Source organism: Mus musculus, chromosome 16 (genome assembly GCF_000001635.26).
Source record: "Mus musculus strain C57BL/6J chromosome 16, GRCm38.p6 C57BL/6J".
NCBI lineage: Eukaryota > Metazoa > Chordata > Mammalia > Rodentia > Muridae > Mus > Mus musculus.
Window position 1 is genome coordinate 82,268,666 of NC_000082.6, and position 72,089 is coordinate 82,340,754.

Below are 72,089 nucleotides of genomic sequence, written 5' to 3' on the forward strand. Positions count from 1 at the left end.
ATATCCATTTAGTTCTTTCCTTATGGATACATTTTACAGGCACCTACTGGAAAGATATTGCATTCTCCTATCTTTACAATGTATGGTGCTGTTGTAGTGTCTATTCTTTTAAATTTACCTGATAATCAAGCCGCAATATAGAGAATTATTTCCATATTCTGCCCTGTTGCTAAATGACCAGTTGATTAATCATTAGCATGGAGTATAATGTCCAAAAGTTTGAAGATTTGAAGATATTTATTATGAGAGGCATTTTGCCCAATGATCCTGACTAGTACCAATAGTACAATCCTTGGTAATACAAGACTAAGAAAAAACAACACATTTTAACGTTTCTTTAAAATTATATACTTAACTAAAATGGAGGCAGCAATATAGCTTGGGAGGAGTAAGGGACTGTCCAACAATTCTGATGTATCTAAATTTGACCTCTGGAATCTATATTGCAGAAGGAGAAAATAAAATTGTCTTCTGACCTCCAGTTTTATGCATGATACATGTGCCCACATATGCATAGAAGCATAACACACAGACACACAGACACACACACACACACACACACACACACACACACACACACACACACACACATGCCAATAAGAAAAATCTGTTAAATTAAAAAAATGATATAACTCACCAATATTAAAGAAACTTAACATGTAGCATAACTTCACCTGCACTGATTTTGCAATTCTAATGCCGCGTTTCAGTTTAATAACTTTTATTTCTATTTATGTGTGAAAGAACAACTCCTTGACGATGAAGAAAACAAAAATATATGCTAAAATAGAACTTGAAATTCATCTCATCCTCATGGACTTTTAATTAAATTTCAGAAAGAGTTAACTTTCCCCATATAATTTGAGTTCTTATAAAAAGATAGTACAGGATAATTGCAAGTCTCCACGTTCCCAGCCATTCCAAACAGAAGCAAACATGCAAGGCATATACCACAGGTGTAAATTAAATCTATTTTTATATATTTGGAGCCCGGCAATTTTCGTAATGCTATTTAACCATGGCATAATGTGGAAACTGCACTAATAAATTTGAGGGCAAAAAATGTACTTCAGGTGTTACTCTAGAATTTATGCCGGTGACAGACATTATTTTCTGCATTATTGAGCAGCAATTATCTTGCTGCACATATTACCACCATATTTTAAATTTTTAGGTTTTTTTTAATGGTTTCCCATCACAATGAGTGTTAGTAATACAATGTGACAGTATACAGTACTTGCTAACTAACCAGAAGCCGATCACACTATTAAGACAGGATTAGATGAGTCTCTGGATCGTTCTTACACTGAGAATGCAAAAGCACAGATGGGTTTGTACAATAATGTTCAAAAACATTATTTTAAGTCATCTTCCAAACTACAAGGAGAATAGGTAATTAAACCTGTGTGTGTACATGAATACGCATAATTACATGTGTTATAGGCTTTTTGAGATTTAGTACTTTCCTTTAAAAAGTGTTTAGTCATGCTTATTGTTACTTAACCATCCTCCATCCATCTTTTGTATTTCCTCCCCACGTTCCTCCGTGAAGAGCCTTCCTTTGACCAGATCATGTGTACACTGCTTTTCCTCTTATGCCGATTGCTCACCCGATACCATGGCAATGGTTCTCCTTTAACTTCCTGGTTTCCATTGTTTCTCCAGGACATGAACTCACATATGACAGTAGGAATCTTGAACCATCCATTGGGAGAAAAGAACCCGGATGCTTGTAGTTCTAAGTCTTGGTTACCTCACACATAATGTGATCTATTCTAGTTCCATCTATTTACCTACAAAGTTCATAATTTCATTTTTTCTTCACAGTTGATAAACATTACACAATGGATATATATTTTATTTTCATTATCCGTTCTGTTGAAGAATATGTAGGTTGTTTTCATTTCTTAGTGATTGTGAATAGAGCAGTGACAATCATGATTAAGCAAGTATCTGTGGACTAGGTTGTCAAGTCCTTTGACATAGGTTGAGAAATGGCTTAAGGGTGTTATATCGTAAATTAATTTTAGCTTTTTGAGAATAATATATTTTGATTCCCATAATGTCTGTAGTAGTAGTACCAACAGTGAATAGAGCTTCCCTTTTCTCATATCACCTCCAGAACTACTAGTCAACAAATGAATGTGATTGTCGTCTTGAAGATGGTTGTGAGTACCTTTATTATACACATAAATGTTAGAATTTATCACATATAATTCTTAAAAAATTTCATTACACTAAATGATGTTTAATGATGTAATGTAATACATTTAAACATATGAATAAAATATATTAAAATATATTTTATTTTACATAAGTTAGCTCATGTAGAATATATGTGTGTGTGTGTGTTTGTAAATTTATTTGTGATGAAAATTATGAGTAAGCCCTATTTCTCTCCATATATTTGATGTTCTTAAATTATATTTGAGATAAACATACACATACATATTTATAAACAATCAAATAAAATAATTGAAAATGTTAAGTTTATAATAAATGTAAAATTCAAGAGCAATTTCCAGACCTTACTTGAGTAACTATTGAAAATTTAGGGTTGTTAAAATATTTCAATATTAATATTACTACTTTTACCCAGAGTTTTATCTCAGCTAACATATTTATTAGGGGATTCAAAGACCTCTCTCTATGTTCTTGATTTTTATAGTTGTCAAACAAATTTTTACAACTATTTTTTTTTACTCTGCATAGAATTGTTTCAAAATTAAGTTCATCGTTATAGAGCAAAGTACCTTTTAATCAGCCAAATTTTTCTAACTTTACTTTTGTTTTTGTTTTTGATATGTAAAATAAAGCCTCAGCATAAATAACAAAATTCATTGCCATGAAAAGTTCTAATTATTTATGTATAAGACTAAATACCTTCATGCTTTTTAACATTGGCATTTTTGACTAGAATAATTTTTAAAATTAATTTATTTTTTACATTCCAGATTTTATCCACCTCACCCTGTCCACCCTTCACTATTCCACAACCCATAACTCCTCCACACACTCCTGTCTCCACAAGGATGTCCTCACCCCCAGCCCCACCCCCACCCCACCTGAGCTCTAAACTCCCTGGGGCTTCCAGTCTCTTTGCTTTTTGTTTTTTTTGTTTTTTGTTTTTTTTGTTTGTTTGTTTGGTTGGTTGGTTTTTTTGGTTTTTCAAGACAGAATTTCTCTGTATAGCCCTGGCTGTCCTGGAACTCACTCTGTAGACCAGGCTGGCCTCGAACTCAGAAATCTGCCTGTCTCTGCCTCCCGAGTGCTGGGATTAAATGAGTGCGCCACCACACCCGGCTTCCAGTCTCTTAAGGGTTAGGTGCATCATCTCTGATCGAACACAGACCTGGAAGTCCTCAGCTGTATAAGTGTTGGAGGCCTCATATCATCTGGTGTATGCTGTCTGTTTGGTGGTCCAGTGTTTGAGAGATCTCGGGGGTCCAGATTAGCTGAGACTGCTGATCCTCCTACAGATTCGCCCTCATCCTCACCTTCTTCCAGTCTTTCCCTAATTCAACGAGACTCAGCAGCTCCTGTCCATTGGTTCGGTGCATACATCTGTATCAGACTCTTTCAGCTGCTGGTTGGTCTTTCAGAGGGCAGTCATTCTAGGTCCGTTTTTGTGAGTGCTCCATAGCCTCAGTAATAATGTGAGGCCTTGGGACCGCCCATTGACGTGTATCCCACTTTGGGCCTGTTGCCAGATCTTCTTTTCCTCAGGCTTCTCTCCATTTCCGTCCCTGCAATTCCTTCAGACAGGAACAATTATGGGTCAGAGTTTTGACTGTGGGATGGCAATCCTCTCATTTGATGTCCTGTCTTCCTGTTGGAGGTGGGCTCTAGAAGTTCCCTCTCCCTACTCTCAGACATTTCACTTAAGGTCCTTTTCTTTGAGTCCTAAGAGTAACTTTTAAAAATATTTGTATTGTTTACTCATTGAAAAATATATATACATTAACATAATTTAGTGTGATGTTATCCTTTCACAATTAAGGTCTTCAGTTCCCCCATAGTGCCTCCACTTACGTATCTCCTCATAACTCTTCTTTTTGTTGCTATTAATTAAAAAATGATTTAAGAAATACTTCTTTGTATTGTTATTAATAACCTAAATCTAATTAGCTCTTCCAATCTGTGCATGGATGAGGCGTTAGCCACTAAAGTACTGGAAATCTACCAGTAGCCTTTTACCCAAAGAAGAGTGAGAACCTCCCTCTCTAACCATCACCTGTTGATATCAGTTCTACAACAAGTGGGGACATTGTAACCCATACACTATTCTTGTTGGAATTTTTCACTCCATAGACCCTCAGTAGGACTTGTTAAGATAGTATAAGGTAACTGATTTATGCAATAGTCATGTCTGGCCTAGAATTTAGTAAATTATAGCCCTTTTGTTCTTTCTGCCTACTATACATCCATATTTCCTGAGTCTTGGCAAGAAGAAGGCAAATATAGATGGTTCTTACACAGCTAAACACTTATATTTAATCGACTTTTGTTTTTTGACCAATTATGTGTCTCTGCATTAACCACTGCCTATTTAACAAAGGATAAATCCATCAAGGGAATTAACATTATAAACAGTTATGCACCAAACACACAGTGATAATGGGAGACTTTAAGACACAATTCTTTTTTTTTTCTTGCCAATAAGCACATATTCAGACAAATATTGAAGAGACACTAGAGATGTAATATCACAAAACATTTAGACATAGGTAATATCTACAACACATATCACCCAGACACTAAAGAATCTCAGCACCAAATTAATTTTCTCAAAAAATTGACCACATATTAGGTAAAAACAAAACAAAACAAACAAACAAACAAACAACCCCCCCCAAAAAAACACCAAAAACCAACCAACCAAACCAAACCAAACCACCAACAAAAATCAGTCTCAATAGACATAAGAAATTGAAATACCACCCTCCATCTTATCTGACCAGCATGGATAAAAGCTGGATATCAACATCAACAGAAACAGCAGAAATTAAACTAAATAACTCTCTTCCCAATGATGGCCGACTAGGCCATCTTCTGCTACATATGCAGCTAGAGACATGAGCTCTGTGAGTACTGGTTAGTTCATATTGTTGTTCCACCTATAGGGTTGCAGACCCCCTCAGCTCCTTGGGTACTTTCTCTAGCTCCTACTTTGGGGGCCCTGTGTTCCATCCAATAGACGCCTGTGGGCATCCACTTCTGTATTTGCCAGGCACTGGAATAGCCTCACAAGAGACAGCTATTTCAGGGTCCTTTCAGCAAAATTTTGCTGACATATGCAATAGTGTCTGGGTTTGGAGGCTGATAATGGGATGGACCCCTGAGTGGGGCAGTCTCTGGATGGTCCATCCTTTCATCTTAGCTCCAAACTTTGTCTCTGTAACTCCTTCCATGGGGTTTTGTTCCCTATTCTAAGAAGGAATGAAGTAGTCACAGGTTGGTCTTCATTCTTCTTGATTTTCTTGTGTTTTACAAATTGTATCTTGGGTATTCTAAGTTTCTTGGATAATATCCACATATCAGTGAGTGCATATCATGTGACTTCTTTTGTGACTGGGTTACCTCACTCAGGAAATCCTCCAGATACATCTATTTGCACAAGAATTTCATAAATTCATTGTTTTTCATAGCTGAGTAGTACTCCATTGTGTAAATATACCACATTTTCTGTATCCATTTTCAGTTGAGGGACATCTAGGTTCTTTCCAGCTTCTGGCTATTATAATTTTTTTAATTTCTTTTTTTATTAGGTATTTATTTCATTTACATTTCCAATGCTATCCCAAAAGTCCCCCACACACTCCCCCACCCACCCAGTCCTACTTCTTGGCCCTGGTGTTCCCCTGTACTGAGGCAGATAAAGTTTGCATGACCAACGGGCCACTCTTTCCACTGAAGGCCATCTTCTGATACATATGCAGCTAGAGACACGAGCTCTGGGGAGTACTGGGTAGTTCAAATTGTTGTTCCACCTATAGGGTTGCAGATCCCTTTAGCTCCTTGGTTACTTTCTCTAGCTCCTCCATTGGGGGCCATGTGATCCATCCAATAGTTGACTGTGTGCATCCACTTCTGTGTTTGCTAGGCCCCGGCCTAGTCTCACAAGAGACAGCTATATCTGGGTCCTTTCAGCAAAATCTTGCTAGTGTATGCAATGGTGTCAGCTTTTGGAAGCTGATTATGGGATGGATTCCCAGATATGGCAGTCTCTAGATGGTCCATCCATTTGTCTCAGCCCCAAACTGTGTCTCTGCAACTCCTTGGATGGGTGTTTTGTTCCCAATTCTAAGAAGGGGCAAAGTGTCCACACTTTGGTCTTTGTTCTTCTTGAATTTCATGTGTTTAGCAAATTGTATCTTATATCTTGGGTATTCTAAGTTTCTGGGCTAATATCCACTTATCAGTGAGTACATATTGTGTGCGTTCTTTTGTGATTGGGTTACCTCACTCAGGATGATGCCCTCCAGGTCCATCTATTTGCCTAGGAATTTCATAAATTCATTCTTTTTAATAGCTGAGTAGTACTTCATTGTGTAAATGTACCACATTTTCTGTATCCATTCCTCTGTTGAGGGAATCTGGATTCTTTCCGGCTTCTGGCTATTGTAAATAAGCTGGTAGTATCTCTAAAGCACAGAACAATATGAGGAAAACATAAAAGTAAAAGTAAAATTGTACAAATTGTAATTCATTAAAATTCAGAGAACTGAGTATAAGAATGAGAGTTTGTTTGTTTGTTTTTGTTTTGTTTGTTTGTTTTTGTTTTGATGCAGGGTTTCTCTGTATAGCCCTGGCTGTCCTGGAATTCACTTTGTAGACCAGGCTGGCCTCAAACTCAGAAATTCCCCTGTCTCTGCCTCCCAAGTACTGGGATTAAAAGTGTGTGCCACCACCGCCCAGCAGAATGAGAGTTTTAATTAAAGTGAAATGTCCTTGAATTTATACCAGATGACTCAAATCTCTAATATGATAAATATGTGAGAATAGATCAGTTTGATTTTAATTGATTACCTATTTTTATTTGTTATCTGCCTAAATTTTAGGTTTTGAATTGTTCTTTGAAACATATAAAACAATTGAATAGTATATGGTTTTCTACATTGAAAATGTTTCCCACCAATATTAATTAATTTTTGAGTGATTGCCAATAGTTGTGTAGTTCTTTGTGCTTCGTTGCTTTACTTCCACTTTACATTGATTAGTACGAGTATAGAAAAGCTGAATGTTCCTCTACACCATAATAAATAGTTTGATCATGGATTGTATTCTCAATGAATGTAATGAAAAAAAATAAGTTGTTATAAATGAGAACCCTTAGCATGGATGATACTCTCTTACTACTACAGTTGACATTTCAAAAATGTATAGTGAATACTGAGAAAAATTCATGGTTAACTAGAAGGTTTTTAGTTTTTTACTTGCCTTAAAAATTGAAAAAAATCTCTCCTATGAAAAGCCAAACTATTTAAAATTATCACTGGCAAATGTGTTTTTTGTTTGTTTATTTGTAGTAAAGAAATATTAGTAAAACAAATCATATTATCATGTCTAGTGAGTTGATATATTTTTTTAATTCACTCACTTTCTTAAGGTATATTTTTAATTTCTGCTATTTTGACATGGTTATGAACTTGAATGATTGTGATCAAAAGCTTTTTTACCATGTTTATTGTTACCAAAATCCTGTAATTTTATAAGCAGGCAAATTGTTACCAAAATCCTGTAATTTTATAAGCAGGCAAGACTACAATGGTATGAAGTTTATTACACCTGTACAGTAACGTTACTCTGCACACTAGAGAAACTTATTAAATTAGAATGTGCTTTTTAATAAGATGTGGTCTCAAAGCTCTGAATACTATTATACTGAATTCACACACAAGTCTGAGCACACTACTGGCAAGACCCTGATTAGGATGATAGTGATTGTGCCATAAAAATAGATGAGCACACAGAAGCTGAGAAGAGCTCCGTGTCTCATAGTCATGTATTTGTGAAAGTAACAGCCCATGAAAGTGCTGATTTAAACTTTTAAGAGCAATCCTGGTTCTTAATTTTATCATCTGGAACAGATGAGGAAATTCAATACACTTGTATAAATTAACTATTCAAAGACCAAACTACAATTTTAAGATCATTGAGATTTCAAACACACCACATCTCTCTCTCACACACACACACACACACACAAAATTTAATTACTTAATTATAGTAAAAATATAATTATCTCACTCTTCATTTTTTCTTTCCTCCTTCCAACTCTTCCCATGTAATACTCTAATTCTTTATCTAATTAATGGTCACCTTTTATTCTATTATTATTGCTACAAATATACAAATATAGGAAATAATAAATAAATAGAACCCACTGAGTCTACTTAGTGTTGTTATCAACTAGAAATTTACAGATGATCAGTTGTATTGCATAACAAATATGGGACTGCTCGCTCAGTGATATCAAGAAAAAGCTCAACAAACTGGTGTACACTTAGAATCCCATATGTTCACTAACTCAGAAATCTCATAAAAACAATAAATTGGAATCCATAATATAACCAGTAGGGTAAAGAGAAAATTTTCAATAATAAGAAACAAATGAATAAATAAACAAACCATCATTAAAATAAACATCTCTGTTAAAAGTAATTGATTTTCCCAGTAAGGCAACATGGAGAAAGCTCAACTTTAAATTACAAGTGGTTAACAATTAGAAATAGCTTCTTGATTAGGGATGGGGGCATGTGTTTCCATCTCCTTTTGAATTAGGACTACAGTTTATTCATATCCATGCGGAATCACACTCAGAAATCCCATACAAACACTAAACTGGGAATATATATACTCTGTCTTCTTCTTCTATCACATGGTGCCTTGAGGACTTAGGAGAGGAATTTGATGAAGACATCCATTTTAGGTCGTAGAGTTCCTACATTTATCACTCTAAATGATGTTTGATTGTGGGCCTCTGTATTTGTTATCATTGGCTGAAGGAACTTTCTTTGATAGTGGCTGATCATGGCAAAGGTCTGAGGATATTATTGTGAGTCAGGTTGTCGCTATTTTTTTATAACCCTAATATTTGCTTTTACTATTGGTCCATGTATTATCTACTTTCAAATTCTTGTATCTAGTACAGCTTTTATCCAACAGACTTGACCTTAAGTTGAATCAATTATCAGTTGGTTACTGCCCCAAGCTTTGTACCACATTTCCCTACTATGTATTGCAAGCAGGCCACCATTGAAGATCCAGGGGTTTGTGGCCGAGTTTGTATTATTTCTCTTCGTGACACTCAAAGTACCTTCATATAGGAAAGAAACTAGAATGTGGGGTAAAGGTTCGAAGTATGCCCAGCTAGATTTCTCCATGCTCAATGAGTCATGTCGACAATAGACGATATAGTCAACAGTGGAGAGTTGCTGTCAGCTTATGGAGAGCAGCCTATAGTTTTGGCAACAGCCTAGTTTATTTGAGATTTTCACGGGACCCCTTTGGCTAACAACTCAATTACATGAAACCCAATCCCAGATCTAGAAACTTGATTTGGTGGCAAGAAATGGCCAGTTGGGGCTCTGTGTTCCCCATTGTTTGGCAATTTCATTTCTTTGCTTTTGTTTTTGTTTTGTTTTGTTTTGTTTTGTTTTGTTTTTTCTTCGAGACAGGGTTTCCCTGTATAGCCCTGGCTGTCCTGGAACTCACTCTGTATATCAGGCTGGCCTTGAACTCAGAAATCTGCCTCCTTCTGCCTCCCAGGTGCTGGAATTAAAGGCGTGTACCACCACCGCCGGCGGGCAATTTCATTTAGATTGCTCTTATTTAGAGATATATTTTAGGAAGATTCTACTGTATTAAGTTTGCATAATATCCCTCAAATGGAACTTAATTTTAGCTGTCTGTTCCCTCATTCCCTCTTTCTTTGCCTCTCTTGCTTCCTCCTCCACAATTGATCCTATTCTACATCTAGCAGTACCTGCTTTCTAAGACTGTCCGGAAGACTGACACATAATGAACAAACCTACTCAGACTACTACAGTCAGACATTTCAATGTCTAATTAGTGTATAATATATTAATATGTTTTATTATCAGGTTACACTATTATTTTACTCATTTTATTACCTTACTCAGAAAATCTAGAGACATTGAGATACAATGAGATTGCTGAAATGGAACTAATGGTATTTTAAATCTTGATTTTCCTAGTAAGTTTTTTTTTTTCAACAAAAAGTAACAAAAATTGATTATATCTCATTCCTGTTTTTTAAATAAAATCACGATAGACTGAGTGATCAATGGCTTTATTTTGTTGGTTGAAAAAATTAAGTAGGGAGTAACTAATTAGCATGGTTAGCTGTTATTTACTAATGTGTCTTGACAATAGTGCTTGCCTTGAACACACAGAATAATTGTCAATAATTTCCCATGTTGTAGTTTGCACTTCTAACATCTGTATTACAGCACTGTTTTATTCTGGACAATAGATCTTACAAAATAGATTACCTCATTCTTTAGTGGTTTTAGTCATAAGAATCCAGGAGTTCTGCTTTTTTAGACTCTCTCTCTCTCTCTCTCTCTCTCTCTCTCTCTCTCTCTTTGTGTGTGTGTCCATATATACATACACACACACACACACACACATGTACACATGTGTATGTGTGTGTGCTTGTACTCTCATAAATGCTGCATGTTAATTCTAATACGAGTAAGTTATAACTAACAACTACACTTAAATATAGATGAAATACAGTTTAGATTTAACTTAAAATCTACAGATAAAACACCACTCAAATTCTTATTAGATTCAGGAACTTGATGTAGTGTTTCTTCATATTATCTTTCTTTTTCAGTACATTAAGCATTTACTTAATGCGATTAGAACAATAAGAAAAAAAATTAGCTGTAATGGCAAAAAAATGTTTGTCACACGGCAATTTCCACATCTCATTTGCTTCGGTGATCCTTAGCTTATGCGCTTAAATTAAATAACAAAAGATTAATTGCAAATAACTAAAAATGATATAAACAAAAACATTCTGACTCACTACAAATAATGTTTAAATGACCATTAATTTTCCGAAACCACATAATGTTACTTATTTTATTCTCACTCTTAATTTTAGCACAGTGCTCTTTTGCTTTTAAATTTTCAGCTTGCTTGTAGTTTTCATCTCATAGTGGGTCTAGCATTTGCCTTCTCTTCTGTAGCACTGTTCCCCAGAGATTCAAATCTGTATTATTTATCTGGCAAAATAAATGTCATACATCACTTTGATTATAATATATTTTAATCTGTAATATCACGCTCAAAGAAATAATCGACTCACATTTCTTCCCAGTTACCTTTCTCAAAATATTTTTGATTTATTCTATAGCTGCTTTTTACTAAATTAAGCAATGTTAGTCCCGGCTATTGTTGATAACACATGAAGTATTGTAAACAAGCTTTGGAAATCGAGCCTTTTGAGATATTACACTAAAATATGGAACGTTTGCTAGAAGGGAACTATGGAAGCTTCCTGTCTTAAAAACATAAAACTTCTGTTCCCTATAGTTGGACAGCTAAGGGTTTATCTATCTTGTTGATTTCTCAAAGTACCAGCTTTTGGTTTTGTTATTTCTTTGTATTATTCTCTTTGTTTCTAATTGGTTGATTTCTGCCCTAAGTTTGATTATTTCTTGCCTTTACTCCACTTATGTGTGTTTGCTTCTGGTTGTCCTAGAGGTTTCAGGTGTACTGTTAAGCTGCTAGTGTAGGATCTCTTCAAATTCTTTACCAGGGCACTTAGTGCTTTGAATTTTTCTCTTAGCACTGCTCTCGTTTCCCATAAGCTTGGGTATCTTGTGTTTTCCTTTTCATTGAATTTTAGAAAGTCTTTAATTTTAATTTCTTTACTTTTTCCTTAGACCAGGTTATTATTGAGAAGAGAGTTATTTAGTTTCCAAGAATTTCGGTTTTCTGTCTTATTTGTTTGTTTTAGACCATGGTGATCAGATAGATACGTGGGGTAGCTGCAATCTTGCATCTTTGGTTTTTTTTGTTTTGTTTTGTTTTTTGTTTTTTGTTTTTTGTTTTTTTTGGTTTTTGGTTTTTGGTTTTTTTTTTTTTTTTTTTTTTTTGGTCTTTTTTTTTTTCTTTTGGTTTTTCGAGACAGGGTTTCTCTGTATAGCCCTGGCTGTCATGGAACTCACTTTGTAGACCAGTCTGGTCTCGAACTCAGAAATCCACCTGCCTCTGCCTCCGAGTGCTGGGATTAAAGGCATGCACCACCATGCCTGGCTCAATCTTGCATCTTTTGAGGCTTGTTTGGGGACAGAATATATGGTCAATTTTGGAAAAGGTTCCATGAGGTGCTGAGAAGGTATATATTTTTGTTTTAGGGTAAAATATTCTGTAGCTGTCTGTTAAATCCATTTGGTTCATAACCTGTATTAGTTTCACTGTGTCTCATTTTAGTTTTTGTTTCAATGCCCAATCCATTGGTGAAAGTGGGGTGGTGAAGTCTCCTACTATTATTGTGTGAGGTACAGTGTGTGTTCTGAGGTTTAGTAAAGTTTCTTTTATGAATGTGGGTGCTCTTGTACTTGGGGCATAGATGTTCAAAATTGAGACTTCCTCTTTGTGGTTTTATTCTTTGATGTGTATAAAGTGTCCTTCCCTGTCTGTTTTGATAACTTTTGGCTGAAAGTCTATTTTACGGGATATTAGAATGGCTACTTGTAATTATTTCTTGGGACCATTTTCTTTGAAAACATTTTTTTTTTCAGCCGATTACTCTGCAGAAGAGTCTGTCTTTTGTCACTGAGGTGTGTTTCTTGTATGCAGCAAAATGTAGTATCCTGCCTGCATGCCAAGTCTATTAGTTTGTGTCTTTTATTAGGTAATTGAATCCATTGAATATGAGAGCTATTAAAAACTAGATGATTGTTAGTTCTTGTTCTGTTCTTGTTAGATGTAAAGATAACCTCCTTGTGTTGGTGTTTTCCTTCTAGAATCTTCTGTAGGGCTGAATTGTTGATATTGTTTAAATTTGGTTTTATCATGTGATATTTTGGTTTCTCCACCTATGATGATTGAAAGTTTTGCTGGACATAGTAGCATGGGCTGGCATTTGTGTTTTCCTAGGGTCGGCATGACATCTGTCCATGATTTCTGGCTTTTAGTCTTGTTGAGAAGTCTGGTGTAATTCAGATAGATCTGCCTTTGTATGTTACTTGGCCTTTTTCCCTTACAGCTTTCTTTGTTTTGTGCATTTAGTGTTTTGATTATTGTTGTTTCCTCATTAAGGGCTTCTACCTGTTTGCCTATGTATTCCTGTATTTCTGTAAGTTAGTTATTGATATCCTCCTTAATGGACACTACTATATTTATGAGATGGAATTCTGGGTCAGCGTCATGCTATTCAGGTCTGTTGAGGTATGCAGATCTTGCTGTTGTGGGAGAACTGGGTTCTGGTGGTTCCAAGATATATTGGCTTCTGTTGCATACAGAATATCCAAAAAGGAAGAATTCATCCTGATTATTTCTTCTTTTTATATACTTTAAGTATTTACTTTACCTTCTAATTTTATTGCATATTATTACATTAAAAATCAATAGGCCTTACTTTTTCATATTTTCTTTAATTGAAAATATTCTTTTCACTAACAAATATTCGTATAGTTTTATTTCAGTCCATTGCTCACAGTTCCTCACTGCCTCCTCTTTCCTCTGGATCCCCTTTATTTTATCTTCCCACTCCAGAAACAGCAAGAGATGGATCTTTAAGTTCCAGGTCAGACAGTTCTACACAGTAAGTTTCAATACAACCAGCAATTCACAGATAAACACTATGTAGAAAAAGAAACAAACATACAGCAAACAACAATAAAACAAAACAAACAAAAGAAAACGAATGGGGAATAGTTCCAAGCAAATGTAAAGGATAGGTAAAATGTGGAGTTTAGAAGCCACAATGGAGTTTGAAAAACTGACATTGTACTCATTTAGACAATCTCCCACCCTCTGGCTTTTCCTATCTCCTATAAAAAGTTATCTGTTTAGAAGAAAAATATTTGTTCTTGTAATGTCTAAATATTTACATAGGAATAAAAGATTAAATCTAGCACCTAGTTTTAACTATGAATTGTATATAGGTGTTTGTTTGAACATTTCTAAAATTATTTGGCAAAATGTTTGTTATGGGTGCTGGCTTCTCTACCAAAGCTCATGAGTTCTACATTCAACACTCAAACAGAGATCTCTCAATGTTTTTTAAAACCTACCAGTGACTCCAGGGCATTGGTGTTCTCTTTTAGGACTCAAAGTACCTTTGACCATGTATACATTCATATAGAAATAGAATAAATATTTTAAAAATCTAAATGAAAAACACCATCAAACATAGGTAAGAGCTGTGATATACTTCGTGCTAAAGATGTCAGTTGGTAGGTCTTTGCAATATCTCATGATCAGTTGGTTACAGTGACATATGAAGTAAAAGTATGAGAATTGCTGAATGCCCACAATTTGTAGTCCAAGAACTTCATAATACCTAATAAAGGATAAAAATAACCTGCAGAAAGTGTCTGATGACCATCTCAAAAATTCATTCTATACTGCAAGTGGAGTTGGAGAACGCTGTCTTAGTATCTTAAATTTTGATACATAGAAATCAATAATTGTTTTTATATTAGTTCAACATAGAGATGTTAGTTAGATGTGCAAGCGTCCTATTTCAGATGAGTGATGAATAAGTGTCTCATCATCCAGGAATTACCATAAGATACAACTCTGTATCTGACTACTACATTAACTTCCAGACTTTTAGGTCTTAATGCATATTTGTTTTTTCAATAACAGTCCATATTCTGACCAAACCTCTAAGCAACAAAAATAACAAATTAGTGCCACTTGCCAAAAAATTGCCTGTTATGTTTTGATGCTATGACCTTCATAACTGTCACAGAATGCAACATAAAACATACCATATTTTGTGTGATTAGCTACCCCAATCCTAAAATGTTTTAACTACCTTTTCCAAATTATTACTGACCAGAAATCAGAAATAGAGAATAAAGATAATTGCAAGAAAAATCTGAGAAAGTCCTTCATCAATGTGTTTTTGAATGGAAAATATGATTAATACCTATGAATCTTTGACAATCAGTTTTCAAACAAAAAGAGAGATCTTTTCCAATGTAATTTTATCAAGGTTAGGAATTTGTTATTTACTTTGTGACAAATGCTAATTTTGTTTTGGAATGCAGACAGGTGTCTTATAAAATTGAAAATAATTACCTAGAACAGTGTTATATTGTAGGAGACCACAGAAGGAAAATCTGGAAATAGCATCCTGTTTTAAACTAAAGAGTTTTTGAAAAGGAGAATTCTATGCTACAAGAATTTGGACCATGGCATTGTGTTAGATATGATGATCTCTTAACTACATAAATCAATACTCTGTAATATCATTATAGGCTAAAATACTTCTTTAGAGTGTAACCTAGATAGAACACTTGGGGAATAGTCACTGCCTGAGAAGATCACTGAGTGCAGAAGTCTATTAAAAGTAAAGTGAGTTCAAAAGAAAAATGGAACGTAGAAATTATGAAGAAAGCAAAGAAATGAGAACCTAGAGTATTTGGGGGGTGAAAATGGGTTTTACTTTTATTGCTTATTGATAGGACTAATTTCAGCAAAGGAGAAATTGTCAATCATAAGAGAATTGAAAATAACAGTGTAATTCAGTGATCAAAGTTCTACTTGACAAAGCAGACAGAATTAGATATATAGGACAAGATAATAGTTGGTGCCTCAGTCAATAAAGAAAAAATTTAATATATTCACTATAGAGAAATGGTAAGTTAAATGAAAGATATGCTGACCTGGTGTAATTATTATAAGTTAAACTATACTAAAGGTGAAATATTAGCTCTAGTGCATGCTTTTATGTGCCAATTAAAATAATTATATTTTGAAAAGGAAAGAGGGTGAAAATTAGTGATTCTCTTAGTTTTGCAAATGGAAATTTTCTCCATCTGTGTCCTAGATTTCCTGCAACTGAAAAGTGTATAGATAAGAGGGACTCTGGTAGCACGCTGAATGAGGTTAGTTTATGGGTTCTTGGACCATAAGTTTCATCATGGAAACAGAAGAGAAAGTTGAAACTTTAAAAAAAAAAGTTAATGATTTCTGATATAATATATATCAGAAATATATATATATATATATATATATATATATATATATATATATATATAATTGACTTTCTAAATATTACAGAGACTGATTCCTCTGAAAGAAACTTCATAAGCATTCCAATTTGGTAAACTGTGAAACCTAAACAATAAACAAATCTCTAGGTGTTATGTTACTTAAAACACAAACATATCCATTTAATCGAACAATAAGGACAACAAGATCACTGGTTGGATTCAGGATCTATTCTTTGCATGCACACACTAACAGTTTATAACTATCTGGGATTCCAATTCCGGGTGTCCTCACATCCTTGTTTGGTGCCCATGGGCATTGCACAAACAAATTGCCCTTCTATACATAAATCCCAATCATTCATAGCCATAAAATACATAAAACACTCAAAAAATATATCATTAAATTCTTTATGAGAAATAGTTTATTTCTACAGCCAAATATGTAATCATGTGCCATATACTCAGGTACATCTCATCCTAAGGAAAACAAAACAAAGCAAAACACAGCGGTAGGAGTGGATTACATCAAGCTAGTTGTTAATCATAGTTCTTAAAGTATTAGTTGCTATTGCTCTTTCTAGGATACTATGCAGAAAGTGAGTGGCAATTCTGAAGACTGCATGTACTTGTGTTACATGACATTCAGAATATAAACTATAACTTTATAGGAAATTGGTCGCTACTGAGTAGTAATATTAATGTAGAAAAAACTATGTACAGTGTTGGAAAAGAAAGTAGTTTTTAATCAAATCCATATATGAACCCTGTTAACACAGCAGCAGTTAGAGACCAACATATCAGTGGCTAGATAGAAAATTGTCCACAATGGAGAACCTAAATCTACCATTTTGTGTTGGGAACAAAAAAGGGACCCTGGGGAAGAGGGGGAAGGGGAAATCCCTCACCCCTCCAGTGTTTTACCTATTCTCTGGTCTGTCAGGCATGGGAGGACTGCTACCTTCCACTCATCCCTGAGTGGGCATCCAAGCCTCTGACCCAATCTTCAGGGGGTGGTCAAGTGGCATCCCTACCTGGGGACCCCAGAGCTACTTTGCTAAATCCACCAGCATTATAGGAGAGAAGGATAGGATGAAGTAAGTGGTTCCCAACACCTGTGAGAGTGAGCACAGCCTTGATGAGCAGAGACTCTCTATGGTTTAAGAGCTTTATTATAGAAATGCAGGCAGAGAGAGAGATAGATAGATAGATAGATAGATAGAGATAGAGATAGATAGAGAGAGAGAGAGAGAGAGAGAGAGAGAGAGAGAGAGAGAGAGAAGGCTATAGAGAAAGAGAGTAAGAGAAAGAGAGGAGAGGACAAAGAGAAAGGAGAGAGGAGAGAAGACAGAGAAGAGAGGGGGTGAGAGTGAGGTGTTAGAGGGAGACTAGTAAGAAGAGAAAGGCGAGAAGAGAGAAGACAAAAGAGAGGAGAGGGGGTGAGAGTGAGGGGTTAGAGGGAGACTAGTAAGAAGAGAAAGGAGAGAGGAGAGAAGACAAAGAGAGGAGAGGGGGTGAAAGTGAGGGGTTAGAGGGAGACTAGTAAGAGAGTAAAAAGTAAAAGGAGCAAGAGAGAGAGGTGGGTGTGTAGGGGAGTGGGGGGAGGGTACGTAATTGAGAAAAATATGTAATAAAAATATGAAGAAGAGAGAGAGAGAGAGAGAGAGAGAGAGAGAGAGAGAGAGAGAGGTGGGGCTGAACAGCCCTTTTTATGGTCTTTGCTTTTGCTAGGTAACTGGGTAGGAGTGTAGCCTGAAGGTCAGAAGTTTGGGCCATTGCCTACATGACTACTGACCAGACTTCTCTTGTTGGGGCTATGGGGGTGCGGTAACTCAGGCAGGGGCCAGAGTTCCAGGAGCATAAGGGAACCCCTACCATGTCATGTAGGTGAATTATCACCATTCTTGGGGTTCAGACCTCAGCTCAACTGGAGACCAGACTGTAATGCTCCACAATTTTGCTAAATGGACACAGTATTAAAATCACTCTTAATGCCTTACTGCTACACTCATAGATCAGAGAATAGACACAGTATTAAAATCACTCTTAACGACTTACTGCTATACTCATAGATCAGAGAATATCTCTATCCTTCTCAGAAAAGGCAAACAAATATACAAACAAATGAATAAACAAACAAATAAAAAACCCTTGTAGCAGCTGGAAATGAACTCAGACATCCCAACTGGTCCATTTGCAGAGGGTAAACGAACGAAGTGTTCATCCCCAAACACATCTTCCTGTCACACCTCTCTTCTGAAATTCAGGAATTTTTTCAAAGTGAGTGGAAGACATTGTAAGAACTAGTAGTGGTTGATAACATCGAGGATGCAGTTTTCCAGACACAACCAGCTGACTGGATGCACATATGATCACATGGTGACTGTGACAGTTGTGACAACATGCTCAAAGCCTACACAAGCCCAGGCAGAGATCACATTAGTGTAGAGGTAGGAAGGAGGACATGAAATTCCATTCCTAAGTCAGGAGCCATTTGCATCTTATAGAAACTGAAAAAGGGTTTCAGGGCTATGTTTGTTTGTTTGTTGTTGTTGTTGTGCTGATTTTTTGTTTGTTTGTTGTTTTTTAATGATGTGACACCTGGTAGGTTGACACACACACCGTAGACAAAGAAAAAGAAGGGATAATTAAAGGGATCAAGAAGAGAGATAGAGACACAAACACAGAGACACAGAGATACATAGAGAGACAGAGACCTAACTAGCTAGCTTTACTGAGTTAGTAAGGCCCATACTTAAACAATAATCTAATATCATGCCTTTGCTATACTAGTATATGCCTTTACTTCATTCTAAATTGTTTCCTTATAATCACAGATAAGTGTAGTCACTACCCCTTATCAAAGAAGCTTGATTTTACAGAAAATGAAGAGCTTCACAGACAACTAAAAATGTATACAATGAAAATGTCAACTAATAACCAAAACCACAATCCATATGGATACACCTATACTGCAGCTCCTGCAATAATGGAAGACAGGGATAAAAATTTGAGCAAGAGCACCATGCAATACAATCTCTTCCAAAAACAGCTGCATGGACAAGACCAGAAAAATGACAATCCCAATGGCTCTCTTAACATGTGAGGGACATACTTACATAGAGTCTCATTAGAGGCAGTTATTAATTGCTAGGAAAAGTAGAATTAACTTGATTCATGTTCACAATAAGACACGTTCATGAGTTTTCAGAAGAAGAGTGGTCAACCTTGAAACCACATAATACAATCAGAAAAACAGACTCAACAGGATTTATCCATCCGTCTGTCTGTCTGTCTGTCTGTCTGTCTGTCTGTTTGTCTGTTTGTCTATTAATATTCACAAATGTGATATATATATATATATCAACAATATCAAAATATAGTTTTTGATATCAATATATCAACAATAATCAAAAAGAGGGTATTAAGTGGAGAGTATTGTATCTTGAAAGGGATTCAAGGGAACATAGCTAGAAGACATGATAGAAAAAAAGGGGAGGGGAAGTGATATAACTCTATTTCAATTAAAATATTTGGAAGTGAAATAAAAAAAAATATACAATAATAAAATTATATGACATGAATTATTTTTTTCTGAAAATTTACATTTAATGATTTAGGGTTACAGGCAACTAAAATTCTGAAAGTTAAATTTTAACTTAAAGTTAAAATTTAACTGAAAGCACAGTTAAGGTTTAAAAATGAAATATTCAAGAAATACTTACTGAAACTAGCAATATGCCAGGTAAGACATGGAAGTAATCAATAAATGACTCCCAACACGGGTCAAGAAAGACCAGAGTACTTCATACCATATCAGAAACATTCCAGCCAAACCCAGTCACAAAATGATAATTAGCTATCTACTATAATGTTGAACATCTGGGATCTTTTGTTCATTATACAAATAAGTTTTTAGCCAGGAATATTATTAACTTTATCTAAGACCATACATTATATCAAAACACAAGACTCTGCTTGTTTTTAAATTACTAAAACCTATACTGTTGATTTTAGGAAAAGTATTTGCTGTGTTTTATGTATTGTAATATAAATGTAAATGTAAACATCAACATATGAAATAATATTTAAAATAAGTCATTATTTAGAATATAATGAGATATGCCTTAATTAAAATCTATATATGTTTATAAAATGAATATTTAAATCACACTATTAAATCAAAGAAGAGAGAAAGACAAAGGGGGCAGTAATGGAGACAGAGAAATTGCAAATAGAGATTTTAATTTCAAGAGGAATGATGGGACAATACAACAAAATTGAAAATCCATGGAAGAGCTCAGCTCACTGTCTTCCAAAGCCAAATGTCTCCACGAAGGCAGATATTTACATATGGTGCCACAGCATGATGAACTTGAGGGTTAAACTCACTAGTAGAAATAACTTCATTAAAAGTCTATATTTTAGAAAATGGAAGACCTTTAGACCAGTAATGTTAAATGGAGAATTAAGGCAATGACCCGAATAATTAGAGTAAAACAAGCCACATGTATATGAGAAAAATAGAACTTTGAGTTTTAAATCATCACAAATTACTGTCTACATATATCACATTGATAGTGTAATTACTCAGCTTGCAGTTTAAATACAATATAAGATTTTAAACCAATGTCATTTATGTAGACAGACAGGCACCGATTTACTGATTTTAGGCCACGTTTTCTTTCTTAATACCAGAATGATTATTGTATTTAATTTAACAAATTCTGATGTTGAAAGAGAATCTTTTGTTTTATTTTGGTTTTATTTATTTCTTTATTTACATCCCAAATGTTGCCCCTTCTTCCTGTCCCCTCCCCATCCATTCTGCCATTCTCCTCTGAGAGGGTTTTACCTCTCTCTGTATATACCAACCCTGTCCCATCAAGTCTCTGCAAGATTAGGCTCATTCTTTCCTAGTGAGGCCAGGCAAGGCAGCCCTGTGAGGATCGAATTCCAGTCAGGCTACTGTTTTAGGGACAGCCCAGCTCCAGTTTTGTAGGACCCACATGGAGACTGAGATATATGTGTGCTGCATATGAGCCAGGAGCCTCAGTACAACCATTTATGCTCTTTGGTTGTTCTTCTCTCAACATTCTTGTCATAGCATTGTACATATAAAGTTGGGATGTACTTTGTTTATGGCTGCTGGGCTGGAAATTTTGGGGAAGTTCTTTTTGTCTTTATTCTCTGTATTTTATGAAAATATTTTCTTCATTATCATAATGTTAAAGTATATTTATTGCTGATGAGGACCAACTGCAAGAAGAGTGTTGAATCCATTAGAGTATTCGAAAGAAGAATGCCATTAAAAGAAACAGTAATATTTTTATAACTTCTTTAAATTCATATATTCAAGACAGCATCCTTCAACAGATATATGATTTTGTATATCTGATATTTCTCTTACTTGTTGGAATAGAAAAATGCACTCAATAAAATTACATAATTAGAGTCTTTGCTCTTAAACCAATGTGATTTGTATGCATATCCATATGTTGTAAAAATTCTGGTCTGGAAAATAAGTTATATTGATACAGTAAATATTTAACTGGATATTTTCTTGAAATATAGCTACATTTCAACATACTTATCTTTACAAAATTGATCATAATAAGGGGAACATTTAAATGAGCTTGAAATATAATGAAGCACATCTCAGCTGAATCACTGTACAAATTCCCAAGCACAACAATTTTTAACCTAGAGTTACATATACAGGAAACAAATAAATAAAATATGAGAGTAAAGAACATTTATTTTTATTAGTCTGTTTAGAGACTATTATTAATGAATGTATCTTAGACAAATAAATGTGAAGAAAGAGTATGCTTTTTTTGTAGTATGTAGACAATACTCAGAAATACCTTACCATGGAAACTAAGACAAAACTATAGACTCCTCAGTTAAAGACCTGGGAGGAATGATAAAGATATTAATTGTGTGTTCCATGGGGTTAGAACTTAATGAATCTCAAGGACAAAACAATCAGTTCATCCAACAAACAAACAAATAAAAATGTTTGACAAGCAAACCAGAAATTGAATAATGAAAATAAAATGGAGGGATAAATATTAATAGTCTAAAAGAAAGCAGGAAGATGGGTGGTCTATTCCTGTAGCAACAGCATTTAGTAGCCTGAGAAAGGTGAGGCGAATGAGTTTAAGATCTGTCTGGAGTAAAGGGAGAAGCCAAGGATCTGTGTTGAGCATGGCCAAGAGAGACTGTAATAGCAAGTGGGAGAGAAACTTTATATCTCCTAATAATGTCAGACCTACACCCACACAATTCTACTAGCCAGTATTTGTGCCTAAACGTGAGCTGAACAAGCAGCACAGTGATAGATGTGTGAACCTGGATAGGGAAAAGCACAGGAGGCTTCAACATAACTCAAAGAAACTTACGAAATGCACACAGAGAAAGAATGAATCTTTCCTAAGGAAAACCACTTCAACTAGTGATTCAATACCAAGTGCTTAACCTTGAAAACACACATACAAGTCACAGTGTATACACTATGTAGATTATACTTATGTATTGAGTATCCATCTATACACATTTACCTGTGGAAAATATATGTAACAACAATTAATTCTAAATGAAGTTATGAATTTGAAAAAGAGCAAAGAGAGATATATGGGAAGCTTGGAAAGGGGAAAAGGAAGGAAGAAATTAAGTAATTATATTCTAATCTCAAAAATAAATAACCACAAAATCAAAACATTTATAAAAAAAAGGAAAAAGATAAAGAGAAAGGAAAGAAGGAGAAAGAGAGAGAGAGAGACAGAGAGAGATGGAGAGAGGGAGGGAGGGAGGGACAGAGGAAGAAAGGAAGGAAGGAAGGAAGGAAGGAAGGAAGGAAGGAAGGAAGGAAGGAAGGAAGGAAGGAAGGGAAAAAAGAAAGAGGTGAGGGAGAAAGAAAAATATAACAAATCCCTTTGAAAACTATCCTTGAATAAATTTTGTTTATCTCATTTAAGTGATACCTTCATGTACCAAGTAACAAAATACATCAAGGTATATTTTTCCTGCGTTTAGCTTGAGAATAAAATAAACAACCAGGATATAATGTAACAGGAAGACAAAGAAATCTCTGAAATTGAAGAGTGACTGTCTTGTAAGCTCATGTCAAGAAAAAAAAATGGCAGTGAAGTAATTCTTGTAGTTTTTTTTAATTTATTTGTATCGACATATATAAAACAACATTTTTGAAAATTTCATTTTTTCCAGTTTTTTATTAGGCATTTTCTTCATTTACATTTCAAATGCCATCCCGAAAGTCCCTTATACCCTCCCACCCCTGCTCCCCTACCCACCCACTCCTACTTCTTGGCCCTTGTGTTCCCCTGTACTGGGGCATATAAAGTTTGTAAGACCAAGAGGCCTCTCTTCCCAATGATGGCCTACTAGGCCATAGTCTGCCATATATGCAGCTAGAGACATGAGCTCTGGGAGTACTGGTTAGTTCATATTGTTGTTCCACCTATAAGGTTGCAGACCCCTTCAGTTCCTTGGGTACTTTCTCATTGGGGGCCCCGCGTTCCATCCAATAGCTGACTGTGAGCATCCACTTCTGTGTTTGCTAGGCCCCGAGTAGCCTCATAAGAGACAGCTATATCAAGGTCCTTTCAGCAAAATCTTGCTGGCATATGCAATGGTGTCTGCGTTTAGTGGCTGATTATGGGAGATTTCATTTTTTAAAGAGTAAAACAAAATAAACAAGAAAATAAATAAAGAAAAAAAATATTGTACAATTTGGTCAAAACACTAGTCTTTTAATAATACTCCATTGTTATGCTTGCAGAAAAGAACCTAGCATAAATGTCCTCTGAAAGGCATCACTGAGCAGCCAATAGAAGGAGATGCAGAGACCCACAGGCAAACGTTAGATGGAGCTGTGGAAGCCTTGTGGAAGAGTTGATGGAAAGATTTGGGAAGCAGTGGGGATAGGAACTCAACTAACTTGGACCATTGGGGCTCCCAGAGACTGAATCACCAACCAAAGAGCTTACATGGGCTGGACTTAGGCCCATCCACATATGTAGCAGAGGAGCAACATGGTCTTCATGCAGGTCTCCCAAACAATAGCAGGAGCTATCCCTAAGCTTGTTGTCTGTGGATTCTACACCCCTAAATGGACAGCCTTATATTCCTATCAGTGGGAAACGATGTGCCTAGTCCTGTGGAGACTTGATGTAAGGGAAGGGGTGACACACAGAGGAGAGTTCCCCTCCTCAAAAGAGAATGGAAAGGGGAAGTAGGGTAGGAGTTGCATGAGGGTTGGATGAGAGGAAGGGCTGATATTGGATTGTAAAGGAAAGATTAAATATATTTAATAATAACAAATAGATACATTTAATAGTAAAAAGAAATAATCAGTTAAACAAAATAGAACCAAGCAAAACAAAACAAACCAACCAACCAAACAAACAAACAAACAAAAAAACCCACAAGCCTTTCAGGGAGAAGACCTTCAGTATCTAAACTCAATTATATCTGGTACTGATTTGCCATATCAGCCATGGACATCAGAGATGGACAATAGCAGCCTGCTGTCTTAATTCAAAACCAACCAATATTGGTGTATCAGAGCTATCAGAAAGGTAAGGTTGAGCCAGTGCCTCATATCTTTCTGTATAAATTAGCAGTGTAGAAGCTGGCCTGTTTTCAGAAGTCCATATTGAAATCAAGCAGAAACAACCCTTCTTTTAATCACACTGGATGGTAAGACTTGTCTTGATCTCCCTTAACCAGCGATTGGCCACAAATGTATTCATCATCAGTGAATATGGTGGCTCTGGTGGGAGTCACAAACAAAGATAGATACCTCAGAGAGGGATGAAAAGAGGAGGAAGATGTGGGGTTAGGGTGATAGATAAGAAGATCGTGGAAAGGAGAGAGACAGAGAGAGAGACAGACAGACAGAGAGAGAGAGAGAGAGAGAGAGAGAGAGAGAGAGAGAGAGAGAGAGAGAGATTCCTCCATTCCACAGCATGTAGAATAGAATGAACAAACCTGTTTGTCTACACTGGAATTAAAATATAGTCCTGTTTTGCTTATTGTTTTTTGTTTGTTTGTTTTCTTGTTGTTTCTACAGAAAACACTTTATGCAAATGATATGAATACTCTCTGTTCCATAGCAACACTAAGGAGCAATTCCAATAACCTGGCATCCTTTATGCAGTAGCAGAGTTGTAAAAGCAGATCCCATTCATCCAGAAACAGAAGACCATCGATGCCAGGAAGTTTTTTCTGTCTAATCTCTATGTCAGAATACATAGGTCATGGATTCATAACCCTGAACACAGTGGAACAGGCATATTTAGTGAGTGTAGACAACCTTGCAGCTGGAGACAAGGACTAGTTTCCTTTTGGATGATCAACATTCAACTTCTATGTCTGCACACAAATTTGCAATGGGAGCATTTTGCCCAAAAGCCAAAAGGAAGCAGATACTTAGCAGGGGTTCTGAGTCAAGCATTTAGAATAAATTACACATGAATAGAGTTACAAGAAACTAAAATGTGATACTGAAAGTAGAGTATTTCTACTTTGTAGAAACGACACAGTAAATGCAACCACGTCATGGTATACTACAGAGCTTTATGAGGTTCATACATTTTCTAATATATTTGTAAAGAATGCAGAATATGATAAAAAATACTTTGCATGCTAAAATGCTAGTAACCCATACCATAACAACAACAAAAATCTTCACAGGAAACAATAATTTTTTATTCAATTATCATTATGTAATGTGTTTATGCTCATCTGATTTGGAGTAGATAAATTGCCAGTGTTCTCGTCCCTGAACAAAACTGATTCCTCCTCTCTCAGCAACCACGCAGTCTGTAGCTCTACTCTGAGGACTAGAACCTTGTGAAAGTTTTGTCTATGTTGGCATGTCAACAAGTATTGCTATTAAGTAGGTCTTATTTCAGTAGCCACCTTGTTGATCTTTCATGCGTGTAGCTTCCTTGCAAAACCTAAAAGATACAACCCTGATGCAAGCATCCTGTTTTTCTCACTACTGAAATGATTTTGCTTCATTTTTATGATTGTTTCCTCATCCTTAGTTGCTGAAGTTGCACTGTAAATTCATCAAGTGGTTTAGGCATGTTATAATCAATTATTTGTTTTAGTTAACCAGTTATGGATTTTGCTACAATGTAACTTTGAGACAAATTGTCGATAACCTATATATAATTGGCTTCACAGAGATTTTGAGCTTAAATTCTCAACAATCTTTGGCCTTTCAACTGTAGAGCATATAGGAACAGTTGGAGATTGGTGTTGGAGACACACAACAAGCTTGAGATGCCTAGGACCCCTGATGGCAAGGAAGAAAAATCTAACAGGGTTACCGCGTTTCAGAGCAGGAAAGAATGGCCTCTTTTGGGCCCCAGTGTGCATACCAAGAGGCCCAAGGCCTATTTCTTTGGAGCAAGCAACTCGTGATGTCATTTCTGCAATTATTCTTAGTATTTACTATTTTATTTATCTATTTACTATTCCTTTTCTTTCTTCCATCCTTGATTAAACTGGTATTTTGTGACCTGGAAAGATCTAATATGAACCCGCTTGATATTCAGAAGTTAGATGTTACCAATAATATTAAAGTGAAGGCCATTCATGAATTCAAGAGAACTCTATGTTACAGTCACTTGCTCTAGGTAGAAATGAAAGTAACCTAGAGCCATAGGCAGAGATGAGTAAATCTTCAGCTGTTCCCCAGTCTTAATCTCAATTTTATATAGTAAAAAAAAGGATATTTTTATTATAAAATTGAGGATGTAATAATACATAGATATTTCCCAGAAAGCTAGCAATGGATTCCTTTGGTTCATGAATGATGGTGGCAGTCCCATAGGAATTATCTATACAGGTTAAGTGAGGATGTTTTTGTAAACAGGCAGATGGAGTCCAAATTATAAAGACTGCAGGGTCAGCAGTATGGCCTCATGTGTGCCCTTTTATGAAATCATATATGAAAAATATATATTTTTCTGTAAAACTTCTATGTCTAAGATTGTATAGTTCCCTTTTTCTGTTCTAAATATGCATTGCTCTGTGTCACAAGAATATGTAGGCATAGGAAAATAGAGAAACATTTATACAATCCCAGTATGAATATTGTAACAAAATTTCTTTGTATGATTCCAATTAAGGACTGAGGTTGAGTAAGTCTAGTGAGCACCCTGACTCCTGAGTTCAAGGGCTCTGATTTCAATACACCAGCCAGTCAGCATTGTACCTTATCTGTCTGTTTTCTTATTTGCCAACTACGTATACCTAGTCTTTGATGACCCCTGACTCATGTTGAGGCTGGACTCCTACAGAATGGAAAATCACATTTTATGTTACTAAGATGAACATGGATTTTCAGGGAGTAGAAATTGAATATAATGGGCTTTGATAAGCACTATTTTTCAAAATGTTCATTTGTGTATAGTTTGATCCCCAGTTGGTGGGTCAAAATATTGGCATCTAGATTTACTTAGATCATTAGCCATCATCCCTTAAACTATTCAATGTAAAAAAAAATCCCTTGGTGGATTGACAATTCTGTGTCATTTTAGGAAGGGGACTTTGTGTAGATAGTTGTGGGCTCTAGAAAGTCATATGTTGTTCTGAGTTTTCTACATGGCATGACTTGAGATTTTCTTCTGTTGTGTTTTCTTCCATAACCTTAATTTTCACCACCATCCAGAAATAAGAGAGCAAGCCTACATGAATTGAAATCTGTGAGTCAAATTATACATTACCTGTGTTAGGTAGTTTTTTCTCAAATATTTGTTACAGTGATGAAAAATTCATTAATGTACCCTCCCCACAAAAAATTAATTACCACATACTAAAAATATTACTTTGGTAATTTAAAGAATGTAAAGTCTTTAAATATGCACAAATAACAAACTATTTCCTTAGAAGAACAAAAATTCACATGAGAATAGATTTCACACTGCCCATGGAAAAATGCAACAAAAACATGTAGTATAAAGTTTTCATATTCTGGCATTAAACAACTGTTAATCTCAAACTTAGCACATATCAAAATATAATGAATAATTAATTAAGAATTCAAATCATTTCAAGATTTGTGGAAAATATTATTTTACAAGTGATCTGTTTTTAAATTAAGATAATATGAATCTTTCTAGTATCAAACATTACTAAAATCTAGATTCAGCATTTAAGAAAGAAAGAAAAGAATAAATATAAACAGATCTTATACAGTAAAGGTTTTAAATTTAATTGTGGGTGTATGAGTTGTTTGTCAGTATATGTGTACAATGTACTTTCCTGATATCTATGAGGAAATATGACAGTATCATATGTCCTATAAGTGGATTTATACATGTTTGGGAGTCACAAAATAGCTACTGGAAGTCAAGCCTGATAGCCCTGGAAAGGCAGCATATGTTCACAGACCTGCTTACTTTTATGAATTAAGATATTTTGACGTTTAAAGTGAAATTACCAAATTATAAAGGCTCTTATATGTATTGAATGAAGAATTACACTTGAAAATGAGGAGATGCAATTTTGTATTTTGATTGATATGAGTTTCATGAAGTTGCAAACTTGATAAAATTCAAAGATTTACATGAATATTTGTGCCTTATACTAAATGAATATTTACCTTGTTGAATATTGCTAGAGTTTTGGGAAGGTTCTCAGCTCCAGGAGTACTAACAAAGAGTGCAGTGAATACTCATCTTCCTGTTTATCTCTCAAAGAGAAAAACAACTGCCTAGTTCAGTGATTTCAGACCTACTTTTGAGAGGCTGACAGGACGCAAACTTAGAAATTTTATAAAAAGGAACAAAGATGGGGGCTGGGTTAATGAGCATTAGATAGAGTTGGCAATCCTGAACAGACTCTATAGTCTAGATGATCTTTGTCTCAGAACAAGAACTCTGAGGCAACCTGACATCATCACTGTTATCACTAAAGAGCTAGCCAGTTATCCTAAGATGACAGCTGTTGCTAAAATGGGAAACCTCAGTTTTTCTTGTGAGATAATTGTTTTCGTTTTCAGGGAGGTACTCACTCCAGAAGTAATCTTCTCTGTAAGGCTTAGCAATACTTAGGGATGATTTTAATTCCTTTCCATACGGACAGGTATCAATCAACCTGACGATTTCTGAATAACTGAAGCAGAAGTGACATAAGAGGATAAGAAAATTAGAGAGGCAGAATGGATTTAGATATTAAATAGAATTCGTTAGGACAATGAATCAGCCCCACATCAGAGTGAATAATCATACTGAATATGGCAAACTCACTAAATGATTTTGAAATTGTTCTCACTCCAAGATGGATGTCAGTAATGGTGGAAGGGTTCTGTTAGGATAAAACATTCCTCATTGTATATTTATCCTTGCAATCATAAAATTTCTAATATGTAATAATTAAATATCTCATAATATAAACAAAATTTATATGACTTACAGTACTTACCTAAATATATGCTGGGATAATGGGGGGGGGCAGGCACAAAATAATGAACAGTTGATCAAACATTTTTCCAAATAAATAACTTTCCAGAGACATATGGCTTGTCTGAGGAGATTGGTTGCATATAAATTACTTATTGTGAAAGCGTGAAGTCTTTCAGTTTGCATCCCAGACAAACATGTAGAAATCACATTGTAGAATCGGCCTATTACTCTAACACAGGGAGATGAGGACAGACTGAAACTTGGGACTTGCTGCTAAACCTGTCTTTCCTAAACAGTAAGCCCAAAATTCAATGAGAAGCCTTATCTGGAACAATATAATGGATAGCAGTAGAAGGGGCACAGCCATTGACTTCTAGCCTCCATGTGTGCACACATGTGTAATACTTCTCTAGGCATCATTAGAAATTATTTGGTAATTACTTCAACAATATTCTTTATTATTACATTTTCATAAATGAATGCAATTTACTGTAATTCTCATTCACTCCTGTTACCCTCTTCTGTGTACTATTTGTCCATGTATTTGTCTGTGTAACCACTACTTCTTGAAAATTAAAAAAAAACAAAAAAAAAAAACAAAAAAAACGGGTTTACTACTATATATGTTTCCTTTAAAATACAAATATTGCAATTTTCTTTACTTTTCAATGGGAAGTCAAAACATACAATATTTGTATTTCTGATCTTGGCATGCTTTGCCATCATGATAATCTCCATTCCCACTTATAGTTATATACATTATGTAATTTCCTTCTTATTCCTAACTGGTACTTTGTGTCTATATATCTCACATAATCTATAGCTACTGATCTACTCATTCATCTACTGATGAACACCTAGACTGAACTTTAAGCATCTGTTTAATTGAATTTTATTACAATGATGTAGTAACAAAGCAGAATAATAGACACACATGGAGTCAGAAAACAATGCATAGACTCATGAAAAATAGTAGAAAATCACATATCATAATTCCTCATGGGGTTTACCACAACAATGAGAAAGGTAAATGGATGCATATTATAAATGATATAGAATTACCTATTGAAATGCTTCCAAGTTTTTGAAATAGAATCCATTAATCTAATAGAGTTCACATGATAGGGCAATAAATTCCATTGGAGTTTTTTGAAATAGTACGAATAACTGTTTCTGTTTTTCATAGCTTCATTATCTAATTTTTACTTCAAGTAACTTCATGAGTATATAATGATGCACTACCATATCTACTTCCCTTTTCCTAGCTCCAACTCTCTTCATATTTACTTAATCATGTTCCCAACTTCATGATTTTAAACTTTTCCTTTGCTCTTGAGAATTTCATTTTCATATTTTAGAATTTCATACAGCACATGATATAATGTAATCAGATCCTATGATGCCACCTCCCATTAGTTCCTCATTTCCTTCGATTTTTCTATACAAACATCATTTTCATTATTTTCTATAAAGCTACTTTTTATGCTTAGAGCTGCATATATGTTCATAAATGTATTGACATTTACTGGATCAAAGACAGACATTTAGGGATCCACAAGCACTATACATGAGGGAATTTTACTCTGTCTTCTTCAATTTTATCTAGCTCATTATGTGTAAGCCTTTGTATGTAGATCAGCTGCTGTAGACCCAAGTGCCCATTGACACTCTGATGCCCAGTAACTTCACTTCACTACTACTTCAACCACTACTACTGGCTCTCAAAATCTTTTTCACAATTGTTGCATGTTGATTTCTAAGTCTTGGAGGAAAGTGCGTAATATAGATATTCAATGTATAGTGCATCACTCCACAGTCACTTTTTAGCATGTTTTCTACTTTGTGCAACCCTGTATTACTCTATTGCAAGAAAAAGCTTCTCTAATGAGACTTGAGAAATGACCTATTATATGGGTATAAAGGTAAAAAAAAATATGGAACAGTTTAATTGTATCTCTATTTAACAGAATAGCAGAACCAGGTTCTATTCAAGGGACTATGGCATAAACAGTCATAAATTTGAGACCCAGTTAACAGGTTCTATGTCATTGCTTTAATTACAACTAAAAAGGTCTTCCCATAATGTTCATTCCCCAAGTAGACCAGTGAACATATCTTGCCTGTCCAGTCATTATCATAACTCAGATTGTTCTAAGCCAGGTAAAAGTGTTAAATCACTTTGACTCTTAGAACATTCAAGTCACTCTTACACCAGTGGCTAGATCTTGCCAGCCCAGTCATTGTCTCAAAGAGTTAATGCTAAGTAAGAATGTTAAGTAGACTTTATATGGTAGTTAAATAGAACCTATCTACACTACGAAAACCAGTTAACAGGGATGAGATTTCAAAAGAAGTAATGAATTGGTTTCTTTATATTCTATGTCTCATGTTTTTGTGTGTGAGTTTTACGGTAGTCTCTTATCAAATTCAAGAGGAAGAACAATGAGATGCATTCTTTTTTAAAAAAATATATTTTATTATTATGTATTTTCCGAAATTACATTTAGAATGCTATCAAAAAGTCCCCCATAACCTCTCCCCACCACTTCCCTACCTACCCATTCCCATTTTTTTGGCCCTGGTATTCCCCTGTATTGGGGCATATAAAGTTTGCGTGTCCACTGGGCATCTTTCCAGTGATGGCCGACTAGGCCATCTTTTGATACATATGCAGCTAGAGACACGAGCTCCGGGGTACAGATTAGTTCATAATGTTGCACCTAGAGGGATGCAGATCTCTTTAGCTCCTTGAATACTTTCTCTAGCTCCTCCATTGGGGGCCCTGTGATCCATCCAATAGCTGAATGTGAGCATCCACTTATGTGTTTGCTAGGTCCCGGCCTAGTCTCACAAGAGAGCTATATCAGGGTCCTTTCAGCCAACACTTGCTAGTGTATGCAATGGTGTCATCGTTTGGAGGCTGATTATGGAATGGATCCCTGGATATGGCAGTCTCTAGATGGTCCATCCTTTTGTCTCAGCTCTAAAATTTGTCTCTGTAACTCCTTCCATGGGTGTTTTGTTCCCAATTCTAAGAACGGGCTAAGTGTCCACACTTTGGTCTTCGATCTTCTTCAGTTTCATGTGTTTTGCAAATTGTATCTTATATCTCGGGTATACTAAGTTTCTGGGCTAATATCCACTTATCAGTGAATACATATCATTTGAGTTCTTTTGTGATTGTGTTACCTCACTCAGCATGATGCCCTCCAGGTCCATCCAATTGCCTAGGAATTTCATAAATTCATTCTTTTTAATAGCTGAGTAGTACTCCATTGTGTAAATGTACCACATTTTTTGTATCCATTCCTCTGTTGAGGGGCATCTGGGTTCTTTTCAGCTTCTGGCTATTATAAATAAGGCTGCTATGAACATAGTGGAGCATGTGTCCTTCTTACAGGTTGGGACATCTTCTGGATATATGCTCAGGAGAGGTGTTGCGGGATCCTTCGGTAGTACTATGTCCAATTTTCTGAGGAACCGCCAGACTGATTTCCAGAGTGGTTGTACAAGCTTGCAATCCCACCAACAATGGAGGAGTGTTCCTCTTTCTCCACATCCCTGCCAGCATCTGTGTCACCTGAATTTTTGATCTTAGCCATTCTGACTGGTGTGAGATGGAATCTCAGGGTTGTTTTGATCTGCATTTCTCTCATGATTAAGGATGCTGAGCATTTTTTCAGGTGCTTCTCAGCCATTCGGTATTCCTCAGATGAGAATTCTTTGTTCAGCTCTGAACCCCATTTTTTAATGGGGCTATTTGATTTTCTGGAGTCCACCTTCTTGAGTTCTTTATATATATTGGATATTAGTCCCCTATCTGATTTAGGGTAGGTAAAGATCCTTTCCCAATCTGTTGGTGACCTTTTTGTCTTATTGACGGTGTCTTTTGCCTTACAGAAGCTTTGCAGTTTCATGAGGACCCATTTGTCAATTCTCCATCTTACAGCACAAGCCATTGCTGTTCTATTCAGGAATTTTTCCCCTGTGCCCATTTCTTCGAGGCTTTTCCCCACTTTCTCCTCTATAAGTTTCAGTGTCTCTGGTTTTATGTGAAGTTCTTTGATCCACTTAGATTTGACCTTAGTACAAGGAGATAGGAATGGATCGATTTGCATTCTTTTACATGTTAACAACCAGTTGTGCCAGCACCATTTGTTGAAAATGCTGTCTTTCTTCCACTTGATGGTTTTAGCTCCCTTGTCGAAGATCAAGTGACCATAGGTGTGTGGGTTCATTTCTGGGTCTTCAATTCTATTCCATTGGTCTACTTGTCTGTCATTATACCAGTACCATGCAGTTTTTATCACAATTGCTCTGTAGGAAAGCTTTAGGTCAGGCATGGTGATTCCACTAGAGGTTCTTTTATCCTTGAGAAGAGTTTTTGCTATCCTAGGTTTTTTGTTATTCAGGATGAATTTGCAGATTGCTAGTGCAGAGTTCTATCAGAACTTCAAAGAAGATCTAATTCCATTTCTGCACAAACTATTCCACAAAATAGAATTAGAAGGTAATCTACCCAAATCATTCTATGAAGCCACAATTACTCTGATTCCTAAAACACAGAAACCTCCAAAAAAATAGAGGACTTCAGACCAATTTCCCTTATGAATATTGATGCAAATATACTCAATAAAAGTCTCGCTAACCGAATCCAAGAACACATTAAAACAATCATCCATCCTGACCAAGTAGGTTTTATTCCAGGGATGCAAGAATGGTTTAATATACGGAAATCCATCAACGTAATCCATTATATAAACAAACTCAAAGACAAAACCACATGATCATCTCATTAGATGTGGAGAAAGCATTCGACAAGATCCAACACCCATTCATGATAAAAGTCTTGGAAAGATCAGGACCTCAAAGCCCATACCTAAACATGATAAAAGCAATCTATAGCAAACCAGTAGCCAACATCAAAGTAAATGGTGAGAAGCTTGAAGCAATCCCACTAAAATCAGGGACTAGACAAGGCTGCCCACTTTCTCCCTACCTCTTCAACATAGTACTTGAAGTCCTAGCCAGAGCAATTCGACAACAAAAGGAGATCAAGGGGATACAAATTGGAAAAGATGAAGTCAAAATATCACTCTTTGCAGATGATATGATTGTATATATAAGTGACCCTAAAAATTCCACCAGAGAACTCCTAAACCTGATAAACAGCTTCAGTGAAGTAGCTGGACACAAAATTAACTCAAACAAGTCAATGGCCTTTCTGTACACAAAGGATAAACAGGCTGAGAAAGAAATTAGGGAAAGAACACCCTTCTCAATAGTCACAAATAATATAAAATATCATGGCGTGACTCTAAGGAAGTGAAAGATCTGTATGATAAGAACTTCAAGTCTCTGAAGAAAGAAATTAAAGAAGATCTCAGAATATGGAAAGATCTCCCATGTTCATGGATTGGCAGGATCAACATTGTAAAAATGGCTATCTTGCCAAAAGCAATCTACAGATTCAATGCAATCCCCATCAAAATTCCAACTCAATTCTTCAAGGAATTAGAAAGAGATGCATTCTTTCAGTTGGTGTTTCTTGGCTAACATCTTGAAAAGAGGTAATTCTTACCTGATACTGGTCTTTTGACTTGAAAACATATGATATCAGGGAGAGAAACTATACTCACTAGAAACTACATTTTAAATTATTTTTATTAATATTCATATTTATATATTTTATGAAGCTTCTATAGTAATCAATTTTGATATGGAATTCTCAAAGTACTTTAATGACAGTTATTCTTTCAAATAATCCCTCCTCTATTCTAATCTCCCAGTCATGAACATTTTTAATGGTTACTGCTCTAGTATCCTCCTGTGCTCCTTCTTACCGTAACTCTGTTCTATCCTATATACCATAGAATTCACCACTATGGATATTTTCTAGTTTCCTGACTCCTATAGGAACATCACTTTAGCTGCACATAGCTACAGATTCCGAGTTAGTATTTATATTCAACCTAGGGAGAAGAGGATGCTTCTCTCTGTGTGTGGATCATCTGTCTCCAAATGATTATTTACAGCACAATTTATTTATGTATAACTTTTATAATTTTATTTTTTTCAGAAAATGTTCCAGTGTGCATTGCATAATTTTTTTTATTATTATCCATCCAGGATAGTGACCTTGGGCTGTTTTTATAGTCTGGGTATTGTGAATAAACAGGTATGCACTCGGCAAGATAAAGCTTGTATCTATATAGTAGGTTACAGAGTCTTTTGGCAATATTTTTTGTAGAGGTATAGCTTAATAATATGGTAAATACCTTTCTATTTTGAGGAATATCCACACTGGTTACTATAGTAAATGCTCCAGTTTCCATTTTTACCCGCAGTGATCAGAAATCTTCATACCCACACCCATTTGATTTCACTTGCTTGTAGTTTGAGCCATTCTAACTAGAAAAACAAGGAATACAAAATCGGTTTAAAATCCCATTTTTTCTTAGAGCTTAGAATTTTGAACTTAATAAGGTATTTCTTAAACACTATTATTTTTATTTTGAGCATTGATTTTATTTTTATGTTCCCATTTTTAAATTTTTTTTGTTTATTTACATTTTGACTCCTACCTCCTATCCAGGTCCTCCCTCCTAGAGATCATCATCTCATTCCTCCTTCCTCTCACCTCCTACAGGGTGCTGCCTGCTTTCCAAAGCCAGGCATCCACCTTTTCTGGGGACTCAAGTCTCTAGAGGATTAGGCACATCTATTATCGGCCAAGTCATCTTCTGTTATATATGTGCTGGGTCCTCTGACTGGCCTGTGCATACTGCCTGAGTGGTGGTTTAGTCTGGGAACTCTCAGATGCCCGGGTTAGTCAATACTCCTGGTCTTTCTACGGGTTTGCCCTCCCGTTCAGGTTATTCAGTTCTTCCAGTAATTAAACCGGAGAGGTCCCCAGTCCAATGGTTCACTGTAAAATCTGCATCTATTTTCTGGTAGGGCCTCACAAAGGACAGACATGCCAGGCTCCAGTCTGTAAACACACCATAGTATCAGTAATATTGTAAAGCCTTGGTTCCCCGCCCCCCAAGATGGATCCCAAGATGGGCCAGTCACTGTACTACCTTTCCTTCAGTCTCTTCTCCAATTTTTGACCCTGTAGTTCTTTTAGAGAGGAACAATTCTGGGTCAGAAATTTTGATTGTGGGTTGTAAACTTCTCCCTCAAATCGAGGCCCTGTTTACTACTGGAGGTGGATTCTTCAGGTTTCATTTCGCCACCACTGGGCATTTTGCCCAAGGTCATCCCCATTGAGTTCTGAAAGTCTCTCATCTTCAAGGTCTCTGGTACTTTCTAGAGGATCCCCTCACTTCTCATCCCCAGAGGTTGCATATTTCTGTTCATTTTCCTGGCCCTCTTGGCTTCTCTCTATGTTCTAATGTTTATCATATCATTTTGTTTTCTCTGTCACTTTCTCTTCCATCACTACAAGCACACACACACACACTCACACATAAACACACACACACATACACACACACGTATGTTGCTAAATATAATATGCTTAATCTGTATAATGTCTCTAATATGTACAATTTCAAGTCAGATCACTTTATGTTAAATAACTAAGCGATGTGTTGGAGAAGACATTCTCACACAACAATCCTTAGCTGCTTTCAGTTCTTAGCCTAAGGTTGAGGCCACGTGGGCTTTTCAGTGTCCGCTTTATCAAGGGCACTAACGTCATCCTTGTTCCTTTCATGTTTGGGCAGTCATGTTGGTGAGACTTCATGAACTTAGTTTTTGACTTTACCAGGAGACACGCTCTCTGAGCAACATCTCTGATGTTCTAGCTTTGAAATTTTCTTCATCCTCTTATCCACAGTATTCCCTGAGCTTTAAGTGTGGGATCTTTGTGTACATGTATTCATTAGAAATAGGCTCACACACTGTGGTTTATTGTGGGTTTTGGTAACATTTGTAGTCTTTGAGAACATATTTTTTTTTAAAAAATTGTATTGCTGAAAGGTAAAGACTGAACTTTTGAGTGCCTATAAGAACACTTAGATTGTAAGAAATTATGGTGATTGTAGGCTGTTCTCTAAGCCTTTTCTGACACTAAGTGGCTGGATTTCCAGTAGCAGACACAGCTTCCCACTCGTTCAGTAAGTCTTAAGTCCAATATATTACCACAATGGCATTTGTGTTACTGCTATACCCCTAAAGTTACTGTACATGCTAATCCTTAGTGCGGTTCATAGCAGGCAAAACTAGATAGGAATATTGGTGATCTTACCGCTTTTAGATACTTGTCTGTCATCTTTTTGTCTCAACCCATGTAGATATTATTTACTCATGGAAGAGGATTTCATGTCAATCCTAGCTCAGGAGCCTCTTAGCATTACATCTGACATGTGTGATATTTTCAGCAAACACTAGTATATAGCTTCCACCTCCATTGAATGACTAAAGGCCAAGGCAATAGTCTATTTGTATTGAAAGCATCTTGGACAGCCCTGACAAACAATGGAAAATAGGCATTCTAATATCTGATGTTTTTGTTAGATGATCTTTGGATCTTAGAGGGAGCTTTGTCCCAGATCCAAAAAGGCAATTTTTATTTTGTTTTCCCACTGGAGGCCCTTAGATACAAATCTTCATATATAAATACATCTTTCAGATTTATGTACAGGAAGTATAAAATGAAGAAGGGAAAATTTCATGACAGGAGAGTTTGGTAAATAGTATGTAGTGAAAAAGAAGGGTATTAGTAAAAGGAAATAGGATTTTCTCTGAAGAATGGAGGAGAATGGAGGGAAATTGCAGAATACAATTATACAATAGAAGACATGGGGAAGAGGAACTCTTTCAGATGAGGGTAATTAGAAGAGAGTAAAGTGTAAATAATGAAGTTTGGAAAAGCCATAAGGATAAAGCTATTATCTAAAAATAAGTTATAATTTACATAATTTTGTATATATATTTAGATGTTATTTTACTGTATATGTAATATACTATAATATATTATACTGTAAAAACTGGATGTCTGAGACAATGATGGGTCAATCTACTAAGATCTGCCTTTTATCTCATCTCTATTTAGAACAATATAAAATCAAATGAAATAAAATCAGGCAATTATTCCCAAATTTATTCTTTTTCTTCTAGTCAAGAAACTAATTTTGTGTCTGATAATTGTGGCAATGATGCTCTTGTGCTTCCAGTTTTCTCTTTGTAGTTCAAGAGTCACCCATAAACTAAGGACAATGCAACTCTTATTTCTCTCCAGTGAATATTTGATTATGTTATTAACATCTTAACTTGTACCAGAAAAAAATAATAAAATATATATTTTGGGCTATTTACAAAGTGCATTGCAGATTCTTTTCTGCAAAACAAAGTGCAAATTTACTCACACAATATAAAATAGAAAGTGTCCCTGTCAGTCTACTCTTATGACAAGTCTGTTCTGCAAAGATGAGTAGCATTTCAAAGGGAAATGCCCTTAAAAATGTCAAGGAAAGCAATATGGCCAGTAGAACTTTGATCTGCTGCAACAGATGGCACAATTAGAGAAGTTTTGAATTCTTCTTAAGTCTTATAAAAATAAAAATCTAAGATTTATATGCATATATAATACTAGAGGAAGAATTATACAGGACCAATTCTATGGTCGTAAACACAAAGCAAGAAAATATAATTAATATAATAAATACTCTGGTAGGGATACCAGAGTAAAGACTGTTTCATTACTAGAATTTAAACATTGCCATATTAAGGGGATTTCGGTGTTGGTAATGAGCTTCTAGTGTGGAGTTTCACCTAACATTCGTATTTTAGTCCACTATTGTGTAATGAACAAAAGCAACTGGTGTTTTACTGAACTTCTTTATATTGAACATGAAATATGTCAAAAAAAAGTCTTTATCATTCATTATAAGTAATATGATGGCACTGCAAGTTCACAACACAAAGAAATAAGTTCTTAGTATAAATTATATTATCCAATATATATGATGTCGAATACCCTAAATGCAACAGACAAAATACACATTCCCTAAGTAGAGTAAGATGAAATATGGCAGATGCAGTGGATGATGGTAAAGAGCTGGTGCTTTCCATCTACAAAAGGGCAGTGAACACAAGAACTTCAAATCTCAAGACAAAGGCAGAGCAAAGAAACTTGAGTTGAGAAAAATTCTCATCCTTGGATAAGGAGCATTGGAAGTTGATGGCTGATGCTGCAGGGAGTGTCAATGCATTTTTGTTTTTGTTGTTGTTGTTGTTGTTGTTTAATAGTGTAGCCTATGGTGAGATGGCCATAACACAATAGTATGTATGAGCAAGGTAATTTGAACTTCATGAATACAAGAAAAAAACATCTAATGAGAATGCAAAGTTAAGTGGGTATGGAAGTGAGTTAGATCTGGGAAGAGGTACAGGGGTGTTGATCGTGCTCTGAATCTACTGTGTGAAACTCTCAAAAAATTAATTAAAAAGAGAATAGCAGAGTCAGAAAATATATAAACTGAAAGACATCTCGTTTGCATTTTATATTTAAGTGCAAAAATTACAAGACTATAAGCAAAACATCTGTGTAAATTAATGGCACATAAAATTAAGTTTGATCTTTTTCTTTTTACTGTCTAAAATTGTAAGAATTTTACTTCAGTGTTTAGCACATTCTTTCTTACTTGCTACTAAATATAATATAAGCAGCTGAGCTAAAGGCTGCAGGATGTAATGACTAGTGATATAGAAACATTTAAAGTTCAAAATTCCTATTAACTTTCCAATTTCAGTCCTCCAAATTGTGGCTTCTTTCATTCCACCTGATGATTGCCGATTTGGGTCTAAACCTACACTCCCCACTAAATGTCAGATTTTAACATTTTTATCATGTGCTACACAGATAAAGCAAGCATATTGCCTGACAGCATAGCAAGAAGACATTCTATTAACAAAACAAGATACCAATTAGATTAGGGAATTCAAACCACTACATAATGCAGACAATTGTTTGGATATATCAACATTCTAATATATTGACGGTATATGTAAAAATAGAGTTTTCACATACTTTATGATTAAAGGATGTAGTATGAATTTCGGTTTATGTACAGATGTATCTGTTGGTCCATAACCAAATTTCAAAATCTACCATAAAATATGTAAAATATTTCCATGGGTGACCTCGTCCAAATTAGCTTTTATTGTCATATGTGTTTATACATATTTTTGTGCATATTTTTTGATTTATCATTGATATAGGAAAAGCTATTGTATAACTTCAGTCAAAAACTCCATAATATCATTTTCTTTAGGACATTATGGAGAGAAAAATTAAATATCTCTGGCAAATAGTAGGAAAATTTGATTCTGAAATGTATTTCAGTCATGATAGATGCTTATGTAATGACCATCAAAAGATATTTGTGAATTTAGTAAGACTGGCCTTTTCTTTTAGAAACTTTTTAGAACTTTAGTTTTTCAGTTCTTTTTAGAACTTTAATTTCATAAAATAAAATGTTTGAGAATATTTACAACTTATTAGTGAGATAGAATTTATATATTATCTGTGACATTCACATGATCTAAAACTATACATAGTTCATTTGATAAATATATTGTCTTTTCATTTAATGATTTCAAAATTTAACTAGTATACAGCAGCCATAGGACAAGTTTATGTGTTGTTCCTCTCCCTCTACTTTATTTGAGACAGCATCACTTGTTTGCCCTGCGTATGCCAGAATAGCTGCTTTTAGAATTCCCATGGATTCTTCTGTGCCTTCTTCTTATCTCATACAGAAGTGCCTAGATTCCAAATTCCTTCCAAAATTTCTTGCTTTCAGTGAGCTCCTGAAATACAAAATCAAGTCATCATGTTCAGAGTAAACACGCACTTGATAACTTGCTATGTCCATTAACCACGTCCATTTAACAATTTTAATATTTTTAATTTAAATAAAAATTAAGCTCAAGCAGTTTCCCATTCAGCATAAACAGAGATGGAACAGTAAGAAATTAAAAATTCATTTCACAGTCTTTACCTCCCTTTAACCCAAAAAATTATGGTATGGTGACTTTAATTATTGATGTATACAGAGCTCTCTCTCTCTCTCTCTCTCTCTCTCTCTCTCTCTCTCTGTGTGTGTGTGTGTGTGTGTGTGAATTATTGAAGGTATTTTTTAAAGTAAATTCAAATTTTCAAATATGAAATGGCATTTTGATTAACTTATTTGGGATTAATTTGAGGTACACACCTGGGTCTTAGTACATTGAAAGATTCCAAGTCAGAAATAGCTCCAGGAAGGAAGTGAATAATGGTTACTGGTTTGTTCATCATAGCTTGCTTATCATACTTTCTTAGAAATTCAAGTGCTACCTGAGTGAGTTGGGCCATCCAATATTAATCAGTGACCAAGGAATTGTCCCTACAGATTTGCCTAAAGAAAATTTGGTGGAGGAATTTTAAGAATCCTTTTCCCAATTAAATCTAGCCTCTGTCAAATTGATGGGGAAAAACAGGGCAAGGTGATTATATATTGAAATGACTACACAATCTCTATATTAATGATGAGTAATAGTGGAGTTTGAGAAATATGTTCCAAAGCACAGTTTGTTAGAAATAATATTTCAACATTCTACCAAAATAAAGAGTGTAGATAGAATTCAAAGTAATATATTTTATATTTAATTGATGCATAAAATGCAAACACTAAAAGGCTCCAAACACAGAGATATTAAGAGTAATATTATTTAACCTGATTAAATCAGTAATATTGTGTGTATTAAAATATTATATTGCTCACATAACTGTGTGATATTGTAATGTTATTAAAAATTAAGCAATATTCAAGAAAATGGGACTCAATAACCTCTAAAGAAGGTTTTCTAAATAGTGATTTTTGAAAAATGAAACAGGATTACTATCTTTTTATTATCCATGAAGGGTGCATGTTTGCTTTTGAGGCTTAACCAGTCTTTTGCTCTGATGTTTTGGTCATGGTTAAGATAAGGACATTATGAGCTAAGTATTATCTAATATTCACTAGTGGTGCTCAGCTGCTAGAATGCCTTGGTGGCCATTTTTTCTTGCAAGCTCATGTCTTTGTTTCCATCCCTTCTCATTAGGGGCTTATTCTGTATCTAAGACAAAAGCATCTCCTTTGTAACTCAAGTCTGGCATATTCCATAGCCTACAACCTTAGCCTTTATCATATTTGTAACAAGAGGTTATTTTATTGTAGCTGTAGACTTTTGAGTTCAGTATACTTACGTAATTTAACAATATTTCATATATACTCTAATTTTTGTCCCACAATCATTTTTCAATCATTTCTTCCATCATGATTTCTCAATCTCAAAGCTCCACTCCTGCTACCAATCACTCAATCAAGGTAGATAAATGACCAATGATAGCAATATTTAATCTCCTGAGGAAAAGCATTATTTCAAAAAGCTGTTATAATACTTGAACAGTCAGTTATTTTTCCATTGTAAAAATGATAATATTCTTACAAAGAGAATGCTGAGATGAAGGAGGAGAGAAGACAAAGACGAAGACGAAGACGACGAAGACGACGACAGAAGAGATAGAAAAGAAGAAGGAGAAGAGGAGGAGGAGGAGGAGGAGGAGGAAAACGTTAAAGAACAACAGGATGGATGTGACCTGAGGAACTCTATTTGATATTTTCCTTTGTCATACACATATGCACATATATACATATGCATGCACACTTGGACATATGACTACAGTCTCACACCATCTACAAACACACACAGAAAGCCACACTGTACATTATTTACAAAGCTACTCATTTTTAAAGATAAAAATTTGCTCCTCAACAAAAATTATTTGAATATTGAAATGTAGAACAGAATTACAATATTTGAAATTCTAAACTAAATTCAATCATAATTCTTCTAACCTGTAGACACTTGGGTATATCAGTAGTAATTTCTATAAACATATGCCCAATGGAAAAATTAGTATCACTATGACATATAATTTCCATGAAACAAATAAATCTACTTTAACATGAAGTTATCTGGAAAATATATCATTTCATGGGTAAGACAGACAGTGAAGTTCTACAGTGAATTCTTTATGGTATCATACTCCCATGGCTTGACTGCGTGTGAGCATGTCATTCCCATATCTTAAAGATTAAAATTGTAACTAATTTATGTGAAAATGATCACAGTGAATTATATTCTTCTGATATGTTGTCTGATTATAACTATTTGTTTCGATGAGTACTGTAAGATATGTGTATTTTCCTACAAATGTATTGTTCTACTTTAGAAAAAAAAATGGACTTTAACGTGATTGTACTACTTTTTTAAAAAAAAATAATAGTTAACTTGAAGAGGGTATTGTCAGAAAAATATGTGTATCCTGACTTTTGAAGAACAAAATCTTAGTTGTACTTGCTGGATATATAAAGCAGGTAAATGGATACAAATTCAATTCTCATTTACTCCATGTATAAACCAAAGAGGTCAAAGGGGTCTATTTAGAGAGCAACTGTATGGGACATATGAGGTGAACACATATTTTAAAAATTATTGGACAAGTTCTGGCATCTAACTTTAATAGTACAAATAACTGATTTAATACTTACACTCAATATTCAGGTATTTATGTTAAAAATTTAAAATTTTACCCACTTTTATTTAGGTAATCTTTGTCTATTTTATCTAAGTGGTAAAGTTTATATTTCCTTTTTGTTCCATTGTATTTGCTATGCTTAGTCAGCCTTTTCAAAAACTTTCCAATGCAGCAGAGGCTTAGCTATCCATTATGTGAGCTCTGTTATTTAGGATCACTGGTTAATGGATTTCTGATGTAGATGGAAGTTTTTGTGTAACTGAGATATCAGTTTGACAGATGGGGTCACAGTAGCTGTAACTGATGTTCTTTCAAACATCAGGGGTGTGTGCTTACATGAAGGCAGCTTGGAAATTTGAGAGGCTAAGCCTGATGTTGAGGAGCCTGCATTGTAATTAGCAGACATTTCAGTACATTTTCAATATTGTTTCAGAGCTTTTAACAAATCGTCAAAATTGATCATAGCAAAAGTTTTATCTTGGAATATAATTTTCTTAATGGTTTTAAAGGGCTAGACACATTCTGTAAAATGATGTATAGTTTTTGGTGTAATTCTCTTTTCTAAATATTTTAATTCAAATGTGTTACATTTTTCCTGACAAACAGGTGCCATTTCATTTTCTAAATAAATAATACAAAAATAAGTAAAGTTAAGAAAATAGTTTTACTGGAAGCATCATTCTTTTCCTTTCTGCAAAATACACATTTACTTCCACTGTAATTGAAATTTACTGTGTAATTTCTTTAGAATAATAGTGAGTTGACTGGTTTTTCTAAGAGTGTCTTTTAGTTTTAAATAGAAAATTAAGAACTATATGTAAAAATACTTTTTTAAAACATAATTTTACTTATGAGACCTATAGCTGTCAAATCACAGAGAATATGCTAGTGTGAATACCCAGTATTAATTGATCTGCTCACAATTCAAGCCTTATGCCTAAGCATAATGTTAAATAATGGGAAAGGAGTAAAAAAGATTATAAGGGAAAGAGGACCAGGATACCTGTCCTTAAACAATGCCTTCTAGAAATGATGGGGAAGCCATTCCCCTGAATCTCAACAAAATGGTTACATATAAAATGTCATCAAAACTAACACATGATTGGGCATGAAAATGAGGACTGAAGAAAATCCTAACTGGAATTGCAAAACAAAGAAGTATGCATACATTTGCATGTTTACACCTGAGGCACACACCTTTAATCCCAGAACTTGGGAGGCAGAATCAGGTGGATTTCTGAGTTGGAGGCCAGCCTGGTCTACAAAGTGAGCTCCAGGACAGCCAGGGCTATACAGAGAAACCCTGTCTTGAAAAACCAAAACAAACAAACAAACAAACACAAACAAAACAAAACAAACAAACAAACAAACAAAAACCCCTGTTGCTCACAACTCAAGCATGGCACACAAAACACTTGAGAGGCAGAGGTAAGAGGATCTTCTGGTGTTCAAAGACTGTTGCTACCAAGGCAGTAGAGTGACATGTTATATTACTACCCAAAGCAGAATAGAAATATTTAGTCTATGCTATTGTATATTAGAAGAATCTAATTTGTTTGTTGCTTGTTTGTTTTTGTTTTTAAAAGCGGGACTCATAGATAAAGGATTGCCATGAGACTCAGAAGAGACAATGAATGTTGTAATTCAAATACTGTTGCAAATGAGAATAGATTTTCAACAAGTATTTCAAACATTTACCACATTCAGATATTAAGTAATTAATTATTTGAGACATTTTATTTGTATTTGACTCTAGGATATGAAAACATAGTATTATGAACTGGTTGCTTGTGTGTAAATAGTACATAGAATTTTATGAATAGTTAAGGAATTGATATGTACATTTCATATAATATGAATTACTTTCAACACTACTCAAGTATAATCTGTTATATTTCATACATTTTACATAAAACATAAAGATTAAACCAGGCTAATTTTCTTTTTTGGTCCACTAGCTGACAAGACATATGTTATAAATGGCACAACTCTATTTATCCTGTAGGAAAGGACAAGTTGGTGAATGGCAATTAGACTGATGACAATAAAAAATGGTGAGTGTAACAACTATAAAACATTGCTTAACAACATCTAAACGTCATGCCTCTTGTAGCACTGTTCATATGTAGCATTTCCAAAACTGTCATGGGTAACAAGCAATTATTAGAGCTGTATTTTAGTCTCTGAGTTTTAAAATAGTATTTTACCAACATTACAGTCATTTTCTCATGACAATGTTGAATGATGGTTTATTGGATATATTTTTCTTATTTTTACAGATATAAAATTTGTTGAGATATTAAGCATAATGGAAAGATATGAAAAACATATCTATGAAAATATATATTATATATTATATAATTATGTGTATAATTATATATTATATATTTTATATGTATATATATTAACATAGATTACAATATTTAAAATGAAGAATTCTCTGGGAAGGGATCACATTTTGTTTAGTACACAGGTGTTAAGAACACAGTGTAATTTTGTAAAGAAACATTGAATACATGGTTTAAATAAAGCATAAAATTTGATTTCATAAGAAATTTCCACTGGCAACCAGATGTCAAACAAACATCTATATCTAAAATGTCTGAAATTATGTTGACATTGAATGACACAAGCATTATTTTTTCATCAGTTAAATGGACATTGAGAAAAATGACCAAAGGAAATCTACATTTCAAAATTTAAGGGGAGAGTTATGTTATTTTATCAGATAAATGAATAGTTTTAGGTGAATAATTAAAAACCTCTTTAAACTTTGTATTTTTAAGTAGAACTAACTATACTTAATCAATATCTTCATACAGAAGTCTGTCATGATTTTTGACATGCCCTAGATACACTTTTCAGCTAGCACACGTCTTTACAGATATCTGAAAAAGATTTCTTCTATTCAAAATAGAATAGATGCAACAAGAAGAAGAATTCAACAGTGTTGGCTACAAGATGATCCAAAATATTCAAGATAATCTCAATTGCAGAAAATCGGAGATTGATGAATGATTGTATAAATAAATCTTTAAAGCTTTTAACAAGAATATTTTTAGGTGTCCATATGCAGCCTGAATTGACTGATAATTCTTCTGAAACATTCCAATACTTCTGATGAATCACCTGTACCTTAATATTACAAAACCTGCAGAAAGATAAAAAATATCACTGTAGAGTGTTGAAGATCCTTACAGACTTGGGAACAAAAATTCTTAATGAATATTTTGTTAGGTGCTTCTCGGGCATTTGGTATTCATCAGTTGAGAATTCTTAGTTTAGCTCTGTACCCCATTTTTAATAGGGTTATTTGGTCTTTTGGAGTCCAACTTCTGGAGTTCTTTATATATGTTGGATATTAGCCCCCTATCAGATTTAGGATTGGTAAAGTTCTTTTCCCAGTCTGATGGATGCCGTTTTGTTTTATTGAAAGTGTCCTTTGCCTTATAGAAGCTTTGCAATTTTTTAAAGATTTATTTATTATTATATCTAAGTACACTGTTGCTGTCTTCAGACACTCCAGAAGAGGGCATCAGATCTCATTACGGATGGTTGTGAGCCACCATGTGGTTGCTGGGATTTGAACTCAGGAACTTTGGAAGAACAGTCGTTGCTCTTAACCACTGAACCATCTCACCAGCCCCAGAAGCTTTGCAATTTTATGAGGTCCCATTTGCCAATTCTTGATCTTGCAGCACAAGCCATTGATGTTCTGTTCCGGATTTTTTTTTCTCCTGTGCCCTTATCTTTGAAGCTCTTCTCCACTTTCTCCTCTATAAGTTTCAGTGTCTCTGGTTTTATGTGGAATTCCTTGATCCACTTATGCTTGAGCTTTGTACAAGGAGATCAGAATGAATCAATTTGCATTCTTCTACATGATAACCTCCATTTGAGCCAGCACCATTTGTTGAAAATGCTGTCTTTTTTTTCCACTGGATGGTTTTAGCTCCTTTGTCAATGATCAAGTAACCATAGGTGTGTGGGCTCATTTCTGGGTCTTCAATTCTATTCCATTGACCTAAAAAACTGTTAAAAATCCTTAATCATCAGGGAAATGCAAATCAAAATAACTATGAGATTTTACCTCACACCAGTCAGAATGGCTAAGATCAATAATTCAGGTAACAGCAGATGCAGGCGAAGATGTGGAGAAAGAGGATTGCAAGCTGATATAACCACTCTGGAAATCAGTTTGGTGGCTCCTCAGAAAATTGGACATAGCACTAACGGAAGATTCAGCAATACCTCTCCTGGGCATATACCCAGAAAATGTTCCAACTTGTAATAAGGACACAGGCTCCACTATGTTCATAGCAGCCTTATTTATAATAGCCAGAAGCTGGAAAGAACCCAGATATCCCTCAACAGAGGAATGGATACAGAAAATGTGGTACATTTACACAATGGAGCACTACTCAGCTATTAAAAACAATAACTTTATGAAATTCTTAGGCAAATTGATGGATCTGAAGGATATTATCCTAAGTGAGGTCACACAATCACAAAAGAACACACATGATATGCACTCATTGGTAAGTGGATATTAGCTCAGAAACTCAGAGTACCCAAGATATAATTTGCAAAACACATGAAACTCAAGAAGAAGGAAGACCAAAGTGTGGATACTTCGATCCTTCTTAGAAGGGGGAACAATATACCCATGGAAAGAGTTACAAAGTGTGGAGCAGATATTGACAGAATGAGACCATCCAGAGACTGCCCAACCTGGGGATCAATCCCATAAACAAGCACTAAACCTAGACACTATTGCAGATGCCAACAATATTTTGCTGCCTGATATAGCTGGCTCTGCCAGTTACTGGCAAATTCAGAAGTGTATGCTCACAGTCATCTATTAGATGGAGCACAGTGTTCCCAATGAAGGAGCTAGAGAAACTACCCAAGGGGCTGAAGTGGTTTGCCGCCCCATAGGAGGAACAACAATATGAACTAGCCAGTACCCCCAGCGCTCCCTGGTACTAAACTATCAATCAAAGAAAACACATGGTGGTACTAGTGTCTCTAGCTGCATATGTAGCAGAGAACGGCATAGTCGGTCATCATTGGGAGGAGAGGCCCTTGGTCTTGTGAAGGTTCTATGCCACAGTATAGGGGAATGCCAGAGCCAGGATGCAGGAATGGGTGGGTTGGGAGCAGGGGGAAGATGGGGAGGGTATAGGGGATTTTCAGAGGGTAAAACTAGGAATGGGGATAACATTTGAAATATAAATAATGATATTATCTAATCAAAAATGATAAAATAATTCTTAATGAAAATTATTTTGGGGTTTGGTAGTGAATGTCTTTAATACTAGAAATTGAGAGGCTTAAGCAACCTTATGGGTTGAAATTAGCCTGGTTTACATTGTTCCAGGCCAAATGCGTTATACAGGTCTCTCTTTGGAGAGAGAGAAATAGAATCAAGCATTAGAGTAAACAAAAGGAAGTATCAGATATTATAGCATCACATTAACGAAATTGCATACCATTACAAAGGTAGACTTATTATTCCAATTTCATGTAAAACGTGAAAATTATTTAGTTTAAAATAAAACTGAAGGAAAAATACAAAATTGCCTCTGTTCATAGGTGTTTTTTGAGATTTTTTTCCTTGGGAATTAAACAAAAGCATATTCATCCCACATATGGAATTAGTGGTAAGCTTAAGAAACAATTCTATCAAAGCCCAGCTCATGAAAACAATGAGTTTTTGGAAACTGCTTTCAAAGAATGGATAAGAGGTAATTTACAGGAACAAAGATTCCTGAAATTCAGATACATCCCTGAGTAGCTCACCCCATTGTATGCATATACTTACAAAACTGCAGTGCTGCCCTTCACTGTAGGATGCTCCAACAGTTCCAGAGCTCTGAATGACTCTTCTCCAGCCATCTCATCTCATCAGGCAGTGTTATTCTCCACCTGTTGCCCCGAATCTCTACAAACTTGTATGTCAGGGTTTTGTGAATCTTGTAAGTTACATATTTAATAAATATTGGTCACTGGTTTATTTCCTGAGTCTCCTGTTATTTCTCAGAAAAGATTGTTCAGTTTAGAGAAAACTTCTGCGTAGCAGTTGATCTGATTTTATAAAGAGAAACTTTAAAACTGTACATGCTCACCCATATGCATGTGCACACACACACTGCACAAATTCAGCAAGATGTGAAAACTCAATAACAAATACTACACAGTATGTTTGTATGTAATTAATGAGCATTATAGCAAGAAAAAAGAAGAGAATTCTTTCTAAACAGAAGAAAACTGAATTTCTTTGGAATTCATACAATCAAGTAGGCAAAGAAAAATATAACAATATATATGGAATTGGAAAGGAGTAAAAACAAGGACAAATAAAAAGATGATTCATAGGTTGTCTGTCTGCTTGACTACATCTGGAATTAAGCACAATCCTAAGGTCTGGGTACACCTGCCAGTGGTTTCTTCCTTCTCTCTCTCTCTCTCTCTCTCTCTCTCTCTCTCTCTCTCTCTCTCTCTCTCTCTCTCTCTCTCTCTCTCTTTTAAATAACAGTCATATGAGGTGGGAGAAGATACTTTTAATCCAGATTATTGTGGTAGGATGATCCCCCCTTTAATTGGGGCCACACCTTCTACTGTCAGTCTATATAAAGTACATGGTGAAAGTGTTACAGCTCTGAGCTGGAGAGTTTCCCAATGTATGAGTTACAAACCCAATAGGAAATGTTTGCCTGCAGCAAATGTTGTAGCTCTAAATAGAAAGGTATTCCAGAAGTCAAAAGTCAGGGGATACCACAAAATCACACCCCACAACAAACCCAACGAGAGATCTATTGGGAGAAACACAAGAATGTGGGTGCCTCGGTTTGTGGGAGAGGAAGCAAATTGAGTGGAAGAGAGGCTAGCATAGGGTTTCTAGGAGGTGGGGCTTTCTAGGATTGGGATTGTTCAGATTTTAAGCTCATGGGTTGGTGGGCTTTCAAGATCAAATATTGTTGGGTTTTGAAAACGTGGATGTGAGCTCAGGTTTTGACTCCGCACATGGAAGAAACTTGATCATCTTTGCCTATGTATCTCACGTTCAATGGAGAGCTCATTTCTTCACTAGCACTAAAACCTGTTGGACCAATTGGATTTCATCAAGCCATCTTTGGACCTTTTAACTACCAGCTAGTAACAGTTCCAATTATGTTTTTAATGATGTAGTAAATACAGGACTTTTAGAACTACTTCTCTAATAAACCTTGCAAAACTTTACAAACTTGAAGTTACAGGTCCTAATACATACATAATTTTCATGTCTTTCATATCCAAGGAAAAACCAATAATAACAACAAAACACTCCAGTAATTTCAGATTGTCTTAAATACAACAAAATGAACAGTAATAGGGAGATAAGTATCCCAGTTCTGTGCATTTTCTATAAAGTATTTTCTTTTTTACAATGCAGAATTTGTATAATTTTCCAAGACATTTTTTCTTTTTTTTTATTAGATAAATTCTTTATAAATGTTATCCCCTTTTCTAGTTTCCCCTCCAAAAATCCGTTATACCCTCGCCCCTCCCCCTTCTCAACAACCCACCCACTCCTGCTTCCTGGCCCTGGCATTCCCCTATATTGGGGCATAGAACCTTCACAGTAACAAGGGACCAAAGCATTTTTAGGTTTGTTTTGCTCAATGTTTATTGATTAAATTAGTAAACCTTTTCTGAATTTTCATATGAATTCTGAAATGTATATGCTAATGATATGGAAACAATGTACAACAACTAATTATTCATGTGTAAATATTGTCTCATAGTTCTTTACTACACTCTTTGAGTTCATGTTGAATAAATCCATATAATGCTAACTTTAATGTGTAATAATTGATATGCAGTGTATGTATCATTGTATTTCATGTTTCAAGATGGTATTGTGAATTTCATATATAACTTACGCTTAAGAAAGGCAGGTCATCTTGAAAACTATTAAATTGTTCCTAGTTATTCTCTCTACTTTTGTAGTTTTGGTTTCAATTAAGTAGCCATGTTTGCTTCATACTCTGTAAGGCAGACTTACATTTTCAATGGCTTGGTGGTATTTTTACATAAAGATATTTCCAAAGGGAGAAAGTATCAGAGAAGAGAGATTGAAGGCCCAAATGTGGTGAGCTTGCTAGGTATGAATTTGTATATTGTATAGGTGATTCTGTAGGGTTGGATATTTAGAGAGGTGCTTCAGTGATTCTATTTTTCTTTTTAGAACTGAAAATTGTAGAAAATATGGTGATAATATTATCTATCAGAGAGATCCATTGATAGAACAAAAAGGTTCACTTTTATAAGAGCTATACATTTATTCTGCCTCCTTGTTGCATAAACTGAAAGCAGACAAAAATGGATCAATTGTCTTTTCTATAAAACTGGAAAATTTATTTAATATTATAAAATACAGATACTTTGTACTTTTGAAAACTGTTGTATAAACACATTCATTCCAGATAACTTCTTTACCATAGTTTTGAATGCTTAAGTTTCATTTTTTCATCATATTTTAGTTTTAATGGAGATTTTTAGTGACCCTAATTATACTGTGTTTATACTAGGAAGATGATACTTCTGTATCTTTAATAGGTATTAACAAGGGACTTAATTACCACTTCACTCTGGACTAACTTAATTCTATTCAAATGAGGGTTGATTGGCATCAGTTTTATAATTAAGACATTTTTCATAATGAAGTCAGCCTGAAGCCTGTCCTTTTTCTATCCACCCTATATTAAATATTCCAGTAAGATTAGACAAATTAAAATATAGAATGATTAGTGTTTATTTTCTTAAAGTTAGGCATGCTCATATTTATCTATAATTTCAATAAGAAAATAAAGTGGGGCTTTATGTATTATAGAGAAGTGCTTGGTCTGTGAACACCATGACTTGTGTCTCTGAAATAGTCTACTTCTGTAACCCAGACTGGCCTGGAGCTTCCAGTCTTCCTCCCTGCTAAGTACTGGTATTGCAATTATACACCATCACGTCTGGCTTAATGCCCATGTTATTTTTTTAAAGGATGTTTCCTAATAAGCGATAGAAAGAAAATAATTTGTTTGCCACTGCTGAGTAACAGATTATGTCTTTATAATAACATTAAATTACTTGGAATATGATGAGGATGACATTAACAAAGGGTATGGTCACAGGGTAAAAGTAAATTCATGTCATTTATGCCTTCATGTTAAGACAGGACATGTGTTAAATAGATTTTAATAGAGGTTAAAAATAAAGAATTCAGAAATATATAAAGAAGTAGAGATTAAAAAATGAAGTAGATATTCAATTCCTTATTTATTTTTAAACTTTGTTCTCCTTTATTTAGCAACATACATATGTGAACATACAATTTGCCCAATTGTAAAACAAAACATAGAATTAAAATCCACAGATTCGTTCTACTCTGACTCTACTCAAGTTGTCCCAGTGTTCCTGCCATTTTATTTCAGGAGACCTATTTGCAAATGTGGCAATATCATTTCATGTACTCTTTTAACATGTGTGTTTTTAGCTGTTAATCAGGTAAACATAACATTTCTGTGATCTAAATGTCCTCTGGAGTGAAATATCCTTTACTCTCTGCTTTCTTATTTCATGAAACTTTATTACTTCCTATTTTGAGTTTGCTGACTGCAAGACTAACTTAAGAGAGTCAATAATAAGGAAAATTACCAGCTCAATATGTTTAATTCTCAAAAAAATAAAATAAAATGAAGTCTTTTCCCGCTGTCATATTGAGAGTAAACAAACCAAACCTACAAAGATTCTAAGCCAATGACTGTTCAAAAGGCCCAAAGTCCTGTAGTGAGGAGAAGGGGACTCTCTACTGTTTCTGAAATGGTCTATTACCAGACTAAGACATTAAACCATCTTCCCTAATCGTTTTCACTCAAGGGTTGCTTTTCTCCCCCACTTCAACCTATCCTGAACAGTCCACTCAATGAAGGAACAATTCTTTGTAGGAGAGCAAGTGCTTATGTGCCTACTTCTAAACTGGATATTTTGAGTATCTGAGTGAAAAAAAAGATGGCACAATGAGCAAGGTCAAAAGGATATTAGTTCCATGACACATATTTAGATTAATTAAACCTGATGGATACTAAGGGGCAAGGAAAGACAGTCTCCTTAAATGGGAAAGTGTGAAACAAGAAGAAAAACAAATTGCACATCTTTAAAAGGATTAGATAGTTAAACCGCTTGCTTAAGAATGAAATGATTACAATAATTTGAAAAGACAAAATATCCAATATGACTGGGAATGTATCACGAAAGAGCTAGGAGAGAAATATTCGATGCCAGTGTGACAAGGATTATGAAATATATGCGAAAACCTTCAACAGGGGTATTACCCAGAAATAGAAGAACACAATTCTCTCATTTATTCATTCATTCATTCATTCACTCATTCATTCATTTTCTGTTTCCCCTCTTCCTCCCTCTTTCCAACACACACACACACACACACACACACACACACACACACCCATATCACTGTGTGTGTGTTGTGTCTATGTGTCTGTGTGTCTATTTTTCCTTCTCTCCCTCCTGTCTTCCTTCCTCTCTCCCCTGCAACTCCTTCTCTCTCCTTTGTCAGGTTCAAGTCCAGAACTTCCTGAATACTAGATAAGCTCTCTATCACTGAACAACATCTCCAACTTTATCTAACTTTTGAGATTATCTGTTGGATTTGTGACAAAGAATTTTGTACAGAAACAGAAAGGAATGAAGATCCCTGTAGATAGTTACACTGTGCAGGAGACAATAGAAAGAAAATGTTTTAACCTCAAAATGTCATTATTAGACAGGTATAACATTAATAGACAATTGAAAAAAAATCACAGATTGTAGTAAGCATGTAATAAAAACACAAAATTCTGATTGTTAAATGATTGCAGTTACATATGTGTGTGTGTGTGTGTGTGTGTGTGTGTGTGTATTTTTTCAGTAAATTGGTACATGAAAATTTTATCAAGAAAAGAATATATATGAAATAAGTGTATTTTTTGTGAAGGCTATTCTAAAATCTAATTTTTGACATATTTATTATAGCAAATTCAATTATAGGTGGCCCAAAAATCATCCCAGATTCATTCAATTATTTTTGATTAATGACAGTTTATTAAAAAGGACTATGTATATATACCAGGTACTTTTCCTAGTGTAATTTTAAAGTAGGTTTTATGTGATTATGCATAATAATGTAAATATTTGAAATATACTCTCTATTTACTAAATATTTGATTTAGTGACTTCTATGTTTCAATTTAAAACTTTGGCTTTTTTTGAAAAAGTGTTTAAAAAAAAGAGAAAAGTTAAAGGTGTCTGAAAAATTTAAAACTTCTTTTTCAAGCTTTACAGGTATATTTACAAATAATGTGATTTTTTTTCCCTGAATTTTGGGTGTATACAGTTATCAGATGAATAAATATTTTATTGACCTAAAGTCTGTTTAATATTTAATTTTTATTTTATAGTGACTGAAAATATATTCTGTTAAAGGTTATTTAAAATTTTTATTTTTCATCAGTATCAAAACATCCCAATTAAAGTGAATTAAATAAGACAAGAATTGTATTTACAGTAAGTAAAGATACATTTCTCAAAATGTTAAGTATGTGTTCTTTAGTTTCTAGTAATTAACATTAAGTATATGATTGTAAGAAAAAGTATGAAGGGGAAGAATTGTTTTAAAAAAATTGGAAATTTAATGGGGAGAGAAGCTGAAAACGAGACATTCTACATCCAAAATGATGGAAACCTGATTTTTATTGGTAAAATCACCTCTCAATGGCTAAACAAATGTCTCAACAAAGGGGAGGTATTAAAGAGAAGTTCAAAGTTGAGCTTTAAACTAAAATTTTTGTGAAGGTTTTTGTAATGGCACAGAAAAAAAATAATTTGTACATTTCTTTCTGTGTGGGAGAGTGGGGAGGAGGGCAAACAAACCTTGACAACATCGTGTTCTTTTATGGAAGCCAAGGGCACCATTTTTCTTTCTCCTCATCCCAAGGTTCAGTCTTGAGTCAAGGGCCAAGAAAGAAGCAGGAGTGTGGGTTGGTGGGGGGGGGTGAGGAGAGATAGGGGGTTTTCGGAGGAGAAACTAGGAAAGGGGATAGTATTTGAAATGTAAATAAAGAAAATATGTAATTACTCTGTCATCTTAGCTGGCTGACCAGCTGGAACTCAGAAGCAGCCAGCTCTGTCTCCTGATGTTGGAACAACAGACACAGGCCTAGCTTGTTACCTGAATCCTGGGTATTTACTTTCTCAGCTGACTTCTTTTTGATTTTCTCTTAATTCCAAACGACTTGAACAATACTGTGATCTTCTGTTTAACACTTTATGTGTATGTAATTAAAATATTAAGTATTATTTTTTTTCTAGTTACCTACCCAAAGGAATAAGCACCACATTGCATGTTTTCTTTAGAAGCCAAAGAATATTGCATGCACTAAAGAATTGGATAAGAGGTACAATTTTAACATAACTCGATCAAAATGTAAGTATTTAAAAAAAAACATGTGGTTTAAATGACTGTTTAATATGTCTTAAACAGTTCACTCGTTCTAAAAATATAGTAATTTTTATATATAATAATTTTAGCTCACATAAAATTTAAATTATTAATGTTACTTTAAAGAAAATTGCATGTCTATAAATTGTCACATGTTTGGCTTATATCATGATTATGTAAATGTATTCTAATATTTAAATTATCATTTGTTGTGAGTAAAGAAAACACATTTTACCCCTCATACTATTATTACTATTCTGTGTCGCTTCCATGTTTTCTACCTTTCTCTTCATACAATACACTTAATAATTTCTTACATTCTCAATTACAAAAATAGATGATGAGGAATGATTTTACCAAACAATTTTCATGAAAATTTGCATTGCGTTCTTCATAAAAGTGAATTGATCCATAGGAAATGATTTGTGAAAATAGAAACAGCCCAGATTAATAGAGACCTTTTAAAAATGTATGATAGCAATACCTGACCAGGAAAATGAAGCCAGGATGGAGCACACATTACACTAAAGCGTGAACAAGCGTCTTTAAATTCTAGCTTGTGAATTACGCGTATGCTGCTTTTATATTGCTTTATTCACATGAACTGAATGTGATAGCCTGAAAATGAATAAAAGTCGCAAAATTTATGACTACTTATTGACATTCCGTTTCCTATTCTCCAGGAAGTTCTTTCAATATCCCTTCCCTTGAAGTCAAAGTTACGCTTATGTGCATGTGTATGTGTAAAAGAAAGATAGAGAGGGGAAAGAGAGCAAGGACAGAGGACAACATCCCATATACAGTCAACAAACCCAGACACTATCGTAGATGCCAAAAAGTGCTTGCTGACAAGAGCCTGGTATAGCTGTCTCCTGAGAGGCTTTGTCAGAGCCTGGCAAATACAGAAGTGGATGTTCACAGCCATTCCTTGCACAGGGTCCCCAATGTAGGAGCTAGAGAAAGGACCCAAGGAGCTGAAAGGGTTTGCAGCCTCATAGGAGGAACAACAATATGAACTATCCAGTACCACCCAGAGCTCTCTGAGACTAAACCGCCAACCAAAGAAAACACATTGTGGGACTCATGGTTCCAGCTGCATATGCAGCAGAGGATGTCCTAGTTGGTCATCAATGGCAGGAGAGGCCCTTGATCCTGTGAAGGCTCTAAGCCCCAGTGCAGGGGAATGCCAGGGCCTGGAAGCAGGAACGGATGGGTTGGTGAGCAGGGGAAGGTGGGAGGGGATAAAGGGTTTTCAGAGGGTAAACCAAGAAAGGGTATAGCATTGAAATGTCAATAAAGAAAATATAAAATAATAATAATAATAATAATAATAATAATAATAATAATAATAATAAGGCTGAAAGAAAAACGAGTGTTATATATATATGGCTGCCCTCTGAGAGTCCCAGTTAGAAGCTCACTAAGGAAGATGTAGATACTAGCACACAAACAATGGAGTGAAGTTGGAGCCTCTGTGGCTGAATTAAGTAAAGCCTGGAAGAAGCTGAGCAGGAGGGCGACCCCATAAAAAGAACAGCATCCTCCACTAACCTAAGTCCCTGAGATCTCTCAGACACTGAGTCACCCACTAGGCAGCATTACAGGAGCTGATATGAGGCCCCCAGTACATATACAGCAGAAGGCTGCCTGGTCTGAGGTTAGTGAGAGAAGATGCCCCTAACCCTCAAGAGACTTGAGGCCAGAGGGAGTGGGGAGGTTTGGTGGGGTGTGTGGAGTGTGTGTGGGTACATCCTTTTGGACACAGGGGGGAGGAGAAATGGGATGAGGAACTTTCAGAGGGCAGACCAGAAAGGGAATAATGACTGGACTGTAAAAAAACAAAAACAAAAATCAACAACAAAAAAGATTAAACATAATTTTTTTAAAAAAATGAGAATGTTATGTCTGAGTATATTTAAGGATCAATGTCTGAATCTCTTCCTCTGTGCCTTTTATGGTTCTGTTGTGTTCCACCTCCCTGCAACTTTTTAATATATGGACATCTTCACAGCATGGTATTGAAATTGTTTTAATTTTTGTATTTTTATTTTTGTACTTATGTTTTGTGCGTGTATACTATATATGTGCATGCATGTGTGCATGTGTGAGGGTATGTGTTTTGTTCTAACCAAAGCACTCGATAGTCTAGGCTGATATATGACCAAAGTACTAAAACCTAGCATGTTTTACATGTTTTATTGTAGTTTTAAATATTTTCTAAATTTGCTTTACATTAAATGGTGTTTGAATTTTTGTGGCTTTTTGTCAAATAAATTGCTATAATCTTAAGAAGCAATTGTAATTTTATATATATTAAAACAACTTAAATCTCATTAGATTTGTTGAAGAATGTGATGTTTGGAACAAATCTTAATTTTGATATGAGTATTTCTTACCTGTATCTATTTCCCTGAAAAGTTAATTGACTTTTTTATTATTCTGTCTTCATATAAACATGTTGGATGCTCAGATAGTTTCTGCATAAAAATTGACACTATCAGTAGTGACAGGTCCTGAAGAACTCATATAAAATCCTAATATCCATGCAAGACAAAAATCTAGTGAGCAGGTGGTAAGATACAACTGTTAAATGTGCATCTTAAATGCATTAAGAACATCTGGGTTGGAAATCTGAAGAAAAATTATACCAGATAAACAAAAAGAAAACAGTTCATTAGAAATACATTTACTTAAAGGCTAATTGTAAGATTTTTTTTCAGCACAGAAAAAATTTGTCCATAAGACATTAAATATATTATACTTTGTAATAATTTTTATTTCATTCTTTATAAACAGAAAATATGATTATATATATATTAATTGCATTTATTTATTATGTTTAGAATCTAATATGTATGGCTTTATAAATTTTCCAAATTTTTTAATTTATATAAATTTAGATTTTGTAGAAGTTCAAAAGATTACTTTGTTGCCAATCGCAATTGTTAATGTTTATGAGTATAGGTATAAGATATATACACATATATATATGTATATATCATGTATGTATATTAAATACAATAATATATTATATATCATTTTCATTAAAATATTATAATATTATTATATCTTATGCTTTTCCTGTTCTCCCTTATTGCTTCCTATCCACCCTATTCTGTTTCAAACCTGTAGTCTCTCTTTTATTATGATATTTACATATATGAATATTTTATGAATAAGATGTCACACTGTGTAGAACATTAGAAATACATATATAGGCCTGTATTTCTGGAGCAAACTTCTCTCCCTTACTGATTTTTAAAATACAATATAATCTACCCTAAAGAATAGCTTTGTATTTTAGCATTTAAATCATCTGTATTTAGTGAAATCGATTCAGTATTTCACTTCCAACATAAACTGCATAATCTTTCTCATCTCTGTTTTATTCCTCATTGCCCAAATGTAATTGACTAAAATAAAATTAGTTCAGCAGATCTTTCTTCAGATTGTTGAAGACACGAGCATTGAGTCCTGACAACATTTTTATAATAATGAAAGATAAAGATCAGCATCATTAAATTATGGAAGAGAGCTGTCTCAGTATTCTTAGTGAACCAAATAAACTGACAGTGGTTATTAAGACTTTTCTCACCACAGCTTCTTGAAAGCTCATAGACATAGACTGCAGACTCGGATGCAAACCATTACGTTTGCTATTAAACAATCTTATCTTAAATGTCGATAGTTTAGTGCATTATTTTCTCATTACATACAATGTTTATTTTATGTATTGCAGTTCAACCAGTGTTCTAGCAAAACAAAATATAAATTACAAATTATAAAGGCAAAATGGTCTCTAAATTAAGAGGAAATAAAATGTGTATGAATAAAAACTAAGTGGATGAAACAGTTATTTTTGATACTACTTGGGAACACCTGTACATCCAAAATATGTAAGTAACAAATGTATCTGAATCAAGAGTAGCTCAGGAAGCCAAGGATGAGGATAAACTACTTAAAAATTTCAGTGTGTTGGCTGTTATTACTGATGAACTATTTCAAGTCTTCCCTGTCAGCAAAGGAAATCCACAGTTCAGTTCAGATGCTAAATTGTAAGAAATGAAAATAGAAATACGAAACAAGAATTTAATTCCTTTACCTGTAGGCCACATTCCTGTGGCATAAAGTGATTTTATATTCAGTCAGTCATTAAGCAATTTGTTTTTGCTTTGTTTTGCTTTGTTTTGCTCTGAAAGAAATCTATTGTGTAACTATCAAAACAGCCTAAATCTTTGAAAACTTAACCAATGGTGTTGCACATAAATTGTTTTGAAACCTAATAGTAAAATGAAAGAAAAAAATCAGAGAGGGTGCCTGAGAGATAGCTCAGTGGCTAAAAGTTTGTAGTATTTTTTTAGAGTACCTGAGTTCTCAACAATCAACTATAATTCTATTTCCAAGAATATTTAATGTCTCTGCTCTCCACAGGAATCAGTGCTCATGAGCACATACCCACACAGAGACTCATACACAATAAATTTGTAAAATAAAATAAATATGCCTTTAGAAGTAAAAGCAAATCTCTGTATATACATGTATATATTTTATGGATGAAAAAATCTTTTTTAAAAAATATAGTTGCTGATAAAAATTGGATTGTATTACAAGAAACCAAGTGAAGTTCTTCCTCATGGATCACAGACTTATCCAGATCTAAGGTCAGGGAATACACAACTAGTGAAGTAGAGATGAAGTCATCCTGAAATACAATCGGTTCCATGAGACCTTCATAAGACCAAAGTACATGGTAAGATACTGACATGTCAAATCACAGAGTAGACTTGACCTCGTCCAGAAGAGCTGTGTCAAGCAATGGCAACCTACAACACGAACAAAGGAACAGTCCACCGACAATTTTTGGCATGCATTCAATGGAACATGGCAACTCTAAACCCTTAACTAGACTTGTTGCAACCAGAGCTGTGAAGCAATACCTTCTTATTACTCCACCTCTATTTCTATGGTAGGTAGTAACATTCCCCTTTAAGCAAATAACCACAAGTGTTTCTGGTGCATGTGAGAGTATACACCTGCCTAATTCCCCTATATTCATTTTATTGACCTCATGTCATTATATATAGTTTACTTGAGAAAGGGTGTTTTCATGTATTTCTTGCTTGCCATTAAATTATTGCGCTGCCCAGACTGGCCTTGAATTTACAGACTTCCTATGTTTGCCTCTATAGTTATGGAGTGACATTTCTGGGCAAGAATATTTCTGATCCATCAGACTCATGTTTTTATATTTTATCTTTTTACCAAATTCTTCTGAGTAGTGACATGGATTTTAGAATTTTAAAAATTAAAAATTATTACCTCTGTCTTAGATCACTCTAATGAAGACAGGACTTATCAACCAGTGAATGAACTATATCTCATTAATGGGAGTATGGTAATCCTGTAATTTTTAATTTTTTTGTTTTCTTTTATGTTCTTATATTTTTTTATAGAAGACTCTCACTATGAATCCCTCATTGACCTGGAATTCAATATATATATACTAAGCTCTTCTAGAATATCAAAGCAGTCTGCCCTGCTTGCCTTGAAATAACTGCATTATAGGCGGGTATATTGCAGCAATATAGTTTGGTTCTTCGAATTTACTTAAAAGGGGTGAATGTCTAAGCCGAACTGGTTAGGGTATTCAGGACAAAGTCTCTTGTACTAATGACAGGGACAAGAAGAATCCATCAAATGTAGCCCTCCTGTCTTAAACTCCACTGTCCTGAAACTATGAGTAGTATTGTTCTTTTTTATAGGTGATTCTGTTTTAACTCATCAAAGGACTAGGGCAGAGTCCTATCCCTATTTTACAGATGGCAGATCCCAGGCTCACAGAGGTAATTCCTCCCCCCTCCCTCTCCCTCCCCTTCCCTCCCCCTCCATCCCCCTCCCTCCCTCCCTCCCTTCCTCCCTCCCTCCCTCCCTTCCTCCCTCCCTTCCTTCCTTCCCTTTTCTTTCTTTCTTTCTTTCTCTATTTCTCTCTCTCTCTCTCTCTCTCTCTCTCTCTCTCTCTCTCTCTCTCTCTCTTTCTTTCTTTTCTACCATACGACTGTTCCACATCCCATACTTTCTACCTGCCCGCTGTCTCAATGAAGATTTTCCCACCATCCACCACCCACCACCCACCACGCACCCCATTTGACCTGTAAACTCCCGGGGGCCTCCAGTCATTTGAGGGTTAGAGCATCTTCTCTAACTGAACCTAGACCAGGTAGTCCTCTGCTATATGTGTGTTGGAGGTCTCCTACCAAATGGTATGTGCTGCCTGGTTGGTGGTCCAGTGTTTAAGAGATCTCAGTGTCCAGCTTAATTGAGACTGCTGGTCCTTCTACAGGATCACCTTTTTCCTAAGATTCTTCCAGCTTTCCCCTAATTCAACCACAGAGGTCAGCAGCTTCTGTCCATTGGTTGGGTGAAAGTATCTGCATCTGATTCTTTCAGCTGCTTGTTAGGTCTTTCAAAGGGCAGCCATGCTATGTCCCTTTTTGTGAGTGCTCCATAGACTCAGTAATAGTGTCAGGTTTTGGAACCTCCCCTTGAGCTGGATCCTACTTTGGGCCTGTCACTGGGCATTCTTTTCCTCAGGCTCCTCTCCATTTCTTTCTTTTCTTTCTTTCTTTTTTTTTAAAAAAATTTTTTAATTAGGTATTTTCTTCATTTACATTTCAAATGCTATCCCAAAAGTCCCCCATACCCTCGCCCTCCCCCCGCACTCCCCTACCCCCACTTCATGGCCCTGAAATTCCCCTGTACAGAGGCATATGAAGTTTGCAAGACCAAGGGGTCTCTCTTCCCAATGATGGCCAACTAGGCCATCTTCTGCTACATATGCAGCTAGAGACACGAGCTCCGGGGGTACTGTTTGTTCATATTGTTGTTCCACCTATAGGGTTGCAGACCCCTTTAGCTCCTTTGGTACTCTCTCTAGCTCCTCCATTGGGGGCCCTGTGTTCCATCTAATAGCTGACTGTGAGCATCCACTTATGTGTTTGCCAGGCACTGGCATAGCCTCATAAGAGACAGCTATATCAGGGTCCTTTCAGCAAAATCTTGCTGGCATATGCAATGGTGTCAGCGTTTGGAGGCTTATTATGGGATGGATCCCCGGGTATGGCAGTCTCTAGATGGTCCATCCTTTCGTCTCAGCTCCAAACTTTGTCTCTGTAACTACTTCCATGGGTGTTTTGTTCCCAATAATAAGAAGGGGCAAAGTGTCCACACTTTGGTCTTCGTTCTCCTTGAGTTTCATGTGGTTTGCAAGTTGTATCTTGTATCTTGGGTATTCTAAGTTTCTTGGCTAATATCTACTTATCAGTGAGTACTTATCATGTGAATTCTTTAGATTCCACCTCACACCAGTCAGAATGGCTAAGATCAAAAATTCAGGTGACACAGATGCTGGCGAGGATGTGGAGAAAGAGGAACACTCCTCCACTGTCGGTGGGATTGCAAGCTTGTATAACCACTCTGGAAATCAGTCTTAAGGTTCCTCAGAAAATTGGACATGGTACTACTGGAGGATCCCGCAATACCTCTCCTGGGCATATATTCAGAAGATGTTCCAATTGGTAAAATGGACACATGCTCCACTATGTTCATAGCAGCCTTATTTATAATAGCTACAAGCTAGAAAGAACCCATATGTCCCTCAACAGAGGAATGGATACAGAAAATGTGGTACATTTACACAATGGAGTACTACTCAACTATTACAAAGAATGAATTTATGAAATTCCTAGGCAAATGGATGGACCTGGAGGGTATCATCCTGAGTGAGGTAACCCAATCACAAAAGAACTCACATGATTTGTACACACTGATAAGTGGATATTAGTCCACTCCATTTCTATCCGTGTACTTCTTTCAGACAGGAAGGATTATGGGTCATAACTGTGACTTGGTGCATTCTAGGGTTCCCCCAACCTCTTATTTCCTTAGGTTGCCTGTTTACATTCTTTCTGTTGACCCTCAGGGGACAGTGAGGAAGAAAATGGAGCATAAGGATGGCTAAAGAAAAGGAATGCTTTTTAAAGACCCACTAGAAATAGAAAATTTGTTTTTACATTAATTTTAAGGAAAAATAATGACATTTAGTATATAATATCATTATAATGTCCAAACACATTTATGTTTTGTTATATATTGTTTTATTCATTGTTATCTTGTTTCCATTAGTAGTCAATTACTTAAGTACTTATCAGATGACAAATAAATTGATCCTGAGTAGAAAACTGAATATGTGAATTTGAATTTTAAAATAAAATAATTTGCATTTCTAAATTAATTGTAATATTTCATCAGAAGGTTGGATCCAATCACCAGATTTTTCTTTATTTATATACAACTCCATGTTTTTGTTAAGCAGCTTATAAACAGGGGCATAATATTTTGTTTAGAAATTCCCAAGTACTATCAAAATTTAACTGATTCAGAAAATATCAGGCATAAGTAATAAAAATTTGATACTAAATCTTTCATTTTGTATTACTATCAATCCAGTTTTAATGGAAATTTGTAAATAACCATTGCAACTTTGGTGAGCATTAGCTAGCACTAGATGTGCTAAAACCTATTTGTGAAACACTGGTTAATTTAGTGTTCACTAATAAAAATCAACAAACCACAAGATAAATACACATCCAGCTGAGGAGAAACATTTTAATTATAATTATGAGTTAAATAATGCTTGACCATACTGAAACATCCATATTACCAGTAAGATTTTTCTCTTCACAAATTACAAAAACGACTAAAGAAAATTTTTCTGTACCCTTTCTGTAAGTTTAATCCCTTTTAAAAACCTAGTCCCTTAAGCAAAATAAATCGACAAATCTGCAGCAAAAACAGTTCCAGCTGAAACCTGAAAACAGCAAAATGTTGATATATGTAACGAAAATTTTGTTTCTGAACTAGACTGTCTGAAATTGAAATGAAATCAGGGGTGACCAACTTGACTTCTAACTTCTTGTGATTTGCATATCTCAGAAATTGGTGGTTTCCTTAAAAGGGTTCTCCTCTCCACGCACTTGACATGGCTTCTTGTTCCTACCTAGTTTGACTACCCATTGTTCATAAATTAAATTTCAGAAGACACTGTGTTTATCTGTAACAATTCTGCTGTGTCCCTTAATCTCTTTCTTTGTTTTTTTTTTTTTCTTTTTCTTTCTTTTCTTTTTTTCCAGAGCTGAGGACTGAACCCAGGGCCTTGTGCTTGCTAGGTGGGTGTTCTACCACTGAGCTAAATCCTCAACCCCACTCTCTATCTGTGTATAAACCAGTGCAATAATATCACCAATTATTAGCATCCACTTATGTCTCCACAGTAACCATCTACAGCGATAGAGCTGAAGTCAGCTAAATCTCTATACTAATAGACACCATGCACACCAGTGCTCCACTCTATAGAACTATTACTTAAAGTCAATTGTTAACCTTTTTCACCCAATTTTTTATTACAACACTCATTGTAATCAAACAATTTAAATTAGAGGCCCTCTAATATTAACAGAATATGTCATGATAGAGTATCACCTTGTTAACCCACTTATATATGAAAGAGATGAGAACAGTTTTTCACTTTAATAACCACCGAAGTGAAAGTCAACCAAAGTCTGTATGATATAACTTGGCAGACTCTACCACAGATCATGATACTATTGACAAAATTGAGATTTAGCTTTCATTTGAAGAAAGAGAATGTTTGATCCTTAGCTTGCCATTGTTGTTTAGGGTTTGAAGATTTTTTTTCTATTTCTTAAATTTTAACTAAAATATAATTAAATCAATTTCTCCTCATGCCCTTTCACTCCTTTCTCTCCTGTGTCTCCACACACATTTCCCAAATCATGGGTAAAGTTCCTTATTATCAGTGGTATATTTTGTATAAATTATTATTTTATATGCATGGTGAAATAGATTTTTGGTTCTATCCATGAAGCCAAGTACTGGGTGAGTAATATGATTATATATTTGATGGTTCATCTTGACAGCCAATGATTAAATAATAATAATAAAATTGAGTGTAATGAAGAGCTTCTGTTTTAGAGGAGAAAAAATAACCCTTAACTTTCTAATTTCATCCCTGATTAAATACTTACATTATTTACATATATCGTTACACATTCAAGCACAGCACATTTGTAGTGATAATGAAAAATATTCCAAATATTTTCTTTTCCTTTTTTTTTTAAATATTCATTCTGTGACAAATCAAATCATACTTTGCAAATTGCAAGGTTAATATTGGATCAGGTTTCCCCTGGATAATTGCAGTTCATGGCAGCTCAGAACTCAGCAGAAGCTGAGAAGAGGCTGCCTCAGTTGAGAGAGACCTCATTGATTTCACAAGGGCTTCCCAGTAAATGCTGCACCCCTTCTTGCTGCTCTCCCAAGCACTGCTTGCCTGTATTGATTACTTCCTCTCCACTGCGGTACTAAATTGCTATTGTGGAAGCATAATGATGCTGAACATTTGTGGCACAGATGATAGGGTAATGTTTAAAGACGGTGAGCCCTGTTCTTTGTGGATGTACTAATAACCTCTTTAATCATTTCTGTTCAAAATACCACAGATTCTGAAGCAGAACTGGCCTAATGAGAAACTAATATATGGAGCATACCATTTAACAATCTGAAAAGAAATAATCTCAATTATTTTTCCATCCATTACCCTATATGCCATCTTCCCCTAGCAACATTTCTAATAGACCTGAAGTAATTTTTGAACATTTTAAGTTTGTGCTCTCTTCTCTTCCTAAACAACGTTGGCCCTGGTGATTATTTTTTACCCTGTAACATAGAAGATATGTTTAATGATCTTTCGAAAAATAACAGGAGCTTCAAAAATCGAGTATGTTTTCGGTTTAAAATGATGACACTTGTATGTAGGAATTGCTAATATTTAAAGTAACTAAGACAGCTAATCTACAGAGAATATCAAGTTGTAATTAATCTAAGATTTTTTGTTTGTTTGTTTTATTTGGATGTTTGGCGAAATAATCAGAACTCATGGGATACGATGGTGTAATCTGACTCAACAGGATTTACAAATGACTTCTGGAGCTTCTACTCAGGTTCTCATATTTGTATGGGAAAGTACCTTATTGCCTTAACAATCTCCCCAGGACTCTTTTATATTGAGCATGTCTCACTAGGTAACTCAAGCTAACCTTGAACTCATAAACCCCCTACTTTACCCTCACAAGGCTAGGTTTCAGATTTATATAACTATACATAAGTGTTGCAGGATATTTTTGGTCACACTGGGAACCCCAAGATTGTGTGGTTTTTAACTGGGAAAACCTGTTTCTACTTGTGGCATGGCTCAGTCTTAGCACCTACTTTTATTTCCTCTGGCTGGAAAACAGACATGACCTTAGGACATAATTTTAATCCCAAATAACGAAGGTATCAGCAATGGTTATCCTGTACTTTATGGCTAACATACACTTATGAGTGAGTTCTTACCGTGTCTTTCTGGGTCTGGGATAACTCACTGATGGTGATATTGACTAGTTCCATACACTTGCCTGTAAATTTCATAATCACCTTGTTTTTAATAGCTAAGTAGTAATGCATTGCATAAATGTACTGCATTTTCTTTATCCATTCTTCAGTTGAGGGAATTTTAGGTTGTTTTCCATTTCTATCTATGAATAAAACCACTATGAACATAATTGAACAAATGTCCTTGTGGAGCGTCTTTTATGTATATGCTCAGGAGTGGAATGGCTGGAGCTTAAAATAGAACTATACCCGATTATCTGAGAAACTGCCAAATTGATTGCCAAAGATACCGTTCAAGTTTACACTCCCACAAGCAATGGGGGAGTGTTTCCCTTGCTCCACACTATTGTCAGCATGAGCTGTTGCTTGGGTTTTTGATCTTAGACATACTGAGGGATATAAGATGGAATCTCAGTGTCATTTTGTTTTGAATTTCTCTGATCACTAAGGATATTGAACATTTCTTTAAGTCCTTCTAGCCATTTGAGATTCCTCTGAGATAATTCTGCTTTTTTAACTTTGGGTAATTGCTTTGTTGGCATCTCATTTCTTGAGTTCTTTATATATTTTGGACATCAGGTCTCTGTTGGATGTAGGTTGTGTGAAAATATTTTCCCATTTGGTAGGCTGCAATTTCGTACTATGGAAGGTGACCTTTACCTTAAATTAAAACCTTTTAAATTTCATAAGGTTACATTTATTAATTGTTGATCTTAGTGCTTGAGCTGTTAGTGTAATCTTAAGGAAGCTGTCTTAATAGGTTTTTGAGTTGGGATGTATACCAGTCCTCTGGTGTCTTAATGACACTATTCTATTGTAATCTTGCACATGAGGCACTCACAGTCTTCATGAGTTCTTTCCCACATAAAGCCATGACCCTTGAGTTTTAATAAAAAACATCTCAGTTGGGGCTGAGTGCTCCAAACTCTTTCAATCTGAACATTATCCATGTGTGACTCAATGTTAATTACAACCTACCACAAGAAAAATATATTTTGGTGAGGGTTAAATGGTACTGTGCTCTATCGATACACTAGCATATCATTAAGAGTACAATCACTTTTTGGTTGGACTTATGGTCCATTCAATGAGACAGAACCGATATCTGGCACTTAGAATCCAAGAACCTAGGATTTAATATTTCATGACAAAAGGGAAAGCCCACTATATTATTTTTTGTGTGCTAGAAAACTAAACCAAATGTTATTTTTCACGTCTTTAAAACGTTCAAATAGCCTCCTTTGAAAAATATCGAAGTTCAGCCTATTCTATTGTCCATTGCCTGAATGTCAAGTTTCTGTCAAGAGTTGTCTATAAACTTAATCCCCACTGTCACAATTTCCATGCAGTTCTCAATACGGTCATTTGTAAGTGCCCAGTAAGAATGTGAAGACAGTGCTTTATAAAGTCTGCATTTACAGCCTGCATGTCAATCATTGTACACTTTCCTTTTTGTTTGTTTTTAGTGTAAACTAAAACTAAGTCTCTATCCTTTGAAGGTATCTATAAGATAATTCATTTTAATTCATTGAGCCTTAACTCAATCTGTATTTTTTTTTAACAACTAACTTCATGTGTTACCATGAAAGGACGTTTATTATGTCTACAACAAGGTAAGTCCTTAAGAAGAAACTTATTGCACATAAGTCTCACCACTTGTTGGGTTTGTTATTCATTCTATTTTTTTTTATTGTTTTGAGACAGGGTTTCTCTGTATAGCCCTGGCTGTCCTGGAACTCACTTTGTAGACCAGGCTGGCCTCGAACTCAGAAATCTGCCTGCCTCTGCCTCCCAAGTGCTGGGATTAAAGGCATGTACTACCACCGCCCTGCTATTCATTCTATTTTGAGGTATGCATTGAAGTGTGTTGTGAAAAAAAAGAAGGGATGAACACTTGAGCACTAAAATGCTTTTAGCTTTGTATATTAACTATTGGTGTAAAGTCATAAAATAATTTGTTCTCATCTACATGGAAATTTTACCTTCAATGGAAATTTTATCTTCAGTTTATTTTTTTCTGTTCCCTTTCTCCTATCATGTAAAATTGATTACAGTTTCCCTTCCCTTTACTTTACTTTTCCCAGTGACTGACTCTCTCTCTCTCTCTCTCTCTCTCTCTCTCTCTCTCTCTCTCTCTCTCTCTCTCCCCCCTATATCTCTGCATATTGTCTGACTATGATTCTTTATATTTGTTATATCAACTGCAGGAGAAAGTTTCACTCATGATGGTTGTACTGGCTGGTTTTTTGTGTCAACTTGACACAAGCTGGAGTTATCACAGAGAAAGGACGCGTGTTTGAATAAATGTCTCCATGAGATCCAGCTGTAAGGCATTTTCTCAGTTAAAGATCAAGGGCCCATTGTAGGTGGTGACATCCTTGGGCTGGTAGTCCTGGGTTCTGGAAGAAAGCAAGCTGAGCAAGTAAGGAGAAGCAATCCAGGAAGCAGCACCCCTCCGTGGCATCTGCATCAGCTCCTGCCTCCAAGTTCCTGCCCTGTGTGAGTTCCTGTCCTTACTTCCTATGGTGAACAGCAATAGGAAAATATAAGATGAATGAAGTCATTCCTCCTCAACTTGTTTCTTGGTCATGGTGTTGTGTGCAGGAATGCAAACTCTGACTAAGACAATGGTTGAACAGGGTATTGATATCTAAGTATAACAATGTATCACTAGGAGTAATTTTATTGCTATATTTTAGCAGTTATTTTTATTTATTCATTTGTTTTTGTAACAGAAGTATCCAACTTTGTCCTGGGGGCCCTGGACTATCTATCTCAGGTGCTTGGGAGTATATAATATCTCATGGATTAAGCCTTAAATCAAATCAGATATTGCTAACCATTGCACTAGCATAGCTTCTATACAGGATACCTTGACAGATCACAGCATTTGTGGCTGGGTATAGGTGTTATCCTCTCCTTTCCGTTGGTAGCATGAAAAGTACCTCTTTGCAGCAAAGATACTAGCAGTAGATATGAAGGGCTTTATGTAGGCAATAGTTCAACTTTCATATTCAATAAGTTATGTAGATGTTGCCTTCAGCAATGGGGCCCTTCTTGATATTTGTGGAGAGAAGCCCATGGGTCTTTGTTTGTTTTGTGGTGATTCCCATGGGATCTCTTTGGCTGATATCTCCATAAGATATAACCCAATCAATGCACTGCAAACTTTATTTCATCACAGGAGGTAGACATGTTTCTCTGTCTCTCCTGTTATTTTGCAGTTTTACTTAGATCAACCTCATGCATGTATCTATGTTTAGGAAATTTCTACTGTATTAGGTTTCCACATTACTACTCCAATGACCTTAGTTGCAGCAGAGAGTGAGGAGAGACTGTAGATGGTGTTCTGTTACAGGACTGGATGTAGAACAGAAAGGGGAGATCGGAAGCTCACCAACTCTTGGCCTGCGTGCTGTTTTGTCTGGCTTGGCTGGTGGGTTCCCAAAGAAAGCCTGTTGGAGACACCAGGATAACAGGATGACTGAAAAAAAAAGAAAGAAAGATGGTTGGAAGAGAAGGTCTGTGTGTTCTGAGAGAGATGGGGACAAAGAGGAGGGGCAAGCTTCCACACATAATCTACTACAGAGATAGGAGTGAGAATGGAATATTGGATATGGATGAGAAGAGGGAGAGCTGCAGTTCTATGGTTAACCACCTGCTTCTCTGGCACTATTTCAATTCATTTTATTTGCATTCTATTAGGCAACATGCTTAAGGATGCTGTCAACTATGTTACTAAGTAACAATAATAATTGGGAAGTGACCTCAGGTTTAAATATAGGACAAAACATTATTTTAATAATGATCTGGTTTAGAAT